The 60,948-nt window shown below is 32.6% G+C and overlaps 5 protein-coding genes across 6 annotated transcripts; 3 read left to right on the top strand and 2 right to left on the bottom strand.

Annotated features, from left to right (window-relative positions):
- Positions 1-2,035: 2,035 nt before the first annotated feature.
- On the top strand, positions 2,036-6,323 carry LOC137928566 (broad-complex core protein isoforms 1/2/3/4/5-like). 2 transcript variants are annotated; one of them, XM_068771434.1, is made up of 2 exons: positions 2,036-2,214; positions 3,135-6,323. In XM_068771434.1, exon 2 carries the CDS (start codon positions 3,152-3,154, stop codon positions 4,649-4,651), a length of 1,500 nt encoding a protein of 499 aa, XP_068627535.1. In that variant the 5' UTR covers positions 2,036-2,214; positions 3,135-3,151; the 3' UTR covers positions 4,652-6,323. The 2 variants fall into 2 exon arrangements, with proteins under 2 accessions (XP_068627535.1, XP_068627534.1); XM_068771433.1 differs by lacking the exon at positions 2,036-2,214 and adding an exon at positions 2,628-2,666.
- Positions 6,324-8,377: 2,054 nt separating this feature from the next.
- SREBP (Sterol regulatory element binding protein) lies at positions 8,378-28,334 on the top strand. Its single transcript, XM_068771484.1, has 16 exons — positions 8,378-8,524; positions 8,607-9,239; positions 10,677-10,954; positions 11,641-11,871; positions 12,056-12,248; positions 13,323-13,510; positions 14,801-14,988; positions 15,798-16,034; positions 18,010-18,205; positions 19,076-19,211; positions 20,450-20,600; positions 21,982-22,081; positions 23,988-24,065; positions 25,916-26,071; positions 26,610-26,745; positions 27,577-28,334. Exons 1-16 carry the CDS (start codon positions 8,473-8,475, stop codon positions 27,792-27,794), a joined length of 3,171 nt encoding a protein of 1,056 aa, XP_068627585.1. The 5' UTR covers positions 8,378-8,472; the 3' UTR covers positions 27,795-28,334.
- Positions 28,335-31,237: 2,903 nt separating this feature from the next.
- On the top strand, positions 31,238-33,133 carry LOC137928832 (uncharacterized). Its single transcript, XM_068771820.1, has 3 exons — positions 31,238-31,375; positions 31,573-31,945; positions 32,486-33,133. Exons 1-3 carry the CDS (start codon positions 31,373-31,375, stop codon positions 32,647-32,649), a joined length of 540 nt encoding a protein of 179 aa, XP_068627921.1. The 5' UTR covers positions 31,238-31,372; the 3' UTR covers positions 32,650-33,133.
- Positions 33,134-34,458: 1,325 nt separating this feature from the next.
- Positions 34,459-35,439, bottom strand: Rpi (Ribose-5-phosphate isomerase). The gene has a single exon (XM_068771780.1). The coding sequence runs from the start codon at positions 35,327-35,329 to the stop codon at positions 34,547-34,549; it is 783 nt and encodes a 260-aa protein (XP_068627881.1). The 5' UTR covers positions 35,330-35,439; the 3' UTR covers positions 34,459-34,546.
- A 585-nt stretch (positions 35,440-36,024) lies between these two features.
- LOC137928964 (structural maintenance of chromosomes protein 2-like) lies at positions 36,025-37,433 on the bottom strand. Its single transcript, XM_068771970.1, has 3 exons — positions 37,330-37,433; positions 36,824-36,951; positions 36,025-36,677 (listed from the first exon to the last, which is right to left on the bottom strand). The coding sequence occupies exons 1-3, from the start codon at positions 37,431-37,433 to the stop codon at positions 36,025-36,027; spliced, it is 885 nt and encodes a 294-aa protein (XP_068628071.1).
- Positions 37,434-60,948: the final 23,515 nt, after the last annotated feature.

Here is a 60,948-nt window from a genome sequence, read left to right as displayed (position 1 = left end):
TAAACGCTCATTGAGTGAAAGCCCAGGTTTTTGTTTTTTTGCACCAGGTTACACCATGAAGCGCCTAAGGGCCAAAGAGCTCGGCAGCTTTCTGATCCAGTAATTTTGCACGTGATGGTTCAGAACGGGCCGAGGTTCCCGAGGCAGTCCTCGAGCATTATGTACACGATATTTAGGTTAATTGCCTTCCGCTCTCTGATACCTCAAGTCTGCGAATGTATAAATGCACATTAAGCAACTTTGTTAATCCAGGCCTAAAACCAAAGTATTGCATATTATAATCCTATGCTTCGTAGCAACCGCAGTCGAGTTACTGAGTTATTATTACATATCATTTAATTTTTCATTCTGGCTAGAGCAAATGCGCTAGCACCACTTTGATAAGGTCCTGTGCCATTGCGTCCTTAGGTGGCGGCCGCCCGCTCCCTAACCGCGAACAGCGTAAACGAACCGAGTTTGGATCCGGATCCATCCTGGGCTCGCCTGTGGTCCACGCTGCCGTTCCAAACCATATACACAACATCAACACTACACATTTCTACGCGGGTAGAGCGGTTTACTAAGTGCGGACGTCTTCGTTCAACTGGGATGCGTCTGTCCAGCTTCTGTTTTATTTTTAAGTTCATGGACCCTTCCGCTCCGTGAACTCAGTTCCGATGAAGCTGTAAAAGCACAGCACTAACAGTATCACTTCAACCGAAACCATTACGTGTGGCACATGGATAAGCCGTTACTTACATTTAGATGAACACATTTTATCTCTGGTCATGTCTTGATAAAGTCCTTTAAAATTATATCTTACAATAACATAAAAAATGATATATTTGTTTGAAAAATTGTTAATTAATATTTAAATTAAGATTTATTTGTTAATTGGTAAGTTTTTTCTCGACTTAAGATGGTTTCATCGCGACAATTGCCAATAACAAATAGTAACAAACAAATGCTATTCTTCTCAAAAGTTTAATCACGATTAACACCTTAAGTAATCCATACGAACCGTGACATTTTATAATTATTGCTAAATGAGAAATTACAATCAACATATTTAATTAAGTTTCATTTCACAAAGACGTATCAAAACAATCACGAATATAATTCTTTTAGGAACCATGGTATGGCATTTAGCGTTATGTTTGTAAAATTTCGCTTAAACTGGCTGCATCCGCCTTGAATTGTCGCAAGAACCGAATCAAGATGCAAAGGAAGCAAAACCATGTATGTCTAACAAAAAATATTGCACACAGCTTGATCTATTTTTGAGTGCATTTCGCGCTATTTTGGCGTTCCCTCTACAAGCAATGTGTCAATGACCCCGTTTCGCGGCGTTTGTTCACGTACTTTTGGAAAGTTTTGGGGCGATCTAAGCAAAGCCAAATTGTGAAGTATTCTTGCTAACTTATATAAAATTGTTTTAGTTGATTAATTCATTACCAAGCATTATTTATTTAATATTAAGTCAAGAAATTTTATTTTTTTGATGATCTAAGAATTCCCTTTCATAAAAAAGAAAAAGAAAAGTGTTTGCTTTGTATTTTATCGACTATTAAGATTCTATGTGAATACAATTATTCTGTTAAATAATTGTCAATGTAAAATAATATTTGTTTAACTTAAATGGCAAAAAAATTACGAAATTCTCATACATTTATCTAATAGAACTGCGAGTAAGCATATTAATTTGATTTTTATGATAATCAGCAAAAGCAAACTAACGAAATAGTTGGTATCGATGGCACGACGCAAACTTCAACGTTAGCATACAAAGGGCCGGGGCGAGGCTACGGCTTTTTATGAGCCGAATTCGGCTTTAATCTACGGTCTCAGTGCATACGTGTGCGTGACGTGCGTACAGCGTGCGCGCGCGCACTCACGCACACGTACGCGTGCGCCCTCCTCAGCGCTGCAATTCGTCGGCCCCTCGCCTCGGCCCCCGCACGCAATTGCACTGCACTGGGCCGCTTCGTGCGTAAAAAGCGCACGCAGGGCGCGGGGCGCGGTGCGCAGAGGACCGCGATCGCTCGCCTGCAACAAGCAGTCACCGCCAGACGCTCGTAAGAGCATACCGCCCCCACAGGGCCCACGCCTCCGTCGCGAAACAAACCCTTAATCGCGCAAACATATCGTACAGTGCCAATGCGAATATCTCCTCACATTCCCGCTTTCGCAATATCATCACTGTGTTTGGATCTTTTATTTGATTTTTGGAGGAAGGTTAGTAATTATTTATTTTTATACATAAAAAAATAGTCCCTAATTTGATATATTTCTGTAAGAATCAGGTCTTTCAGCTCTGGCTTATGATTTTATATTTCGCTAATGTCTGAAAGCATACAGTTTATTCATGCAGAAATTAAAAGTTTACATGGAAAGAGGGACATCGTTGCGGCTTTCATCGGTTCCCCTAAGTTCGTTTTACCTGCCGAATAAAAGGTAAAAAGTCAATTTAGCAGTGAAGAAGGGCTTTAAGGCGAAATATGTAAATGGGGAAGGGCGGTGCAGTCGGGCAGTGGCGTTGAGTCGAGTCGTACGTCTACACACGGATTTAGTTAGTCGCGCCCTGCACTGGGCTCGCTTACGTTACTGTGCGGAAAATTAGTGTCATTTGCATTATATCAATTCGGTAAACATGTATCCCGGCTCTACATTCAATGATAACTTACCAGGTATTTCCAAAATATCCCGTTTAGTAAATTACTATTTATTTGTTTTATTATAACGCTGTTAATATTTAACAGCGTTAGGGAATTTTAATTTTTTTACTTTTGATTTTTTATAAAACAATTTTTTTATAGTTGCCATACCGTATTATAAATATTTCTTGTGTGTCTTAAAAAATTAATTTAACGTAAGTTCAAAAATGTTACTTATACAATATCTGTTTTGTGTAATATTGTTGTTACTACATTTTCAGTTACCATATTCTTTACAGCAGTGCTATCGACTACATCGTAATTGATTTATTTTATTTTTTACATATTATGGATTATTTATTACGAAACAGTTATTATCAACATTGTATCGTTATTAGAAAATAATATACACGTTGTGACAACAATAATTTAAAGTACAGGTTACTTTTAAGTACATTACACTGCTAAAAAAATTGTAACATTCAATTTAATTGTTCACAGAAGCACATTTAAGAAAAATGGGAAGCAGTGAAGGGCAGCAGACCTTTTGCCTAAAATGGAACCATCATAAGACAAATTTGGTGGAGATTCTGGAGGCGCTCATTAAAGTAGAAACTTACGTCGACTGCACGTTAGTAGTAGATGACCAGGTCACGTTTAAGGCTCATCGGGTTGTGCTCGCAGCCAACTCCCCGTACTTTCAATCCATTTTAGCTGACGTGCCCATGGATCACTGCAGCATCCTGTTCCCCGGAGTTAAAGACTTTGAAATGCGAGCATTACTCGAGTACATGTATACCGGTGAGGTTAATGTAACGCAGGCGCACATCCCTCGCATTATGAAAGTGGCAGAGGAGCTCGAGGTGAAAGGATTATTCGATATGACGGAGTTACGTCGTCGACCCGGAGGCAGCGAGAGGACGCCAGCTGCTTCTCCTCCCAGAGTGGTGCCCGCTGCTCCATCCAGTGTCTCACCCCCCGTTTCTGCTCCAGCTGCAAATTGCCGCTGGCCACCACCTCCAGCAACACCAGCACTCTCTGCGGCCTATGAATCACCTGACATGAACCCTTTGAAGCGTAAGAAACTCTCCAGTATGCTGGCAACTCGAGATACGCCGATCTTACGTAACGTACTCGCTCAAAGCACACCCGTGGATTCTTCCCAACCAATGTCTCTCGTATGCCATCCTGTAAACCAACATGTGCCACCGCGTCTCCATTCCAACGGGTCTGCCCACGAGTCTGATCGTCCTCCCAGTCCGCAACGCCCTTTTGATTACCGACCCCGCCGTTTATCCTCTAGAGCTTCTTCTCCTCATTATAATCGATCTGATCGCTCTGAAGACGCGCATTCACCCTATACGGAGCGCTCCTTTGAGGAAGAAAATTCACGCAATTTCCACACGTCTCCTCCGCCACCCAACTTCCAACAAGACGTAAGAGCAGGCTTGGCGCCTTATGTACCGCCACAACAAAAACCTGAATGGAAACGATATAAACAATACACAAGGTCTGACATTATGTCAGCGATCGAATGCGTGAGGAACGGCATGAGCGCGCTACAAGCGTCGCGCAAATACGGCGTCCCATCGCGCACATTGTATGACAAAGTAAAGAAACTAGGTATCACGACCAGCCGACCGATGAGTCGAGGTGTGAAAAGAGAGTCAAACGGGGCTGCATTTCCTTACGGTCTAAGCGGTACTGGAGGAAATGATGAGGGCACTCCCGCTGCACCTCTGATAGACCCATCGTTTCTTCAACAAGCTCTGGAAGGCGCTACTAGAGACGGCGGTCGAGAAGCTCTCCACGCAATGGCCTTAGCGGCCGCAGCACATGCAGCTTTGGCTCCCAGGACACCACCAAGATCAGCTCCCAACTCGCCTCGTACGCCACCGCCGAATGACGACCATGTGGAAGACCTCTCGGTATCGCGCCGCAGAGACGTCGACCCACCCGCCGGAGTCATCGTCCCTCCTCGCAATTTCGCGCTGGATTGCAGTAGCGAAAGAGATTAGATGACTGTCAGAGCCGTTCGCAAACATTCGAAAAGACTGACTTAGGCGTACAAAGTTAGAAGTAAGCACTTTATGGATAGGCTACTGGTAGGACGCGCCGCGCGCGAACACCACTCTGACCGGGCGCTCCGGCCGGGCGATTGCAATGGGCCCCGCGGCCACTTATATTCTACCTCTCTTCTTATCTATTTATTTCCGAACGCCACCGAAAAACCGACAACGAAATAAAATTTCCGTTAGACGGTGTGGCGGTGCCTTTTGTGATCTTGTGTTTGTTTATTTTCTTCACTTTTATTTTTTTGTTTCATAACATTTACGTCTTTGTTAATGGGTTAGCGTGTAAGTTAGCTTTAATTATTGCGTAAGTTTGTCATAGTTGAACCTATAACCGTAAAGGGCCAAAGGCGAAGGCTGTGCCGGCCGCGCCGACGCCGCTCATCTGGCCCGCCCAGACATGTTTTTGTGCAATTGTTGTCCGCGACTGTGATGTTTATAGACTGAAACGCCGCCATTACCTCACGTTCGCTACAGATTGACTCTAGTCCGAGGCTCCGTACGTTGTTCGTTTACAGATATCCCCGTCTATATCAGCTCCTAGTGATTTTGACGCGTGTTGTTGAGGATATTGTAAGGCACCGTGTGTGCGCGCTCATCACGTTAGTAGAACAAGCGACGTATTTTACTAGCTAACTATTAATTTGTAACTTTATGGTTTAAGATTAATGTAATTGTTTGGGATTTGCCATAATTGTTCATTGTTGATACCTACCTAGTTGTATTCACGTTGTCTTTTGACTTTGCACTCGCACGGACTTTCTTGTTAGAGTTAGTTGATTCATAATAACTAAGTAGGTGTGGATGCTCAATGTCTAAACATAAATTTAATTAATAATCTTATTTTAATTGTAATTAAACGTTTTGTCGCAAAAAAATATGCACAGAGAATAACTTTAGTGTCTCTAAATCAACATTTCCTTCAATTCACGGTACAATTTAGCTGCCCCTTATTTACTTTATATATGTTACTATTTTTTTTAAACGATGTTATTTCTGCTAAACGTTAACTGCTACAAAATAGATTTACTTTTATGTTAATGATATAATATTTTTAAGTTAATTATAAACATGCTTACTTATTTTTGCTAATTATTAGAAGACTGATTTGTTACTATAGTCTAGTTTGAAAATGCCATAGATACGACTTAGTATTTACATATGTTTAAGTTGATCACGTATGGAGATGTGTAGATGCTACACCGTAGAGACATCAACGTTGTGCCTTTGTTGTATTGAGACGGTTTATGGACATTCCAGAAAAAGCACAATTCTTTTTTTAAAATCTCTTGCGCTGGATACAAGAGGGAGTCGTAAATTTTCTGTCTGTTACAGAATAAATGTTATACGCGTGATGTTAATTGTCCTCATGTTTGTAATTATCCAGTCATAACATACCTCACTGTTTTGTTAACTAACTTCGATGTTATGTGATTATTAATGACTATTTTGTGCCTATAAATATAATATTAAGATTAACTTTATGCACTAGAGTTCATCTTTTAATTGTGAATGCAAGATATCTTACATATTTATAAGTAGTTGGCTATGTATGTATACACGTAGTTGAAATGAAATCGAGTATGTTTATCTCGTACCTACATATGAAATAAGAACTATATTTACAGATAATATAATGTTATAAATATAAATTAAACGTTTAATATCTTTTTTATTGTTATTATTTTCCTTAAAAAATTCTTAATAAGTTAGCTAAAATTAATAAATGAATGAAATCATTTATTTCCACTTATTAAAAATTTACAATTCAAATAATGTTAGTAATATTTAGTGTCTCCTTATTAGTTGATAGTATTTTAGCAATTTGTTATGCTCTCAATCCCAGTATAGTCCAGACCCTGACGGGTTAACCAGCGAAGACCTAAACCTAGGAACATCATCTCTGTTACGTCATATAACATAGACATTTAGGATTATTCTTTTTCCCGTAACTGTCATTTAACAAATGTTTTATTATGTGTCAGTTCGTTGATATAAAATTAAGCATCTTGGTAAAAATTGTGCAATTTTTATATACCACCAATGCGAAGTGCAATTCCAACTGGAAATTGTTAATTATATTTCTAAGCAGTTTAGATACTTATTGATATCCGTTTGGAAATTTCGATTATATTTTGGAGGTAACTAAGATGAAATACATAAAATGAAAAATGTTAATAGAACATAAATCCATAGAAAACTTACATAGACTAAAAATAATTATTAAATGAGCACTTCAAATACTAAATTGTTTGTTTATAATGATATACTATATTCATCGTCTCAGGATTCATTAGCAAACTTGGAATATCTCTACGAAATCGGATCAGGGCAGAACAGATAGCCAGAAGCGCAGCCTAAGACGTCTGCCTACAAAGTGGACAGATCTTGTTAAGGTCATCGGAAGACGCTGGATGCAGGTAGTTTTTCCTACCGGTCTTATTGGAAATCTATGAGAGGTGTCACGTCCAGCTGTGGACATCCTTCGTCGTCATTAATGAGAAACCTTTTTTATTCAATTGCTATTTCCGACATAAGCTTAATAACATAATTTTAGAAAAAAGATGACAGAAATGTCTAAAGGCAATTTACTACCAAATATGTAACCGATACACAAATATCGAAGTATATCGTAGTGCGTTTTGCAAAATGTCCTTCGGGTTAGTTCAGGCAGAAATAAAACCGCCCATAGACAATTGGACCAAAATACCGTGACTAATAATGTATATGGTGCTTCTGTTTGAAAATTAACTTTAAAAATAAGCGGTTTTGCCTCTTGAAAAATAAACAACCATACTCTTCAGAAATTAATATTTTGTCATACATTTTGTCATTATAAAAGTAAAGAAAGATATAGAAATGATCGCACAAGTGGGCTGCAGCTTGTGAATATAATGCTAATTTATTCTTACTTGGTAAAAACTCCAGAAGCTAATGAACGAAACAAGTCTGTATACCTTTATATTTAAAGCACGTATCAGTTAATTTCTGATGAACAGTGATTTTGTCTATTTGCCTTTTGTCTTTTTAACTAAAAAAAATTACTATATGAATAATCCATTTTAGGATGAAATATTTCTTCCCGTTAAATACATGGATTTATTTATTATATTAGAAAAAAATATTTTGATTTGATAACTTTAATTTTTTTTTGAAAAACATGGTAACTTTAATACTTTAAAATGTTTTGTAATATAAATGGTACATGTTAAAAAATTACATGTCATTATCGTTAAAAGTTATTGTTATTCAATGATATAAGTGATTAATGTCGTGAGAAATAATTATACACGGTTAACGTTTTATTGTTCTGTTATTAAGTTTTATAAGAATAAAAAAATCTAAGAAAAAACTAAAATATTTTACACCTTTTTGTTAAGAAAAAAACATTAACATTATATTTTACAACAATGCCATCTATATTTGCTTTCGTAAACTAATTAAGCATATAAAAGTATTAACTAAATTTTAGCTAAATTAAAGGGAATTAAAATTTTAAATTAAAATATTATATATATTATCTAAATTAAAATTTTACTAACATAATGACAATTTTACATAGAGTTAATATTTTTGTCAATTATGATTCATGAATGAACCTTTAGAGACGTAGAATCAGACCACCCTTATCTAAGCCTGTGATTGGTTTAACAAATTCTATGTCAAAATGTTCCAAACGTAAACAAGGTGTAATTCGTATTTTTTTTCGAATTTCGCGTCGAAAAATAAAAATAAGGCTAGTATTTCGGAAATAAAAATTCTACACCATGGAGTCCGACTCTTTTCTCTTTAGCGAAGCAGACATACCTGAATTAGACGGTAAGAAATTTCAACATATCGATAAGTGAATACAATATTTTATATGATGTAATTCTTAAGCTTTTTTCTATGGGATTTTCAGACTTTCTTAACGGTTATGATGGTGATTTTATGAGTAAGTTAGAAGAAGAACTGTCATTAATGGAAGATAACTCATGTTTAGATTGGGGTATGGATGGTAAAAATGTTGAAATAAAACCTCAACTATCTCCCCAACATAACCCGACTGGGAATCCATTAGTTTCCCAGTATTCACAAAGTAGGAAAACACAGCCAAATGTTACGCAGCCAAAGAGTAGTCCAGTTCTGGGCGTATATAGCAGAGATGAAGGATATAATTTGCAGCCAGCAATAAAGAAAGATGTACCTTTACCGGATGTTACTCAGCATGGACAGACTAAAGTTGCGCCACAGACTCCGATGGTTATCCAACAAGTTGTTCAAAGTCCTGTTTATGTAAACATCACAAGAGCAAACTTACAACAATTTCCTGATGGAAGAACTTCTCTAGTTCCTATCGATGGAAGTACACATGTTACACAAGCAAGTAAAACAAATCAACCAAATCGGCCACTTTTATTACCTAATGAACCAAAAACAGTAACTCCGTTTATTCTCAAAAGTACTGATTCAAGTTATTCACCTGTCATTTTGAGATCTAATATTATCAACTCAGATACCCAAACTCTTATGTACACAAATGACCCAATACCAGGTAAGCAAATTTGTTATTTAATATTTATCATATTCAATAGTTTCTTGTTTTCTTTCCAACTGGAATTCCTTACACAAGTTAGTTAATCATTAGTACTTAGTATTACTTTTAATTATATTTTTGAAATTCTTGGCAAATTGGTAAGCAGACTTAGCATACCAGGAGATACTATAAAACCATATACTATCCTGAAAATATTAATATTATTATACAGTACCTGTCAATAAATATTGCACATCAACCTATGAAAGGGAACAATCAGCTAATTTCGGCTTTAGAGCACTATCTCTGTCCCACTTTAGTCAGTCGTTGTATTTTGTGCGACAGAGATAACAAAATTAGCAGATTGTCTCTTTCCAAAGGTCAATGTGCAATATTTTTGGCCGTGTACTGTACTTATGTTTTACATAATGTTTGTTTGATAATAATTTAAATGTAATCATCATAACTATATACAGTAGTGCTGAATAACCATTCTAATATTTTATAGTGTAGCTCTGTCATTTTATATGTGTTGTATTATAGATAAAAGGAATTTTTTCACACCAAAAATATTTGCTTAATGAATAAAATCATAATACTTGTTCTTATCTCATTACTTGACAATTCATCAGTCATCATGGTTAGAAATTACCCTGCCAATAATAATATTGTCATAAGTTACAAAATTTGTGTAAAACCCATTTATAAATCTAATATGGAAATTATTTCATAAGAGATAACAAAAAAGCTTTTAACAACATTTACAAGTATTGTAGAATAACTAAAGAGTTCTCTAAAATTTTTCACATAAAAAGTTTCTACTTCAGTAGATTCTCACTACAATTACCATGTGATATCTTGGATGGTTTGTTATTGTTAAGGAATATATAAATAAAATACAATAACTTTATATATTTATATTCCAAGTGTGTGTTCTTGCTTCTTATAAAATAAATTTTTACTATCAACTTCTCTGATACAAATATATTTAAGAATTTAAATTGGTACAATATTATGAAAATACATAAATATATAGCAACATTGGCTTAGTCAATAAAAGTTAATACATAAATATAAAACAATGGTTAATCCTGCTTATTCTTATTATTTTGCATTAAAATATGTTTGAATCCAAAATTTCTTGCTTTCTTACATATTGAAAATGCTATGCAGAGTAAATTTAAAGTTAATAGACAGTTTACTAAGTCTATATCTGGTTATTATATTCAAGCACTGAATATTTTATAATTTTATAAAGTTTTATTAAACATTGGAAATATTGCTTTTTATAATTTTATTTAAACAATTCAAACTTTCCAAACTTTTTACAGCTGGTATATAAATATAAACACATTTGTAGATGTGTCATTTATAATGTGCCTATCTTTAACAGAGATTTATAACATTTGAGTAATTTTAGCAATATATATATAGTTGTTCATAAATTTGTTTCAGCTACTACTCAAGGAATATTGACAAACTCAAATTCTGGCACAGAAAGTAGACCCATACATACCTTTTTTGCTAGCAATAGTGGCCCAACTGTTTTGACTGGAATACCTGTTGTTCTTGATGGTGACAAAATAGCATTAAATCAGGCTCCTAATTTAGTTATGCCTAAAGTTAAGGAAGTTAAAAGAAGTGCCCATAATGCTATTGAGCGACGGTACAGGACAAGTATTAATGATAGGATAGTTGAGTTGAAGAATATGCTTGTTGGAGAAGATGCTAAGGTAATATTTAATTTCTTGAGTTTGTGTACAAAATTTTTTCCTCACTATTTTGAGTACTAAAAAATTGAAGCATATTTCATATCTATAATTGTGCAATTGCATTTGCATAGATAATATCATCTTTATCATCTATAGCATCTTTAATTACTACCACTAATTGTTGTATACAAAACTATCACCATTTTTAAGCACAAAACTCAAATTTAAAGAAAGAATTATAATCTTTATATTTTAGCATTTGACCTGTAATTTTTTGACTTTCAAAATCAAAAATTTCATATTTTAATTTAATACATTTTTTGTTTCATAACTTTGCACCACTTTATTGTAACTTACATATTTTTGTGGTATTCAATAAGAGTTGGATTGGCTTTCCATAATGTAAAAAAATCAGATGTTGTCTAGTATGGTCTGTAATTCCTTTTATTGTCGTTTAGGGAATTTTTGAAAGAAATATAACCCTTTGAAAGAATACATTTCTTACATTTTAAGTCCTTTAAATTCCGTAGCCAATTAAAATGTTGAAGCATTTTTACAATATTAATCTTCGATATTTATTATAATAAAGTAATACATATTATACTCCACTGTAACCAAAACATCATGGTATAGAACAAATTTCTTCATAATTTTTTTTCAGTGATGACTATGTTCTAACTTTTATATAAAACATTTCTGTATTTCAGTTAAACAAATCTGCAATTCTAAGGAAAACTATAGATTACATTAAGTATCTGCAGAATCAAAATTCCCGACTGAAACAGGAAAATATGGCATTAAAATCAGTTTGCCAAAAGTCTGGTGTGAAAGAACCAGTCTTTGATGGGGCATACACTCCTCCGCATAGTGATATTTCTTCACCATATCAATCACCACATTCTATTGACAGTGATTCACCATCATCTCCAGAATTTAAGGTGATTTTTTTTTAATTTTACAACAAAATTGAGTCAGTAATAAAATTTTTAGGCAATAAATTCCTTAGGGGATATTAAATAATTAAAATTGTACACAGCATTATTAAGTAAAATATATATTTAACTATATTTTAGTTAACAAAATCTTGTAGCAGAGTCATCAAATTAAAAATCAATTTTTCAGGTTGATGATAAGTATTCCAAAGTTGTGATTGGAATGGGTGATCATTCACGCTTAGCACTATGTGCATTTATGGTAGGATTGATTGCCTTCAATCCATTTAGCGCCTTTTTTGGAGCATTCATGTTTGAATCAACATCTACAGATTATACAGCAAGAATAGATCAGAGAAGAATATTGTCAGATGATAATCTTAGTAAGTTTATTAAACTATTTTTGCAAGATAGACTTACTGTAGTGCTCTTATTAAACAGTTTTAAATGATCGAGACAAATGACTTACTTTACAGATTAGTAGGCAATAATAATAATGTCATGCGTTTACATGGTTATATTTTTATACACTGTGCATGTAATAGTTCATATAAATTATTATTAACCCCAGATGGGTAGAAGCAACTTTTAAACAATAATAAAAAGGATATATCATCGCCTTTTCCGCTTACAAAAGTTCGTGCTCCTTGAAATATAGTCCCTATTTAAGTAGAAGTAATACAAGAAGCCTATCTGTAAGATAAACAAAACAATTAACATAACAGGAAGTAAACGCGTCTGCATGCAAATGACCGGTGTAAACAAGATGTGCACGTTTTATCACCATGTAAACGCATCCTTACCTTGTTGTATAGGAGAAGTTACGCATTTTCTCGTATTAATTCTGATATATATATATATATATATATATATATATATATATATATATATATATATATATATATATAGATATTGTTTTTATATGATCTTTTAACCATGACAGCAGTTGCTGTATCTAAAATTAGAAATATATAAATAATATTAATACTCAAGGTACAATAGAAGCCTTCTGTTTCTAATGTCAAGACGGGAAGGTATTTATATATTTCGTACATGCCAAATCAAATGTTGTATTATGCATAATGTGGCGTCTACTGCACTGAAAATTATGATGACAGAAATATGCATTTATCTTGAGATATAAAATAAAACTGAATGCCGTCCTATACTTCTAACATTAATGTATGTAACAACTATTAAATGTAACATCTTGAGTTTTTCATTTTGAAGTAACTATAAAATATCAATCATTTAAAAATTTAACACTACATAAATGTACATGTATTGTGTTTATTCTTTTATACTTAAAAATGTATTAAATGTTCTCTCCTATCTACATGAAAATTTATAAATGAAATTTGAGTAATAACTTCTACATTTGTTTTTTTTTTAATAAACAATTGCAAAAAGTTTAATTAAAATTTTAGATTTATTAATCAATTTCAATAACATTTCAGATTCACTGGAAATATCTTGGGGATCTTGGCTTTTCAACACGCTTCTTATATATTTTGTAAATTTATCGTTGCTTGGATTATGCCTTATAAAATTATTAGTGTATGGAGACTCTGTTCCAAAATCTCAATCAAAGGAAGCTGGCCTTTTTTATACACACAAACGTAAAGCTGAAACTTATTTAAAGAAGGTAAAATTCAGTATTATACTTTTTTATTGTATGTTAGTTATAAATTAAGGGGTTGTTCAGAGCCACCACACTTTCTTACGGTTTTGTTATAAGATGTAAATAAACGTAACAAAACCGTATGAGAAGACACTGTAATATATTAAGTTACTTAAAATTTTGAGAAGAAATTGTATAAAATATCACAAAACAAAAAATGTTAAAAGGAAAGAAAAATAAAAATAGTCGAATAGTCGAAAATAGTCGAGTGTAAAGTAAATATGAAGAAAGAAAGAGAAATTGTTAAGGGTGAGAGAGAGTGAAAATAGGAAATTTTGTAAAAAAAATCATTGAAAAATTTATCACTTTAAAAAATAAAATTGGGGAACGAGAGATCACCAATAACGAAGACCTTAAAAAAATGGGTTCACGAAATAAGTCACTTGTAGTTTAACTTTTCTATTCTACTGCTCTCACGTCAGCCCGCGTTACACACACTGCGGTACCTCCCTTGGATACTACTTCACAAAAACTAACCTTCCTTACCGCCCCTGAAATGAAAATAATAATAAACAAACCTAAAAATTAATTATAAATTCAATACTCTTTTATTAACATATAATGAATTACATTACAATCACATTCTGGTTGTCATCAAAATGTCTCTTCCATCTGTTCGGATGATAAGCTTCAGATCTGAAAAAAGGCGAAAGAAATTAGGTGGCTATGTATGTTGTTTTTTTTTTAATTTGGCCTGGTGACGAACATATTCTCCAGGTACACTATCTTCTAGGATGTCATTTACAATCTAACCCTTGGCACACGAACATTTTTTTAAATCTAGTAATAGATGCTTTCTGAATATCTGTAGGAGATTGGAAGATTTTTAATAACAAAATTTAAATCAATTAAAAAATATCTGAAAAAAAAATTCTTGTTCAAATATGTAAGAGTATCTTAAAAATACTTAGATATCACGACATTTTCTTAGCCCCCCTTCCCCTTCCGTGTCACTTTTAAGAGCGTATTTTATGAAATATTAAACTAAGACCTGTATAGTATTGGGTAAACAAGGCTTAGTGAAGAATTGTTCGGCTTGGAGCCGTCAAGTTCTCGTGCGGCAGCAACGAGTAGGTTGTGGCATGGGAAAGTTCCTTACTAGGTGGACCGACGACATAGTCAAGGTCGCAAGAAATCACTGGATACCGCAAGACCGGTCATCATTGCGATTCTTGCAGAAGACTCATGCCTTGCGGTTGGAGTCTGTAGACTGATATGATGATGAAGCAAGGCTAAAGTATATAAAAATTTTAGGGTGATATTACAAACGCGCGTCTAGAATTCCATCAATCGCTAGCTGTATGCGGCAAAAGTGTGCAAGCAGGCGGATCCGGACACGCGAAGTATTCTGCTCTTATTGCAGCAATATTAAGACAAATACTTCAACGGTTACCATTTGGTGGTTACTTGGCGAGGCGTGCCGGTGACTTGTGGAGCGACAGGTACAAATTGTTTTGTCAAAATATCTTAATTTCATCTTTTATGTTTTGAATTAGATGCCGTCATGTTTTAAATTATACTATCTACTTGATATCAATAAAACTTGATTATCTACATATTTATTGAACATTGGTAGCCCAGCGGTAGAGTATTGAGACTTGCGATGGTTGGTCACGGGTTCGAATCCCGGGAAACAATCTTATGTAATTTATACTATGTGCATTAAATATATAGGATTGCCACTGCGTACAAACGAATTTGCTGATGACAGGCAGCAGCATCCACCGCGTAACACATTTCGATCGCCAACTCTTTTGCCAAGCGTGGAGATTATGATATATTCCCTATACATATATTTGGGGAAGGTCTATGCCTTTCACTGGGCGGCTATGGGCTGAAACAAAATATATTTTTTAACAATACATCGTACAGTACTTCAGAGCTAAATTTTTTTGTCTAATTTAGTTTTTGTCAATGAAACCGAGAAACAAATCAAGAGTGTATATAGAATTATCTAAGTGGAGCATTCTGTATATAGACGAGTTTAACCTCAATTTATACGGCACTATTTATTGCACTTTTTTTTTCGAAAACTGTTAATGCGTGTTTATGGTTGGAACTTAGAAGTAACACAAACTTTCAGAGTTAAATGTAATACATAAACTAGAATCTTTCTAACAAAAATAAAAATTCACGAAAATTGCAATTATTAAAAGATTTGGCTATCGAGTTTTTTTATCTGGGTGTTAATATATTCATAATTTTTTTCTGCAAGTATATGTGTGTAAAAATTATATTTATATATTTCAAGCCCCGCGCGGAGAGCGACCCGACATTGGGCTGGTGAAGTGTCGAACGTATCCAACCGTCTCGCACAATTAGAGATTGTGTCGAACCACAGCAGTCGCAGTGGACGCGTACTGTTGGCGCTACAGGCCATCAACCTGGCCGAAGTCACCGGCAATCGACAATTGCTAGCTGACACCTACGTTACAGCGGCTTTGGTGTTTAAAGACTACATACCGAGAATTGGCAAATGGTTATGTGGGTGAGTACTCTTTTTTAAAGCCAAGAGTATATTCAGTGTGATCTCTCCATTTAATGTTTCATTTCAATTTATCCTAAAACTAAAGTAACGAAGAAGTTTTATTGGACAACAGTGGTTCTATGTGCAATCAAAGGGCACATTTTAAAGGAATTAAGTCTTAGTTAATTAAGTCGATTTGTAGACCAAAGATCTGACTATCAGTAGTTTTCATGATTACACAGATTAAAAAGTTGGCGAAAAAAATATGGTCTATTTTTTAGACCAAAAAAAAATATGTCGTCTGAAGTGGCAGTAGGCGGTGCATAGGTTTTTGAGTGGCGACCACGAGCAGGTAGACGCGGCATGGGTACGGTCTCCCACTAAGTGGACCGATGACATAGTGAAGGTCGCGGGAAGTCGCTGAATGCGGGCCGCGCAAGTCCGGTCATTGTAGCCATCCTTGGGGGAGACCACTCTTGCAGTAGGCATATATAGATTGATATATCATGATATCATGATGATGATTCTTTAAAAAGATATAACAATCGATCGAGCGGAGATTCGATTTCCTCGTAGTCCAATACCTTCTTGGTAAACGTCGCGGTCGTTCAGCCATGGAGTGTCCACATGAGCCACGCAGAATGAGTCGGATTCTTATCAGATTTTATTTATAATTTACCACTCTCACTGTTTAGTTATTGAAAAGAGAATTAGACTAAGAGTCTTTATATTTCTGCCACCGTAAACACGATGCATATGAAAACACTAATGGACAAGCAATATTTGTCAATGGAAAAACACTTAAATTGATAAACTTGATTTTTTTCGATACGTAAATTATTGTAATAGAGCAAAACTTACGGAACGTTCTGAAAAAATATGTCATTTACGTGGACCGTTTGGTAACTTCGCGACTATTTTAGTAATTTTTTTTATCTGCAAATAAGCATTATTTTGAACGCTTAGTTTAGCTTTTTTATTCCTTTAGAATAAAAGGTTTTCAAGGCCCCCAGAATAGACTTTACTTTCGGTTCTTATCTTATCATTCGGCCCAAATCTCATGCTACCCAACCATTTCTTCAGGTGTGGAATAAGACAATAGGCGCAGGTTGGTAAATCTAGATAGAGACTAGACACGTGCACTCGTACAAAGTTTTGATGGAACAACACTTTTTTTGCCAAATGCTGTTTTTCTTTAAATCAATATCGAGTCTCCCTAAAAGCTGATGATAATTTTGGTCGGCGACCGTTTCACCCTTCTCTTTTAATTTTAATCTATGTATTTATGAATGGACACCGTGTGCCTCCCAAAAGACTGTGGCCACGACCTTGTTGGCTGACGGACCCACCTTTACCTTCTTTGGTGCATGTTTATCTAAAAAACTCCATTGTTTTTATTGTTCCTTGGTAATTAGCGTATTATGATGGGTCCAAGTTTCATACACACAGTCTACGGTAAAATAACGACGTAAAACCTAGGCTTGTGGTTGAACATGGCCAAACAGCACTTCGCAGTAGTCACACAGCAGCGTTCATAGTCCATGAAGTCTTTTTAACATCTAAATATTTATGTGAAATGATATGAACTTAAGATATGTGCCTACAGCCTCAGCCACTTATCCGGTCGTCTTAAATTATTCCATAAATTTTGTCGACGATTTCTGGCGTGATGGCCTTTGGACGACCTAATCGTACGGTATGTGTCTTATTCTGGTACGACCACAACGGAAATCAGAAAACCAATTTTTAACTATTGATATTGATGGTGCAGTGTTCCCATAGTATTTATCGTCCCTTAGCTAACTAAGCAATAGTTATGGTTTTTTAGTGCAAAAATATTTCATAATCAAAACACGAAATTAATTTTTTTACATTTTTGTTACAATTCACGACGTTGTCTGTGAATTAAAAAAAATCACAGAGTTATCAAAAATTTCTCGTATTAATGTCAATTAGTGATTAGTGTAATAATTTATTTAGATTTTTAATGTCGTAGGTACTATTTGAAAGCTAGTACTGCGTGGTGCTCAGACACATGTTCGCGGCCGCTGGTACGGCTGCGCTGGGCGGGTAGCGCGCGCGGGCAGCGGTTTCTGCGCACGCGCACCTGGACCTATGAGCGATCACCGCCGCATGCCGCATTACTCTCTCGTCTGCCCAACGCTGCTGATCCACTAGCCTATGCTATGCGGGTGAGTCCCCATCCCTAAAAATCAAATACACATTTAAAATATATTTATTGAAGTAGCCATTTACACGCCCTTTTGAATCTTTGATGACTTTAACAGTATAATTAATAAACAGCCACTGACTCGGAATGATGATCTGCTGAAAAAAGTCGGCCAGGAATTAAACAGTCACTTTTCTTAAATAAAATTGTACAATATTTGATGTGTAAATTATTGTATTTATCATATGTCTCTTGTAATTTTAACGAATTTAAATCAGGCGCTTAAATAATATGTTATAAAATATCTATTGAGAAGCAACCATTAGATTACTAATTCCTTTAAAAAAATCTTCCAGAGATTCTAAAGCTAGCCTTAAAGTTATAAATAGCTGATATACAGCTATATATAAAAGCTCTTTTTTGTAACATCATATCGTTCGTCTAGGAATTTCGACCTTGTAAAGAAATCCTAAGCTCTCTCCATACTTCGTTTAACGACTGTGAGTTTCCTGATTAGGCCTAGTAGACTTTTGTCTTAGGTACTGATGCTGGACGAGATAATGTTTTGTACTTTTCAGAACGCTGCCCAATCGAGTTTTTATCGGTGGTTGACCTTGTTGAATTTACCTAGTTTGACTATTTACCACCGGTTTAATTATATTGCTATCGAACTTTCTTTACTACATTATAGGAAAGCGCGGTGAGCTGGATAGACACGAAAAAATACTTCCGCCAATCTCGTTGCGGTTTTGATGCCATTATAGAAGATGGATGGTTAATTATCCCCTATGGAAGAACATATAAGTATTTTATCAAGACAAAGATCGCTTAAGACAGGGTAAACAATACATCTAAGAATAGTTTATTAACTTTGTACTTCCCGTTACTTCAGGCTTATCACTTGGAAGTACTTCAGAAAAGTCTCCAGATGCTGCTGTGCGCGGACGAACGTAGCAACACGCGAGACGTTCTTGAACTAGTTAAACTGATCATCGACGATGTCTCCACTGCTGCGCCTCAGTACACAGGTAATGTATTATATACAACATATATACATGAAATTGCGGTATAATTTCGCAATGATAGGACATAAGAAAATGATGTAAATTAATGTTAAATTAATCTAATTATACTATTGAAATGCGAGGGTCCAATATTTCTGGCAGTACAAAATCGGCAAAAACAAATAGTTAACAATTATTAATTTTAACATGAAGTCACTCTAGATTACTTTAGATAGCAACAACGTCGCCGCAATCAAATTTTACAGGAATAACAAAAAACCGTATTTCTTTGATAACTTACATTATATGCAACCTAGAAGGGCAATTTATATACCAAATTTAAGGTATTTTTTCTGCATTATATTGTATTTAATATGTTGAAAATAGATTTTATCGGAATTAAATTTAAAGTTTTTGACATTAATGACATTTACGATGTTATTCATGAATTCATTTCTGCTAACTCTTTCATCGGAATGGTTAATTCCGTTGATTTTTTCGTGTCACATTTGCTTGGTTTGTAATCTATTCTTTAAAATAGTAATAAGACGGTACATTTATTGAATATATTCATAAAAAAGTACAAAAGTAGCCAGTAATATTCATCACGGGAAATTAATCGAACATTCCCCGCGAGTAATATCGAACTCCCTCTTACGCTTCTACTTACGACAGTTTAGTTTTCTTAATTTTACATGAGAAAAATCCCAAGGTGTAATACCGCCTGTTGATGCCGAATTTGACAAATAGAACAAGGCTGCAATAGTATAATACGGGTTATTTCAGTGGGGGCGACAGCAAGACGGTTGTCGAAACTACTGGCCGCTGTTTTTACTTTAGATAACTTTTTAATCACCGTATAATAGCAACAAATGATTGAAAAATTGGGACCTGAAAGTGAAATATTAGTATAATTCACGACAAATACATATTGCATTTGTATATGAAATATGATTTAAGTTACGCTCCGTGAACTCAGTTCCGGTGAAGCTGTAAAAGCCTAACAGCTAGGCTAACAGCATAACGCCTAGGCTAACGGCAACAACTTCAACCGAAACCAAGCAGGAAGTATCAAAATCATTCTATAATTTATTCATACTTCATATCACGACTATGTAAAATTAAGAATATTTTAGCGGGAAATATATAATAGGAATTGTCTAACTAATCTGAAATTATAACATCTATATTTCATTACATCCCTTCATTTTGGAACATGGGCTTATTACACAATCTTATTTGATACGTGTTTCAATTTATAGGTTGTTGGGACCCCGTGATGGAATGGTGGGCAAATATAGTCGGGATAGCGGCTACATGGTTGCTGGGAGACATCGGCAAGGCGAACGAAATTGGAGACAGGCTTAATATGTTACCCGAGTCACTCGTAAATTGTGAGGATCCATTACCTGGGTACGTCGACTTACATTTTTTTTTAAGTCAGTGGACCAATCAAACTCAAGCACGTTTAACGAAAGTTATTCAAGCAACTTTACCATATCAGATTTTACACGATAAAGTTTTTTATATATTATAAATTGCGGAAATTACTTAATAAGAAAACGCAAAAATTTTAAAGTGCAAATTACTAATATACATGATGATTGGTTATATTTGTTATTGATGATGGTGATGATTGGGAGTTCAACTCTTTTAAAAAAAACATTAAAGCCGCATCTATTTCCAGTCACACTTTATATAGTGATATAGTGATACACTTTGAAATATGCTGTATAATTTTTTTCTATTGGATTCCGATATACCAATAACTCTTGACAATTCAAAATCATCATAAACAGATAGTAAACAATTAATTTTAATATGTAGTAATCGAAATTTTAAATGGTTAAAAAATTTGAACGGTTTTTCTTACTGTATCATAGTCATTTATAATTTCTGAAAGCAATGATTTTTGAATAGAGATAAATAAGCTTAACATTCGCTCCTTTTTAGCTATCACTCTGTATATAAGAGATTTTTAACTATGTGCTGACTTGCCACGATATCTCCAGAATCATAATGACTAGACTTAAAATTTAATAATAGGAATATTCCTTACGCCGAATAGAGGTTAGCAAAGAACGGATTACACGAAATTCAATCCGCAAGCAAGGTTGAGAGGGTTTTTATTAAGTTCGCAAAGAGAGCGTTGAGCAGGTAGTTAGGAATAAAGCTGAAGCTTATCTTGTAGAATGTGATTTGCAGTTAGTGTTGGAACTGAAGTTTCTACTTTAAATTGTGATCTTTAAAACTTCAAGATTGTGCCATCACATAGATTATTGTTGTAATATCTCTCGATAGTGTTAAAAGGGACTTCTGTTAGGACAAAGAAAAGCTTTCAATGTAATTAAGTAATTTAGGACTACCTACCAGTGTGTGAGTGCCACAAAACACTAAACGTCGGGAATAGAAAAAGAAACCGCCATATAATCCATTATAAATTAATTTATTTAATAAAAACCGCTGTTTAATTTTTAGTATTTATGAACATTTTAAAAACTCAAATCAAATTCAAATACACATAGACAGTATCACTAGTGATCTTATTAAGATGAATGTTTTCAATAGTCTCGTAAGGAATTTATGAATAAAATATATGACCTAATCAACGCTTATTAATCCTCCAACCGAACAATAAGCGCATTCTCACACTAGCATCAACTTAGAAATTCTAGTTCCGTTTCTGTTTTATAAACACACACATGGTTTATACTTGCCGTATTAATAACTATTGTCTTCGTTAGCATAAACACGGACCCGATTAGAGTATCGCTATTGTGATGTTATTTTGCAGGGCGCTGCACATGGCGTACAAAAGTCGGCGCAGCCTGCTAAGCCTTGCTCAGTGTCAAGATGAACGCTCCGTCGAAAGGACCTCGGAAACCATTCTCAAGGTGCGTTTTAATTCTTTATATTGATTTAATTATAAAAAAAAAGTGTCTCGTTTTCGGATTGATGTGTCTCGAAGCTAATTTAAAATAGGAAATACGATAGATTTTTAAATATTAATATAGTAGTATAGTAGTATACTAGTGTGTTTCGTGTTGTAAAAAAGTGTCACAAAATGTGCTAGTTCATTGGTAATAACTTAATCTTTTTTTAATCAAAAACATGTAAAAAGTACTTCTCAATTTCGGTAACAATGTTAACATAGCAATATAAAAATTGGTAAAAGTGTCTATTTATATAAGTTACTTTAATTATAATATATCTAAGTATATATATTATATTTATTTACATTTTTTCCTCTATTCAAAATATTATCAATTTTTTTAAAGATATTTTAACTTCGTAACAATTTTTATGTTAATATCGTAGCAATAGGTAATTGCTCTTGTGACTTTAATAAACTTTAATTTTTTGACTGTAAAAGGTTTACAGATTTTTAAGTAGAGTAGGTAAAATATCAAGGTAGGCTGCATATATTCAGATTTTCTGTGAGAAATGCTTCCCATTGATATACACAGTTGCTGTCTAAGGTGGCTGAGGGTATTAGCCTAAACTTGTTTACAGTAATTAGTCTCGAAGACTATCATACTCCAGAGATTTCTCAACGAGATGAAACAAGCAATGAGGAGATCCGTAGCGCGCAGAACGGGCGGACGCTAGCACTGAAGCTCCACGCACAAAGTAGATTAAATACCTCGTAAAGATCGTCGCATGACGCTGGGTGTAGGCCCGTTTCAACCGGTCCTTTGTAAAATATATATAGGGAGGTCTATGTTCAGCTGTAGCGGCCCTATGATGGTGGTGATGGTCCTTTCTGGGCCCTTACATAAATGTTCCACCTGATTGGGAGATGCCGAACTTTTAGTACTTTAGAGCGGTTCCATAGAATAATTGTATACAACAGCTCCTAAAAGTTTGAGCTTTTCTGAGATGGCTGAAATAAGATAACACATGAAATCTATTTTTGTATACCCACTACCCTGTACGGAATATTTCTGAATAAACTACAAATAATAACTATTGAAAGATTTTAGTAGATAAAGGTTGCTTTAAAACACTATATCCCAGAAATGTCAAACATAAAAAATAGAAATCGTTAAATTGATATTTGTTCTCTGTCTCTTCTATGAATAGAGACTACATATACTGTAAGTGTGTAAGTCTTAAGTTGACACAAGCAAATTCCATACTCCAACTCACTTTTCAGTTTGTTTTTCCTTTATTCTTGTTGTGTACCAAAACCGTAGTAATGAGCCTTAGGTGTGCGCGAAGAGATGCAAGAAGGCGGGAGAATGGGCTAGTTTCGGTCTCATTAGTGCGTCTCTTTCCTGAAAATTAAAAAAGAAAAATTATCCAACATTGGCATTTTTAACAGAACTTTTTATTCATAATTTTTTTTAGAATCTATTTAAATTTGGACTCTTCCCTGCTTCACAAAGTGTTATAATGAAGGAGAAGAAGCAGGAAAAGACTCCAAAACAACATTTTTTTTAAAGTTTAGCAATACCAATTTATGCACATACATGGTCAGATGCCTAAATGAAAATAAAATAATCAAGTGATATCAGTGACAAGGATTCTTGTTATTTAAATATTCGTTTATATAACAATGTTATTTTTCTCAATTTACATTTAATATGCATATTAAATTTATTCGAATAATGTTTTGCGGAATTTGATAAATCTAATTCCGCTTATTACAAATGTATTAGAGATTTTTAGCAGTATACATTTTGGTACAGCGGTTTTGATAATACTATAGAGAGAATATAGCAGTGATATTGATATTGTACAACGATCTGTACTAATGTATCAATTGAATAATGGTTCAATGGATTATAATTGTTATAGGTTTGCGACATCACAAGCGCCCGCCTCGCTGATTCTTTGGCGTATTACTGCTGCCGCAAGCCAACACAGCTGATGATGGTACAAAAGAAAATTAATTTATATGTTTATTTACATTATTGTCAGAGTTTATTTATGCATGCCACGATGGAAACTTCGAAGACCGGCCATACTTGACTATTACGGGAGTGCATTGTAGTTGCATTGCACTTGTAACCTTTTTTGTGCAATCTCACTACAAGGCAATTCTCGCTTTAGTTGCTCTCATCGTATATTGTGGTTTATCAACATACATCCATTATTTTTGACATTTCTTTTTTTTAATTGTGTTGTTTAACCATTTTTGGCTTATTTAATTTTAAGTTATCTGTTCGCTTCATTATTATTAAATTTTAAGACGACAAATCTATTTTATTCAGCTTTAGTGAAAAATAGAACTAAATAGAGTAATAATTGAAGTGTTTAATGTAAATTAAGCTAATATTATCTTGTTTATAATATAAATATCTATAATATACTACGGATCGGCAAATATCATGTAAAACACATTGGACAGACTTCCTTGTCAAGATCGACTGATTATTATGGTTGCAGGCGGATGCCATCCGTTGCTTTTAATCTTTGAGAGAGGGGTGTGTCCAGTAGTGGATGTCTTACGGTATAATTTTGAAGACAATCAAATCAAATTTGAAGTGTTTTTATTACGTCTTGATCTTTATTTAGTTCTATGTGTTGAGCTATATTTAAAATTTTTCTTAGTGTTCTGTAAAGCTTCTAATATGGTTAACCATTCTTGCGAGTTATAAAAAAAAAAGTATCTGTTTATAAGTTTTAACATTAAATTAATTAGTATGTAGATTATTTTACCCACCAATTATTTTTAAAAAAAGTGCAAGTAAAGAATTATTAATGTCATTATTTTATGTCAATTCAATTACTGCTTTTCTATACATCGAATTTTTTTTATTGCTTTTATCATTTGGCGGGCAGGCCTTCCCATGGATGGACCAACGACACAGTTACCCTTTACTGAACGAGCGCATTTTTATATAACGGTGACCAGTTGGTCGACGGATTATTAAAAAATTTAGTGCTTTATTTCCAGAGCGAAAAAAGATGCATAAACTTTTAGCACGAAGGCCGTCATGCTCCGGACATTGCAAATAATTTAAAATATCTAATGCCGCCATACATGCGGGCATTCGTTCGCTAAAGGTTAAGGTAGCAAACCGGTCGTCGTGACGATCTTTAGGCATCAGCATACCTATACCTCACAATGGCAGATATGATGATGCATATGAAAAATAAAATAATTTACTGTTAATAACATAATTACCTAGGCTTAAAAATAAATTGTACATAGTTTAAATAATACAAAACATACTTTCTAAATAACTTAAAGCGCAAGACCGATCAGCGAGGTAATTTTTAAAGAAGGCATAGGCCTTGCAGTGGGCGTCTTTCGACAGACAGATGAAAATGACGTACCATATAGATATTTATTTAATAAAATAAATTAAATTTAACATATCGACATAAACTAAAAATTTCTCATAAAAGTTACCTTACAATTATATTACAATTATAACGGTATGTTTAGTTGATAATATTACTTCATTTTATGATACCTTCATATATTTAACTATTTTTAATTCAAATTTCATGACTGGTGTAATAATTCGGAGCTTTTGTTTTAGTGATTTTTTATTTTATTATTATTAATCATCATGTCAGCCGATGTACACCCATTGCAAACCATAGACCTCCTCCAAAGATTGCCACGATGACTCGCCTTGAGTTGCCCGCATTAACGACTTCCCGCAATCTTGACTATGTCATCGGTCCACCGAGTAGGGGGGCGTACCCACGCCACTTTCTATTGTTATTGTACTTAATTAAATAATAATATCTTTTGTAAATACTGTACACAGTTAATGCAAGTGTTATGCTGCGACTGGCTGTTAGAAGTACGCGCGGGAGTGTGGGAAGCCGGTGCCGGCACCGGTTCGAACCCTGCACCCCATGTACAGCTTCAAGCCTTTCAGAGAGATCTGCATTCTCTTAAAAGACTCTCTCAAACTTTGCCGGTGAGTTATCTCATATATAAGCCGCTTTATTATACCTGTAAAATAACACGTTCCAGAACTATTATTTCTCAATATATATTTTATTACATATTATTTATGCACCAAAATTTAAATACATTTAAAATAATCACATACGATTAGAAATAAGAAAAAACTCGTAACGTTAAATATTTTACGGATCTGAGTGAACGCATATATAATAAAGTTCCACAAGATACCTTAGACCTTGTCTTTCTCAGTTTTAAATTTATAATTAAATAGATATTCTTATAGCTTTCAAAATATTTTGAAACTACAATTTTAAAACATTCTTTATAAAATTTATGCAAGTTAGTTCTCAACAAACTAGGTGCTTCCACTTTATTTTTACATATGTACGTCAAACTCAATAATATGTATATTTAAGTGATGCTACGAATCTGAGAAAAAAAAAATGTTAGAGGTCTCCGAAATGGCAACTTTTGTATAAACAAATACATGTATCAGTATAATAATCGCAGTTTTTGTCATATGTTTTATCTTTGTTTTTTATTTTCAGTGGGTAACATCACGGGTATTTTTACAATCGGCGGTATGTCGAATGATGGCGGGCGCTGCGCCGAGACGCACGCAGCAACTGCTCGACGGGAGTCTACGTCCACGATTTAATCGCTCGTCTATCATTTGTGGCAAAGGTGATGCTGTTATTAGAAAATTTATTATTTCTTCGTCATTATCATCATCTTGTCAGCCATTTTCTCTTTATCTTTTTCCAAAGCTTTCTATTTGCCTTATTAGGATTTAGCTTCCACAGTTTTAATGAAGCAAAGAGCAATCAGGGCTTTTAGCCTAAGCTTGCTATTTAGTAATTAAGCCCAAGAACTTCAACTCCCGTTATGTTTCCTCAGATATTTTATCAGACTGGCTGGCAACCCTTTAGGACGCTTAACCTGCATAAAGTGACCAGCACAAATAGGTCTCCGATTGGAACCCATGGCGTATTAGTTAATAAGGATTCAACAGTCCCGCACGATGGATTGCTATTGATGGACTAAATTAGCTTTTTATTTAATGTTTTAAATATATCACAACTTTGGAATTTACTTTCTACCCAAATTATTTATTTTTATCTGTTGTTTTTGTAATATATTTAACTATGTGGCAGGCTTGTCCCACAGTGAATTTCATATCTCTGAAATAATGATGATGATGATGAACATGTTTTAAAATGTTTGTTATATATTTTTATTTATATTAAAATTGAAAGCTTACATTAAGGTAAGGTTTACCAACAAAACCTATTATTATATTGAAGATTAAATAGGAGATAAACATGCTTAGGATTAGCATCATTTTCAATTGACAGATAGATGATTTATGTTAAAAAAAATGTAAAATTGACGTTAAAAGAGTAACTATCGAGTTTCTAGCCAGGTTCTTCTTGTTTAGATTTTTCGAAAGTTCTTAGCAAAACCTATTCATATGAATAAAATTTTGTTTCAATGTTTGTAAAAAATCTAAAACAGAACGAGCACTCGAAGGCGGCGGAGGAGAAGGCGAGCGTGCAGTAGCTTTGTATATGGCGTGCAAACACCTACCGGCAGCTGTACTAGCTACTCCGGGCGAGAGAGCTGGTATGCTGGCACAAGCTGCAGCTACTCTACAGAAGATTGGCCATCGCAGCCGTTTACCACACTGCTACCATCTTATGAAGTCTTTTGGAACACTTCCTTCTGCGCCATGATTACGAGAAAGTAATAATGTATATACACATCTTAGTAGGACGTTCTATGTGAAATATAATTATTGTTATATTTTTGCAATGACACAATTATAGTGTAGGACTGTGCTGAATTTAAATGATTATATTTTCAACTTTGCACTGTTACCACGATCGGCGTACATCTTCAATTTGTGTTAGATGTCCCACTATTATAAAACACTGTTTGAAAATTATAAGTGCCTTAAAGCTGTCCTATGACAATGCAAAAATCACGAGATCTTTTTCTATTTATAAATAAACAATTCACAGTTTAATAATAAAATATCTTTTTCAATATAATCTTTTCAATATTTTTATCTAAGAATAATTTTAAATGTTTGACATATTTTAATTATCTTTATTATAGTAATAGTATATGAAAGAAATTCATTTTTATGCAATATTTAATTAGTCTACAATCATGTGAAATGAAGTCACTTCAAATAAATCTTGAATTTAAGATATTTAGAAATAAAATGTGATCAAATCCAAGGCGTATCTATTGAACGCCATATGTAACAAAAAATGGTCATAATGAATTATAGTAAAATTAATTCTAAATGTACATTGATTTAAAATTTGTAATAAAAACTTCAACTCAATGTTTAATTTAGTTATTTTTATTGTAAGATCAAATATTTTTTGTCAAAAATATTACCTATTTAACAATATGAACCCATCAATGCATAGTGTTTCCTTTATCACGTGAAACATTGAGTTCATATTTTAAGACTTCTTAGAGGAATAAGAATAAATGAAGAAATGAGGTAGGTGATCCGCAAAAGAACTAATGTTGCCGATATAGTTCGAAGAATTGCTCGTCTAAAATGGTAGTGGGCGGGCATATCGCTTGGGGAACAAACGGCAGTTAGGGCGGAGAAGTTATAAACCACGAGCCGGTAGACGCGGGGAGGCTAAGCCCCCCACTAGGTGGACTGATAAGATAGTTAAAGTCGCGGGAAGTAGCAAGATGCGGGCAGCGCAAAACCGGTTATCGTGTCGATCTTTTAAAGAGACCTGACTCCTATGCAGTGGGGGTCTACCAGCTGAAAAGAAAAGATTATTCACCTCGTTCCCAAGTTACAATTCTGTCCTACTGTATAAAAGAAAAAAAATTGGTGACATGTCAGCAATTTGTTTATTAATTATGACTTAAAGTGTATTCTACCTACGTATCTGGTAGTTTAGAGCAAAAGTACACTATCTTGCGCTACTATAGTACATTATGGCAGTAAATATATATAACAAATCAGTATATCAATAAATATTTACGTTTCATTTATTCTGAAAATTTATTGCTTTTTCTTGTTTATAATTATTACATTTCCTCTTAAACTCTTACCATTGAAGCGTGTGTGGGCATCCCTACATATGTCATTTGAATATATGACTTTTTCGGAATGACATAAAACGTCAATGTGACAACGACAATAAGCATTGGTCGAATCGAGTTCTGCGAATATTATTAATATTGATTGAGCACTCCACAGGTGTGTGTACGTTGGTGACAAGCGTTGTTTCTCGCTGCTATTTACAAAATGTTACAAAATGGTTTAACAAGTTCAAACATCATCGAACTAATAAATTATTTATGGTTTTTCACTTAAGGGATAATCTTTTCACTGAGACTACTTAATATCGATGTGGTAGAATCTGACAACAGAGTCGAGCGATCGTAAGCTTTCCAAATTTGATTAAGCGAGCATTGTGTGAAGCAAATTTAAAATTAACATTTTTTACTACCATTTATCGTTAAAAAGCTTTGTGCTAGATGGATTCCTCATATTTTGACCGAAACTCGAAAACGTATGGACTGGTACTTTAAATTTTTTTAGAAACTCGTCCTTATTTATCAGCTGCTTGTTAACTCGCGGATCCCATCCGATGAAAAAATATTCGTATGGTTGACAGACGACGGACTTCGAGCAACACCATTAATCCAGCAAGTGCATAAATAGTTATAATATTAACAAATACAAGCTTTTCGAATGGAACAGTCATGCAGTTCGTCTTTCACTTTACTACTACTACTACTTTGTAGTTTGTTTAGGCAGGCTATAATGAAATTGTTTTCGAACACTTCTTGTGTAAACAGTAAAGTACACCGTCATTTGTGTGCTTGTTTTGAAAAATGTTAAACAATAACGTCCACGCTCCTAAATTAAGTGTTCTTGCCCGAGCCGCTACCGTAGCCAGGAACAAGGGGCTGCCAGGGACTAGGGGCCAATTATTAGGTGTTGGCAGTCGGGTTGGTGATCGCAGTGTGGTGTTACAATACGCAGAAAACGTTCCTACTCAACCTCTGGAAACTTATCCCTCTGTCGCCTCGTACGACACCCACGGGAGGAAATGGGGTGGGCCTATTCTAAATACCGAGCCCACACAGCTAAATATTTTTATTCGCTTCAAAATCTTGACTAAAAATAATATCTCAAGCAAAAGCATCTTTTCCTTTCGTTATCCCAATTCTAAAACTCCGATTAATAAACCTAATATTCCTTTTTTAACGCCTTGATTCCAATTTCCCTACGAAATTTATTTTTAATAATAAACAACTGATCCAAAAAAATTTAACTACAACATTTTGTTTTCTATAAACGCAAGGTATTTTTCAACATTTCTCAGTTCCATACTTTACCACGGTAGAGTTGAACATCTTTAAACAAAATAACAATAAATTAAAAACGTCAGACAAGACTACTACGTCTTTTTATATTTTTTTCGAACTTTTCTTTTTTTCCTCTCAAACAACCTCGCCCGGTACAAGCGAGGGTGCTTAGGTTAGGTTAGCCTGTGTCACCCCCGATTTCTGAGTATATGTAGTCCTCGCTTCACAAACCTACTTAATATTGCATTCATTACACTATACACCTATATAGTTATAGTCCTTCTTTGTGCGAACGTTTTCGACGTAACGGCAATACGATTATCGCAAAATATTTTTCCTTAAGAAGTTTTCAACAATTAAAACTACACACGCTCTGTTAAATCCGATTTGTCTATCTTGTCGAGTTTTATTTGCGGATAAAATTTGCAGAGAATGTTTAGCACAAAGGTAAAGGTAAAGGCTTATAACTCTGCTTTTCGAATCTCACTCATTGTAAGAATGTGTAGGTTTCGCTGTAGTCTGTTACTCTTGTGTGCTTTTTCGTATCCTATTCGCTATTTTTAGGAATATCAAAACTATTTGTTGTAGGTCCTCACTTAAAAAATAGAGATTCAATTATTATGACTCATAAGTATAACACTTATTGTTCAAAGGATTTTAGTTTCATTTGATATCATTTATTAACTTATATTTCAGGGTAAAAAATGATTTCAATTTCCTACGGACTATTTATGTTGTAAAAAATCTTTATTAAGAACAGGTAACATCCATGTTAATGTCAAAAATTGATTTTGATTAAAAAAAGTTTTCTCTTACATCCTGTTCCTGTCTTATTAGTGCGTTTACTAAGAGTTTAAATTTGATTTTACAATTAAATTTAAATATTTCTTAGATTCTATATTATTATCAAAGACGTGACAAAATCCTGATAACTTTTTTATAAAAAATTGCAATGGTACGTGTAAGAAATAATCATCATGGTTTATTGATTTATTTTTATGAAATGATATTTTATATTTGAAACTTGTTGATAAATGTAATTTGTCTTAAAAGTAACCTAGTTTAGCCAGTTTCATTCATTTTCAGAATCATTTTGCGCTTTACGTGGTAGGCAATGATTTAAATATATCTAATGCATATTGTATTTTTCAGACAACAACGGTGAGTAATCCCCAAAAGAAAAACATGAATTCTAGTAACCCGCCTACGGGCGGCGTACGAAAGAAATCGGGTCCAAAATTTGAATTAACAGATGAACAGCGCCGTGATATAAAAGAAGCTTTTGATTTATTTGATACAGAAAACACAGGAAAAATTGATACTAAAGAATTAAAAGTTGCCATTCGCGCACTTGGGTTTGAGCCTAAAAAAGAGGAAATAAAGAAAATGATCGCTGAAATAGATAAGGGAGATGGAAAAGTAGCATTTGATGACTTTCTTGACCTAATGACTGTAAAAATGGCAGAGAAAGATACTAAAGAAGAAATTATGAAAGCTTTCAAACTATTTGATAATGATGAAACTGGTTAGTAAATTTAATTTAAGACCAGATAATCATTACCGTTAACCAAAAAAGTGTCTATACCATTGCTTAGTTCTATTATTGTATCATATGTTTAAAAACACTTTCAGCTGTGTATGTCTAAGATTGAGAAATTATCTAGTTTATATAGACTGCTACTTCTGCACATATTTTTATTTATATACAAATAGCATTATACATTTATAATGCTATTTGTATATAAATTATATATATATAATTTTACTAAACAATTTTGATTAGTTATGACCTGAGTTTTTTTATAAATAATTTGTGATATATGTATATACATAACCATTTTTATTCTCCTAAAAATAATGTGCTCAAATTTATTATTACATCTAAATTTAAAAAATTAGCCAATCATTGTTCAACACAGTCTACTACCTGCACATTTCTACTTGATGTTGATTTGCAGTGGACACCAATAAGGTGTTTTTTTTATGGAAATAATAAGGCACAAGTAAAACACAACTCCAAATTTTTTTAAATGTGTGTGTAATGTTTTAAAACTTTTTTTTTCAGGCAAAATTTCTTTTAAAAATCTCAAGAGGGTTGCGAAAGAGCTTGGTGAAAATTTGACAGATGAAGAGCTCCATGAAATGATTGATGAAGCAGATAGAGATGGAGACGGGGAAATTAATCAAGAGGAGTTTTTAAGAATAATGAAAAAGACAAGTCTTTATTAACAGTTTTAAATATATTTATAAGAAAAAAAACTGAACAGTACTGTAATAACATATAATTCCACAAGTCATTATTTGGTATTTATATCATATGAATGTTGTCTTATGGCTAATGTAAACAATAAAAAGTCTTTTGTTGATTCTTTGTGTGTTAACAGTCTGTCACTAAGCACAAGGTTATATGTGCATGTAAGTATCATATGTAAAAAGGCTTGCAGTATGCTTTTCAAAATTTTCTCATTCAAATATGCAGAGCATATTGCTTATCAAGAAATGGTTATTTTTTGTGTAAAATTAAGTAAACCAAACATAATAAGCTAGTCTAATTAACTGGATATCCTAGTTTTAGCAATTATTACTTTTTAAAACTAATAATCTAGTAACAACTCTAAAGGTAAACTGTATTTTGCATGATAACTTTTTTATAAGGGTAATAGTTTTATGTTGTATAGTTTTTATGGTTGGAAAGAAATATAATATGTCAAACAGGCACAATTAATAATAGTTTGTTAAAATTATTATTGAAGATTGTATTTACTAGTGAAGAAAGTTTATTTTACTATCTCAATATTTAACATTGTACTTAGTAATTTTATATTGTAACCTAACATTTAAAGGAAAGTATATAAGTATTATTTCACATTCCACTTTCCTATGACTGTTTTTTCATAATAAAAGATATTTACATTGTACCTATTCAAACATTTATTGTTATAAAATTAAGCATTTTATTACAATTAAATTTAAGTCTCAATGTAACATTATTGTTTATTTACTGGCTTTTGTACAACAATTTCTGAAAAATATAAAATTTTACACATACATTGTTTTATTCATATTTATTAAGCTTATCAAGACATTGAAAGTATTTTTTAGTATACTTATTTCTGATGCATGAGTTCAGAGTCAAAGTGTAAAATCTGTGAAGGCGAACAGCACACTACTCTAACTAAATATCAAAATAGATTTAATAGGAAAATTATATTATTATTAGTTTTAGGAAAATTAGGCACATGTAGAGATTTAGCATATTTAAATACAAAAATAATTAAACATGCTTAACACCATACAGAGTAAACGAAGTTTGTGAAATAAATATTTTAGAGCTGTTTTATATTGCTATTAATTAGGTCATATTCTCATTAACTAATCCTAATCCTCCTTAACCATTGTACCAAGTTAAGCATACAATTTCTTTTTTTTATTAGCCAGGCAATAGCAACTGACTAAGGTTTGGCTTTCTAAAGCATCTTTGTTTTGGAGTGCTAAGCAGATATTATCAGAAAGAGACAGTCCAAGCCAAAGTCCTCTTTTGGGTCTGTTGCCTAATCACTCACATGGAACATGCGCTGATGCTTTTTAAAGGCCTTTTAGTGTATGGTCCATGAGCAGCATCTACATCTAGTATTGTATTAGTTAATAGCAACTGCAGCCAAGGTTCCATTGAGCTTTGTGTGCTTAAGGTCTTAAGCTAGGTGCCTGCTGCACCCTGTCATCTCAGTCTTGCAGAAACTGCTACTGAATTTTGTACAGCAGTGAGTCCAGAAAAAAAAAACAATTTATTTAATACAATAATATCATATTTACCTTATATATCTTATGATAGCGATAGAACTAAAGCAGAATGCAGTCAGTATGTTTAGAAACCACTGGGCCATATTGCTACCTGTGAGCAATAATACTTGATTGATTCTTTATTCTATTTTGACCTATAAACTGGAATAGAGGGAATACTTTGATTAATGAATATATAGGACTGATGAGACAACTTCTTTTAATTTAATTTAAAATCTTATATTTAATAATAAATAAAATTAGAGTCAGTGTTGTTAAAAACCTTTATTAAAAGAATACCTTGTATAAAAGATTGAGATTTACATATTTAACAGGAACATTTATTCTAAGCAGATCTTTCAACCACATTGCCCTCTGGTTGACCAAAATAGGCTTTAGAGCACATTTTCACAAAAAGGCCAATTTCCACAACTCCTGGAATATTTTTTATAGATGTGTTAACTTCATCCCAGTCTAAATCTTGATTTGTGAATATCCAGTCTAAAACAAAATTGCCATTATCTGTAACTACTGGTCCAGCTTTGGCAACAGCATTTCTTAACTTAATTTCTCCTCCATACATTGTAATTATTTTATTTTTGATGGGTACATAAGCCATTGGGATAACTTCAATAGGTATTCCTTTTTTATATCTGTCACCAAGCTTTTGAGAATCTTTGGTGTAATCAGCAATAACAATAAGTTTTTTTGAACAGGAAGCAACAATTTTTTCTTGTAACAGACATCCCCCTCCACCCTTAATTAATGTCATGTTAGAGTCAACTTCATCGGCGCCATCGATTGTAACGTCTATGATGGGATTTGTGTCGAGTTCTCCCAGTGTAAGGTTATGTTTTATTATCAGTTGTTTAGCTTGGAATGATGTTGGTATACAAATAACTTTAAGGTTTTCAAGTTCCACTCTTTCTGCAAGCCTCTGCACTGCATATACCACTGTTGACCCACTACCTACGCCGAAAATACAGTCGCACTTTACAAATTCGTCTACTGCGCGATACGCAGCCACTTGTTTTGCTTTTTCTAACGACATCTTTCTTATCTTAGTACAGAAAGTAACGTCGAGGATGTTCCGTCTTAAAGCTCCAACTATTCTATACCTGCACAACATACATTAAGTTTATTTATAGATTTCTTAAATTAAAATTTTACGGGCGGTATGTGCATTTGGCTATGCTGTATATTTGTAGCTTTTATTTATCTTTGTAGGTTATTGCACAGATAAAGAAGGGAAACAAGTAAGCTTTCCGTTATACTGATAGAGTAGCAAACAGTTATTAATGAAATTAAATAATATTTTATTACTAATTCAAAACAACTCATTATTCGAAACAAGTTCTTAAAATTAATTAGCACTTTTGGATTTTATCACTATGAAACATAATGAATTTTTAATTGATTTCATGTCTTACTTTTCAAGTGGCGAATATTCATGCTATTTATAAATAAATAATTATTTCTTTAAAAATTGTACGTTAAGATACAGGCTATTCCTGTTGAAAGAACTCAAAAACACAGAGGTTTTAATTACTACCGCCGACGCTTATATTGTGTAAACCGTTCAGTTAAGGGGCATTATAAGCGAGGAAAAACCGATGGAAAATATTTGGTACAATTTAGAAGTAAATTAAAATATTTTACGTTTGTTTATATTAAAAAATAAATGTAATTAGACTTAAATGTACCTGAACTATAAACCGTTAGTTGGGTGTGCGACACAAAAATGTTACAGAATTTCAGAAGTACTGTTTGAAAATACTTTTTAGTTACAGTACGGCTATTCTAACCAATAAATACGTATTAATATTACAATTTTACCAGATTGAATTCGTTAGACAATTGACTTAAACTTTGAATCAATGCATCTTGATCAGTGAGCATTTTTTTGACTAAAGATAAATGCGACGATAGGTCGAATTGTAGTAATTGAAGCTTTGCGGACGGTAAGTTTTCAATCGGATCCGTGGAACAAACAGCAGGAATATTTATTATGGTATCTTTTGCAGTATCTTCTTGGCGGTGCAATTTCATATGTTTGCAACGAAGATTGTCGAGGTCTTTAGATAAGTTACGAAGATAATGTTCTAACATATTAATTTTTTGACAGCAAAACCGTGTTTTCTGTTCCAATTGTTTACAACGTTGATTTTCATTATGATAATCGGCATAATATTGACCACAGTAAAAGATTATCATTTTAAACTTGGAAAATGAATTTAAATCTTTAAAGGGTTTGCTCTGTATATTCTGTAATGTTTCATAACCTAGATCAATCCAGTTATGCAGATTTTGAATTTTCTTACTAAGTTTTAGGTTTTCTTTCGTAAGTTCATTGATAATATTTTGAAATTTTATGTTGTCTTGAATAATCCTAGCAGAGTTATTTTCCATATCTGCTAAAAGAATCCTCATTCTTTCAGATTCTTTATCTTTTGCTGATATAATAGTTTTTGCCACAACTGAAAAAATTAAATAAAATGTTTGACTACAACTTAAGTATATTAATGCACACACATATACATAAAATTGTATAAATGTATGGTGCATTAGTATCAGTTTCTAACACTCACTTGCGCAAATAAAAATAAATTTAATTTTTACTTACTGCACGCTGTTTTAATCGATTCATTCAGTTTTTCAATTTTGTTATTTTTAGATTTTAGGCTTGCTTTAAACTTTTTGATGACTTCAAATAAATCATTTTCTGGACGTGAATCATAAGAAAATTGAAACCTGAGAAATATACTTTTGAGTTGAAGCTAATTTGGACAGATATCTGTCCGCATATTCAATAAAAAATTTGGTGCGTCATTTAAAGATAATAAAAGTTACCGATCGTTACAAGATGTAGATTAGTAATGGATTTCATTGGAAAAGGGTCATGCTTGTTTCTTTACATGAGGGGAGGTTTATTGTAAACATATTCTTGAAATTTTTTAGGAGATATATTTCTAATAAATATCAAATATCGTTTGTCGCACTATTGTTTGCCGCTATCACAGAAACTGTCATAAACTTTTAAATATATATTGGGTCGACCGACTCCCTTATGAACAATACAATTTATTTCATCGATTTTCTGAACATTTAATATTTTTAGACAATATTTACCTTTTAAGCTCTTTAGTAATGGAAGACAGTGACCGTCTCATTATTTCATTATCGATGTTTTCATCATTTATCTTTGTGATTAAACAATTTTGTTCACCCGACATTTTACAATTAATTTATATTTCGATACTCTGCAGAAATTTATAACATTAAATGCGAACTTTTATTACAATAATGTCGAAAGACTGTCACTCTGACAATTACGTGTAAGATGACTTATAAAATGAGGTTGTATAAATAAAAAAAAACACATCCAACCTAACTAAACCTTCCCCTTAAATCTTATCAAAACTTCGTTAAATATTATACATCTAAATTCGTTCTTGCCATGGAATTCATATCTGACTAAAATTATCAAAAAGGTCATGCGTTAGTTATATTTGACATAAATAATTTGTATGAAAAAATTTAATGTAATAGAAAAAGGTTTGCGCACGTGTGTGTACTTGGTGACAGAAGCAGATACCGCACTGGGAACTCCCTGCTTTTATCTATGTATTGTTTAGTTACTTGTGGCTGGCACCTACACATAAAAGCTATAAAAAGGAGGGAACCATTACCTGACTAAGGAATAATAAGGAAAGTCAGACCTTCGCAGAGTTCCGTAGGAAGGTCTGACGAAGGAAAGTGTGTAGAAATGTAAGATTGAATTGAAGGATAATAGAAATAATTTAAACAGAACAAAAATGGTAAAATAATAAACTGTGATAATTTTAAAAGTCGATTTACAAATAAATGTAAAAAGCAAAAATAAGCAAACAACATTAAGAGAAAATATTAATATAGGATCCTGCAGATAAGTCGATGGAAGTGAGGCGATGTCCGAAGGTATGAAAGGGAATGTAAAATATTAAGAAGGATGAGAGAGAGATGAGCACGACAATAATAACATTCAGTGAAAAATTATTAATGGTACAAATAGTCCCTGCTTTACCATAGTAGGGTAGAACGAGAAAAAAAACATACGACAGTTTATTTAAAGGCTGCATAAAAGCGTCAATTGATATACCCATAAAATGGCGACAGAAAATGAGGAGACATTTCGATTAATGTTTTTCTTATTTTAGCTCTTTTTCGCATTTTTTCTATAGTACTGAATACCATAATCAGTTTTAATACGATTTTAATGATAGTGGGTATAATTATTTATAATTATTATTACCATAAACAGATCGAATTAAGCTCACATGAGTGGGTAAAATTTTGTGTTATATAAAAAAAAAAACAAAGCAAGCTGAGTTTGTTGTAGGTTTTTTTCGGATCTAGGTGTGTTGGAACCCTAGTAGTTTTAAGTTGAAGGATGTCATTATAGGGGAGCTCAATCTGATTCTTGTTTCTATCAGGTTGGATTTTTGTTATGATGTACACAAGTGGTCACTGTAAACGATCTTATATGGACAATAATAAGAAAAGATGAAAAAGTGTATTTATTTTTTGCATGGCGATACTTAAATATTCATCAAAATGATCATCACCATCATGTTAATCGATATATTCACATTGCTAGGCATAAGATCGTTTGGTCAGAGATTGCTCAGAGATCGCCACGTAAACCAGTCTATCGCTGCCCCTATCCAACTAATTCCCGCCACTATGACTATGTCGTCGGTCCACCTAATAAACACGGTAATTACTGTGTGTCTAACGTTTTGGGATATCGTAAAAAATGTTGTTATTTTTTGTCTACTCGATTTGATCTCTTTAGAACCTCTTACATTATGTATATAACATAAATTTAAAACCGAAAAGGCTTGCAGGGTTCAATTTTAATCGCCCATTTTAAAAATTATTGATAAATAACGTAACGTCTGAGATAAAATGGATCTCTCGAAACGATTTTTACCATTCTGTCCGATTTGTGAAAATATTTAATTATAGTTTCTACAGTATTGCAATGATGCACGTGCCACATGATCCAAGTACCTACGCTAGTAAAAATGTTCACTATGACATCAGCGTCGTCGCAAGAAAAACAAACATACATATCATGACCTTTACTATTTCACTCTGCCCAGTAATAAAGGCAGACCTATCTAAAGTTACGAGCGTACTATATTCAGTAACGCTAGCCAATTTTCCGCCAAACGCCGCCCGGCGATCTGCTATTTCGTTTGTTCACGAGACAACTGCTTCGTGTGGTAACCATTTCACGCTCGATTTCTGTTCCGCCACTAAAAGTAGGGACGTAAATCTATGTTGCTCTGAAAAAAGGGAAAATGGAATTTTTATTAACAATACGAAATATATTAATACTATATTTTACAAAAATAACATTTTAAACTGTCATTGTGCTTTCTTTCTGTAATGTAATACAAATGTTTACGATATCCAATTAACATGAAGATAAACCATTAAAATGCCGCGATGAATGTGATTCGCCGATATATTCTAAAAGGAGCCCGATCTTCTTACTTAGCCGTTATCCGCACGGTCGGTTTATTTCAATTTCCTTCATAAAAGACGCTATTCTCGGATTTGAAGTAGATTTATCATGGTCGGATAAAGCGGGCACTTTTTGTGCTTTTCTTGTGCCTGGATCTGACCCGAGATCTGTCCACTTAATGTGAATAATGGTGTGCGATGGAAAACGAATGCGAACCTGAACACAAAAGACAACAATACCATGCGATTTTCAAGATTTGATACAGGGATTTGAGTGAGATAATAACGTATTGTGCTCTGCCTCGTATCAACAACACTAGTAACATCATCAGACTATACGCATAATGTACTGGTTTCTGAACTATTTTCTCAGTAATTAACAATTAAATAAAAGCTAGCTCAAAAAAGTGACAGACACTGCCACGTATATCCTTTATCATCTAATGAAACACCAAAGATCACATTACAGCACTACTCTAAGTTGGCCGGATATTTTGCGTAGCAACACCGTGAGGGCCAGACCAATGACGGCTTCTAAATAAATAAATAAGCCTTTAAATAAATAAGCTTTTGATATATATCTAATGTGTCAAATAAGGACGTGTATTAATAAAATGAAAAAAATAAAATAAAGCTACTTTCTTAATTATACGTTTTATTTTACTAGCCCAAGGGTATATTTTCATTTAAGTTTGTTTATTTAAAAATTCTATATACAATATTTACTTCGATAAAAGCAAATAAAAAAATATGTCTTTATTATTAAAATGTATAAAATTTATACGTGTTACTTTTAAATTTATACGTACTACTTTTTGTCAAACATGCACTTTATTTAAATTATCGAGTGCAGGAAAATTACAATTAAAAAGTCGCTGGTAGAGGAGTTCGGATTGGTTTAGCTACAAGAGTACTGAATTAATCCTCTCGTAAAAATAATTAGCTCACAATTTTAGGTAAATGTAACGCCCTGGTTAAAAGGTAAAAGAAAATAAACCTCGATGTTATTGTTAGTTCTTAATCTACTGTTATCACTACGATATAATGTAAGTAATCATAAATAAAATAAAAGTATTGTGTTTTAGATATAATAGTGACTGGTTAGGGTCCCAAAAAATATTAGGAGACAATAATATTTATGAAATAAATTTTCGAAAAATTTAATGGAATGACTAGTGAGTTTTACTAATAATAATAAAGTATCATAAAGCAAAATGGATGAATGCATCTGGCTAGATATTTAATACTTGCCGGCATAGTGGAATCGAGATCATAGCGATATCTCTGGAATGCGAAACGTCTAGAGATAATCGACTCCTCCGAAGCAAAACCTCCCTAGAGCGCGAGGGTTGCATTCTAGATATAAGTGATGTATCCGAGGTAATATAATCACCATCTACTCACCCATATAACTACTCATTCAGATTAACTCGGAGGATAACTCAATTACGCTCCGCACTACATAATGCCGCCCATATATCGCGTATCGGTTTACGTATTTCTCTTGTCTGGACCGCAATCGACAAAGGGTAATACGGTTCACTCCGCGTGTATTGTTTCGTAATTTTGCCGAGCAAAGTAAATTGCTGCGTAATTTTCGTGCTGTAATTTTTCCTATAAACGAACTGGAAAACTGAGTAAAGTTTTCTTTAAATTTTAAATAAATAGAACTACAGTTTTGTTAACAAAAGTTTAAAAATTAAATTGATATTTTGTTATTAGTGTTATTACTAAAATAAAATGGTTTTAATTCATATTGCAAAACACAATAGCTATTGTTTTTAATTTTAATGTTTTTTCTGATTTAAATTTCGCTATTTAAACTTATATTATCTTGAAAGCTGTATCTAAAAATCACATATAATTTTTCGTGAATCTAAATAGTTTTTATAAAAACGAATTCACACAATTTCGAAATATTGTTTTTAAGTTGGTATTTACATGAACTTTTGAATCGTTTATATGTTATATGTTTGTAAATATTATTATTATGTAGTTTCACACTTTATGGAGCGGTTAGATCACGGTATAAAAACAACTATATGTTATCATACATATACTTTTAACGTTCTCTGGTGGTTGCAAAGGTGACCCCCGTACCTGGCTCGGACACAACGTAAATAGTTAAATCTACTACTCTAATACAATTTGTAGTAAACCATGATCCCGACGCTAAGGTCGCATTATCGGATTGGAAAAAAACTGTTAGAAAACAATTTATATTAGTCTAAAATGCAACTTAATCAGAGGACTTAAAGATGGAATTTGTTTGTTTAGAGCAAAAGTGAGTAAGAGGGCGAGTTTTACAATGTTCATGTGACGGCAGAACCTTTTTGTTGAGTCTTTTGTGTTGGGAATCCGCGATGCCCCAGGGGCTGTGGGGCACGATTTCCATTACACGAGAGAGTTTTTCGAAGTTTCTTTTTAAATTCTTGCAGTGCATTTAATTATAATCTTTTTAAATCACTCTCTTCCAAGCTCTAGCTATTGTATTACTCTGGTATCCTCAATTTCAATAAGATGAGTTAAAATTATAAAATGTGTATGGAAGTATGTACACTTCTTTGCTTGTAAACTAATCACATATGTGAATCATACAGATGAGCCGTTCTAAACATATCTTCAAGATATTAAACATGCTGAACCTGTAATACATTACCGACGTTATTGCCGTAGCACGTTTTCTACTGTACATAGACCGCCCCCACTTAACCAGGAGGATTCTTTTTATTGTTATTAAACACATACCAATGTAAGCATATAATAATTAATCGATGGTTGTTCTAGACATGAGAAATTATTTATGATGTAATTTATTATTTGTAATCATTCGTATTATTTTTTCATAATTGCAACACATTTGTTTATACGCAGTATTTCGTGGTAATCATTATCATAAGTTAGTTTGTATTATATTAGTCATTTTAACACATTAACATTAAATGAATAAAAAAACTTAAACGAAATGGAGTTAGTTTACCACTTCTTTGAGAAAAAAAAACATGTGTGCGATATTCATATCACATCGTATAAGGATTATGAAATAAAGTACTAAATAGTTAAAACGATTAAAAATGATTGCATTCTTCATCGTAATTTAATTAATCTTCAATCTGAAATACATTCCTTTTTAATATTGTTATTATTGGTAGTACTAGGGAGTAATAAAAATTCCGTAACTTTAAAAATAAAGTTAAAATTAATTTGTTACCACTTGCAAACGGGACCTTTTACCTAACTTTTTTATTGTCATCAATAATACCATTTATATACAAATAATATAATTAATAATTATAAACACATTCAGAAAATGTAAATAAATAAGACCAATATATATTTTATCATGAAATACGTTAACGAATGTTAAGAATTATGTATGGTTATTACACAAGTGTTGAACATAAAAGTCACGCAGAACATCTGTTGAACAACTTCTAAAACTTTTGTGAAAGAATAAAGTGGAAAGTATGTCCTAAGGAGTCGGCAATGCGCAATATTTTCTATAAAAAATAAACGTATACATTTTTCTGTTTTTATACAAATAACAGAAGGATATTACATAAAGGTTAACATTTTTTAACGTGAAACATAAAAAAGTACTTTTCTGATTAGTCAAAAACATTATCATCATATCAGCCGATAAATGCCCTCTGTCAAATAAAGACACCCCAAAGATTCCACCGGTATTGCGCTGTCGGTCAAATAATATACATGAAAGTTAACATTATGTATTTTATTCTAAAATTGTAAATGAAACTGGATACATTCTTAATAAAAAAATAAAGAATTAATGAAACTTTCGAAAATGTGTAATTTCGAATGATGTTATTCTGGTTACTGAAGCAAATGGTCCCATTTGTTGAAAATATTTCGCAACTGTAATGCCAGGTGATTCCGTCGACGAGGGTTGCCAACAATACAGTAAAAACGTTTGCCGTAATTATGATCATTTCACATCCCATTTCATTAAACTGAACGCGGATCAGCAGTCCGCATTGTTTTTAATTAATCAATGGCCTTATTGATAATGACAATTATAACAAGAAGATCATTACAATCGGGAGTTGTTGCCAATTTTTCTGTTTCACGTTAATTGGACATTGTGTTTGAAATTGATGAATTCTGTATTCGTTCTTTCATATCAAATTATAAATATTTCTCATCGTGGCGATCCTTGGCGTCTGCCCTATGCCTTGCAGTGGGGGTCTATTAGCTAATACGACGATGATGATGACGATGTTAAACATCCCTCTATACAGAATGATTGGTTATATTCAATCACCTACAGGTGTAAAAGTTTAAAAGGGGCTAATGTATAGCTCATTAGCTGTCAATTAATGTATTGTACACTTTATACAAAAATATATTTCAGATATTATAAATAACGTAATGGTGATATAGCGAAGAAAAACGATGTAATAATTCTGGTTACTATATATTAAAATTAATTTTTATTTATTATCTGTCCTTTCATACTAATTGCCAGAAGTTATTGGTCTGTCGCATTAAAAAGAAATTAATGTAACATATGTATATCAGAGTGATTGCTTATACACGAGTTTATTAGAAATAGATGTAAAAACTTTAATTTTTTTTTGTAACAAATGAGCTATAAATTCATCCCTTTAAAGATTATACAGCTATGATTTATCACCCTGTATATATGTATGAGAACTACAGTCGTGAGGTCTGTAAAGGCTCAAAATCACATAAACTTAAAGTATTTAGTAATTATATTCTGAGTGGGAAATAATTCAACACAGGTAATAATAAGAGCAATCTCTTGACTACGGTGGAGTATTTTTTTAAAGGAGAGCGACATAATAATCGTCACATTTATAGCAATTAAAATAACTGGTAGTAGGTTCTTGCCAGACAAGTCTGAGATGCAGGCAGCCACGTGTGGAACGAGGGTTAGAGTGAATTTTCCGCTCCGTCGCGCCGCGAGATGAAGAGACCTCTGGAAAACTAACTACTAATAGCAAAGGGTATAAAGTCCAAACAAAGCTTGACTGTATTACAAGAGATATGAATAAAATGCAGTATTTACTGCTGTGTTAGCAATATTAAAAAATTAATATTCGTTAAAATTGAACCTTTTCGTTTAATCATTTTACAGAAATATTGTTAACAATTTTTATTACATGGTTTTTGGTTATAGAAGTAAAAGCTTTAAAGTTAATAAAGTTACAACGAACGCTACTGGAACAACAAATATAGTGTACATTTACCATTTGCTTTTTTACCAAGACTCCAATAAGTATACAATATGCAGCATGATGATACATGGTAAATTTATAGCTCATTTTTAACCTCAAAGCTTCAACATAATTTCAATCGCCCCGCTTTAAGTTTTCACTCTGTAATATTTTATATTAAGTTATTTTTTTTTGCAATGCGATAAGCCAATAACTTCTGTTAGTACAAAGCCTGCGAATTAGAAATAATAATTAACAATTACATGTAGTTATCCAAAACTAAAAAACTATCTTTCTTACCCTATAATCATTACGAACTGTAATTATTGAATAGTAAAGAGTATACAATACACTAATTGACGTTAAATATTCTATACATTGACCCATTTAAAGCGTTTTCATCTACAACTAACCAACCTGTATAATATTTGTAATGCCAAATAAAAAAAATATGTAAATATTACCCACGCGAACATGTTCCGGTCAGAAACGCACTGTAAATCACTGTCTGGTAAACAAGTGTTTGCGTACGATTCAAATTCTCCGGGCATTCGGCACAACGTTTCACCTGCTATAGTTTATTACCTATTCAGCGGACTCGCACAAATAAAATTGTATAATGCATAAGCGAACAGCGAATGGCTAGTTTGATTTACGAGGAGCGGGTGGCCGCCCGCCCGGCGAGTCACGCGCTGAATAACTAACGTAGGGCTATTCAAATGCCGTATCCTGTCCCACCTAAATACCCTGGACATATATTCGCTTGTAGAGCGCCACGCACGTGCTGTTGCTATTCAGGATTAAAACTTTGATTTCAACTGCAATGATTTATGAGAAAGTTATTAAAAGTTTGCAATACATGTCTGTAATTGTGATGGTTTATTTCATTTTATTAAAAATATGCATAATGGCCTAATTAGTAGACGAACGCAAGTAGCTAAATTAACTTTACGGATTGACGAAGTGACAGTAAGCAGGGCACATAGTGCCTATGCACTTAGACCTTTTGTCCTATGACGAAAGGTCGCTGGACTCTTAAGGTTCTAAAGAGGAGACTACAGATCGGTTAGCGCAGCGTAGGACTATCCATAAGGTTGGCAGGCGACTTTTTTAAGATCGTCGGTTGACGCCGAATACTGGCAGCTTTCGACCAGTCCTATAAAAAATCGTTAAGGTTCTCCACTATATTATACTACTATGTTATAGGATTGGCTATGTCTAGTAGTGGACGTCTTAAGTTTGAAATAATGATGATGATTTATTATACACATGATGTAAATGTGAATTTACGTCATTCTGGAAAACATTCACATTAAACGTTATATAATTCTTAATACAGTAAAGGCATTATTTATTTATTTTATTTGAGGTATGAACATCAAAAACATAATATGTTTGTCATGATCAAGTTACCTGTGGAGCACCTTCGGAATAACTTAACGTGGTCGTCTTTTACTTTCATTCCTCTACGGATCTCATTTCTGAATCGATCTCCTATAGAAACATAATAAGTTATCAAATGACAAGATAGTATTTTTATGCCATAAAAATACAACGTACTCATACATCTGATACGACATATGTATAATAATACTAGACACAAAGTGATCTGTGTCACTGTGCTTACGATTTTCGAGTTAACAGAGAAGAGTTTCGTGCGTGTAATTCCTGTACTTTTCTTTTGTTGTGAGAAAAAGTGACACTAATTCTTATTGAAGTGTTCACCTGCAAAAGAGCGTAAAACTCTAAAGAGGGGTCAGTTTCAGAAGCATACAAAATTAACTTTTTCTTTAAAAAAATATTTATTAAATTAGAATTATGAAATATAAAAAGGAAAGTTAAGTTTGAGTCATATAGAAAATTGGACTAGGACAATGAATGAATTTTGTTCAAAGCCGGTGTTTTCGACAAAGAGCAATTTATACAAAACTCATTTCTGTAGCTGGTTTGAAATTTATGTGGCGTTACTTATTTGTTTGGTTCGAAAGCATTATTTAAATTACAAATACTCGTAATATGGTCAAACCTTTCAGTTGACCCTTGGGATGTGGTCACTGTAATCCCCTCAAGGACTGTACTACATGGGTTTGCTTTTAGGAAGGGATTATTAGGACAGCTTTTATATCGAAGACATTACAAATACATCTCGCTGTAGTAAGGACAGATTAGGTCTTCAAGTTTGATTCTTCGCATACAGTTTTTGTTTTCTATTTAACGATAAAAATTAATGTTAGTATCATTGCTAGTGGAGGCTGAGATAACAAACAACAAACGAACAAAGCTTGCTTCTATAATTTCCCAATATCTTAAAAATATTTCAAGAAACTGATATTATATTGGAGTTTAAAAAAATAAAACATCATTGAAATAATGTTATCGATAAAATAAGACTAATAAATTAAAGTCTAAAAATCTGTAAAAACTCGTGTAGAAATCGAAGGATTGAATCTAATGGTGTTGAAAAGAAAGCTAATCAGTTAATGGAGACAGGCAAGGTGCCGGTTCGTCTTGAAGATCTCAATCAGGGTTGATTCGCAACGAAAATCTCGTATTTCACAGAAACTTGGCGTCTCTAACCATTCAACAGCTTTTGATATACAGCTACATGTTGATAAGCTGAATAGGTGTACGAAGTTTCACCATTTAACTTTAAGACCTACACATTGAAATTAATAGCTTCATAATTGCCTATAAATGAAAATTAATTCCAAGCATACCGTAGAGTTTCAAAGTGAACATAAAAACGTAAGCAATCAGCGAGCCAGATGTTTTTGTCGAGACCATAAACGCGAACGGCGCAAATTGACAATTAACTTCGAATTTCGATACCTTCAAAATATATGCAGTAAAATTTATAGGTACTAAGATCCAAACAATAACGCCAAAGTGTATCAACTGTGATCGAAGAACGTGAACAGTTGGTAGTGACATTTCGCTATGACAACAACAATAAATATGCCACCCTATTTATTGAAGACAACTGTTATAATAACACCAATAACCTTTTTTCAAGACATACAAATCTAGAATACAGGTTATTGGCGTAAAAAATATTATATAACTATGACTAATATGTTTTGAAGCAAACTAGTAAAGAAAAAAAAAGCATTATTGAAAAGGTATCTTTTAAGATTGCATCTTCTTAGATTCCTCCTTCCTTCCTCATTCCTCTTCTCAGAGTGATAATTGTTAACCAATACATCCAGTACATGGAGTTAATGGTAGTTTAGTAGAGAAATAAGTCTAAATTTATTGATTTTTCCCAAAAATTTTATTACGTTGAACAGTCCGTAAATACGAGTAATGACAAGTTAGGATTTTAAAGACATTAACAGATTTCAGTAGCAATTTTTAAATTTCTATTATTAAAGTGTTTAAAATTAAAAAAATGTAAATAAACACTTTACATTAGGTAGTTAAAATTGCTTAATTTTTGTTACTTATGTTGTTATATTAGTGACATTGAAAATATTACATTACATAGAAGCTAAGGTAAATTTAATTCCCAATTAATGAATTAATATATTATACATTTGGACCACAGGCCAGCGTTTGTTGTATTCATTTCATACGTATTACTTTGTTCTTTTTAAAAGCGATTGTGAGCGTTAAAGTTTATTTGCCATTAATTTTTGTTTGCGATCAGACTTTTTGTAATGTTTTTCATTGTATGTCCTTGCGGACAGCAAGTGTAATCGTTATTTGATGGAGGTTATTTATATCGAGTTGGTTACATACTTCATAATAAATTGCGAAGATTTTTTTTGAACATAGATATATATTTTTGTATGTAGTGACATTTGTCATTTTAATACATATATATTAAAATATACATATATCTTATACATACACATTATATCTTTATTTACATGTATATATATAAAGAGTCACTGTCAAACAGCTTTGTCGTATTTTGTGTAAATAATTATTAATATGAAGGATGAAATATTAAATTTCTTCTTTTATGTTATCTATATCTTTTTGGTGACGAAATTATTTATATGTAGTCAACAAACGCAAATAAATATATGAATTTAAAGTTAAGGTGGATATACGAGTAGAAGAACATGTTACTTGTCTTCACGATTTGTATGAAATTTTTTGGTTATGTATTTATTATTTGTTACGACACCAGATCTACTCTCGATATTCCGAAAAATGCGACGATAAAGTAATTTAAATTTCAAATAACTCGCAGATAGTCAAAAACAAGCCATACTCGGCCACATTGTGAGGTTGGCTCGTAAGCTACAGGTAACTAGGTTCTTAATTATTATAGATAGAAAGATATAAATCGACCAAAGCGAGATTCGGCTGCTACCACTTGTTGTATGTACTTGCTGGTAGAGCCATTTGGTAGCATAAAATATGTTTTTATTTATTTTATTATTTAGGGCTCAGGCATGTTACATTTTCATTTTCATTTGTTATTATATTGTTAAAAAACCAAAACGCTTTGTTACCCGTTGTGATTTATTTATTTACGAAAACATTATCACCATTGCAATTGTACATTTGGGTAAGCAAATGGAAACTCATTCTACAAAAAAGAAAACATTCTACTAACGATACTCCAAGGAAGATACAAATACTGTAAGAAATATTTATGGAGGTTTTTGGAATAGAATCCCCGAGGAAAGCGGACGCGACGGTTTGCCCTCTGAAAATAAAGAAAAACACGTCTGTAATCCCCGACCACGCATAATTCTTAATACCGGGATTACAGAATAGCTTCTTAAAGCCTTGGTGCTAAAACAAAGGATAACAAGCAATTAGAGATGGCCTTCAAAATATAAACCACTGAATAAATTCAATTTTTAGGCTGCGACATATTAACAATTTGCTAACGAGGACAGGTTTTTATTGTGTTTAATCTAGTATTTTTTTATAACGTTATTAAATTGGTTGTTAGATTTGGAAATTTAAATAAGGATAATGCAATTGTAAAATCAATAAGAAGGGAACTATTCCGAGTGCAAATTTCACAAGTGGCTTCATGCAACATATGCATTTATAACATTTCAAACAAACTTGTCTATAAATCTTCAAAATTTTACTAAAATTTAACAAATATGGCATTGAAAAATTCACACAAATCAGCACATGGTAATGCTAATTAATTAATGGATCCACTGAGAGAAATCACGAAGGGCTTGGCTTAATTAATTAATGGCCATTCATCCCTCTCGGTTAGTTTAATACGATGAGTTTTAAGGCAGATTTGAGAGTTAGGACGTTGAGAATAGAGAGATGAGTGATATTTGAAATTTAATCTACTTGAGAATTACAGACAATTTAATATTTGTAGGTCATATTACGGACAAAGTGAATAATTTCATTCAATGGATTAATTGCTTTCTGTATCTGAGAACTTCAACAGTTTTCAGAAAGAAATTACTTGTTATTAAATTATATTTTATATCCAGCGAAATTTTACAATTCTCGATTTTTTTGGAAATAAACTATTGTTTGCTGTGAAAAAATAGTGATCAAACATTAAACTGGCAGTTAGTTGGATGTATAGGTTAGTTCTACATATTATTTTATAGATATTGATTAATTTTGTCCGGTCAAAGAAATATTTTAAGAAAAATAATTGTAATATTAATAAATTTATTAATGTTAAAAAAACTTATTTTATGCTACAATTTACTCAAAAAGAAATGTGTCATAAAACGAATATTATAATTATATTTCCTCTTATGCCTCCCATACGCCTCCCATTGAAAAAAATAAACTTTAGGTTCCATCGTCCTTTAAGCTAACTGAACAATTGATATATTTTTTTTTTCTTATTAATTTGATTCACCAGCGAGTTAAAAATATTGAAATCATGCATGAAAATATAAAATAAAAAGAAACATGAGCGCCAGTTTCATAAGTGGATACATCTATACTACAATTTCTCCAAAAAATTATACTTATATAGATCCGAAACTAAAATAGATAATAACTAAGAATTAAACAATTTATACAACAGGTGGTCTTATCGCTCGAGGCGAACTCTACCAGACAAGCCTTGGAGAGGAGCCTTATATATACATAAAAATATGTATATATGTATGTGTGTATATATATATATAAATATATATATATATAAATATATATATATATGTATATATATATACATATATATATATATATACATATATATATATATACATTCTCAAAAGAAAAGTATTTCATGTATAAGAATAAAGAAAAAATGCTATTCGCTAGGATAATTTCATGACAATTAGGCCGTTTAAAAATTAAATTTAATATTTCTCTTAAAATTTTACGCTTCACGAAGTGGGTGGAAGGCCGCTAGTTCATAATAATATACAATGTCTGAAACTAAAAACTAGAAATACATGAACTCAAAATTATAGAAATTATAAATAATTAACAAATACATAATTTATAAATTATTTCAACACAAAAAGAAAATCTATGAATATGAATATATTTATGAACATGGTAGTGGTGATTAGCATAGAAATATAAAAAAGTGTAAGTTTTAACTTTCAGTCTTTTGATACAATGCATACTGATAGATAAGGGTACGGCGTTATTCATAGCAGGCTTTACTAATGCATTTTATGGGCGCGAAGAATATTTACGAGGCACAGGTGAACGCAAAAAAACGTAAGCAACCTCCTAATCTGCTTTTTTATTTTACGTTTATGGGCAGCAAAACATTACACCCGAACAATTCCATCTTTATCTTGAAATGCTTGAAAGGTTAATTGAAATACATATATTTTGAAACAGACCAGTAATAATTAATTTTTGGTTTTAATACATTTCAGAACATTATTTACACTTCATATAAGAGTCCCAAAAAATTAAATAAAAAAAGTCTATAAAGATGGTGATGGTGCCTAACCAGTAGATTTCTTATAGGGCCGACAGGAAACGGATAGGAACATAGAGTACAAATTAAAAATATTTAAAGTTTTATTTTATCTAATCATTGCACATTTACCGTTCATAATGTTTACCTATCGGTTTGTTTATTTATTTAAAAGTTTTAACACATTTACAATTTAATAAATTTGGGTTGTAATATTACTGTCTTCACAAATGTTACAACCTATCTAAATCCTTAAACATCTATAAACAAGCCGTTAAAAACAGATTACGTTACATTAGCCTCGTGACGTAATGTTTTGCTCAAACAAGTTGTCTTTGGCGACGGAGTCGATATCCTGTAAGTCACGGCGTGTTTTCTTCCAATCACGTCGTTTAGTCGACACCCGGCCGTGTTTACAAGTTGCTTTACGAGCCGTCTAATTGCTCCCATCGTAACACAATCACAGCCTTGATTTATAGAGAATTTGAACAAGATGTTAGGTAAAGCTGATATGTATTTTTAAATACTTTTTGTTATAAAATATAACTAAATTATAAATTACGAACACTAAGACCAAAATCTTATATTTTAATACGCTTCGATATTCTTTATTTTATTCGTGAACAGTACGAGTATACTTACTAGTGCTATTCTATAAAAAAATACTAAGTTTTTAGTTTTGTAATCATGTCATCGCTCATCTACCGTAGTTCATAGATATATTTACAGATAATTGAGTATATTATAAAAGACATTGTTCAAATCAAGTAATGTCGAAATTACTAAATTTTATATAAATTTAACCTTAATTTGATCAATTTTTTTTTACTTATTGTAAGCCTATGTCGACATGACATTAGTAGAAGTAAATGTTTCCCTGGTGGTGCAAATGAACATTTGTGTTGACAATGATGTAATTTGAGTTCAACTGTTCAAGATACATCGATTAAGGGTTTTCCTTCGACGCATTCTAATTCAAACTAATAAAAATTGTAAAGAATTTCATCTTTTTATATAATTTTTTTAACAAAAATTAGTTTAATTAAACAAATTTTGTTATGCACTTTAAAGTTTGGTTTTGTATCGTTGGTTTCAAAGGAAAGGCTATTTTAATTACTTGTTTATATTGGTAGAAAATTTACGATTTGTTTTAACATATGCATTCTACAATTTAACGACCAAGGGGATAAATACTTAACGTTATTGTAAAAATGGCTAATAAGAATTGACGTATGCATTTGTGCAGTTTTTAATTTTACACCGGACGACAAATCACCTTCACAAATTATTAAAAGAATTTTAATATAAATAAAAACCTTATCATATTTTTCGTGATTATTTAGTAATAAACAGATAGAGATACTTGCGAATTATGTTCTAAACTAATCATAAATACGCAATTACCTGCAACCAGAACACGGATTTGCTTTTAATGCTAACGTTGCTTACCAAGTAGCATGCTTGGGTGCAATGTTTCGTATTCAACACTTTATCTCATAAAACTAAAGATTTCTGTATTGTTTGCTCTAACAAATAAATTTTGATATTTATCACTTTTTATATAATTTATTTTGTGCAATATAAGTTCAAATTTAAATGTCTGATTTACATCGGTGTCATCTAAGTCCCAATAGGATTAAATATTTCATTGTTAACAATAAAATATTCTAGCTCCTATTTTTAAGTGATTATTATTACAGAGTAAATTTCTTCAGGCGTTTAATAAAGCAAAAGTCTACAAATGACTTTCGCTGAGGTAAACTAACTTAGCGTTAATTATGAGATCTCATTTGGGGGCACGTAGGTCATCTCTCAGGGCAGCAGCAACTATTACGTTAATGGCAACGCAGACTGATGACTATACGCTTCCCGTGCGTAATAATGACCGACTTTACCACATTACGTTAAGGTTTTGTGTTTGCTTTATTTATTATTATTTATATATTTGTTCATGCTTATTTGCTCGTTTTCTCTTCGTCGGCTTATTTCAGCTTCTAATCCCAAGTTGTTAAGGAAATAATATAATATAATATTCTTATCATATTTTTGATGCAGTATTTTAGATATTATAGTTTTAATATAAAAATTTCGCTCCGCTTTGTAATAAATTTCATCTAGTGTGTGTGAAATGCACGTAAGAGAAGCGAACACATTGTTTTAAATACACCATATAATTTTTTACTTAACTTTGGAAGTAATTGTTTCACATTCGTTTAGTCTACATCTTCATGTTAGGATTGTGTAAAAAGAAGGCAGGATTTTTAAGACGAAGAAAGGTTGTATATGAATAAACATTAATTTTTTATAAACGAAATAAACATGCATACATATATAATATAGACTAATTGTCTCTATGTTTTCATATAAAGAGTTTCAAAGGCCAAGGGACATGCGATAAGATATGTTTACAAGATAAAAATGCGTAATCAATTCAATTAATTTTGTGTTTATTTTTTATTACAACGAAAATAACTTTTGACTAATTTAGACATCGAGAAATAAAATTTTAGTTCTATGATTAATTTGTTAAAAACAATAGGATTTTATTGTCAGATTTTCGTATCAAGCTACTTTATAATTTCAAAACGAAACCACTGTAAATTAGTGAATATAAAACCTTTAGAATACGAGGCAAAAAATTATTTCGTTTTGGGATATGAATTTCCGGGGTAGAACAATTGGCCGTAGTTTAAACACTGCTTAGGTACTCGCAGATGAAGAGAGCGGAAGCGAAAATTTTAGCTTTTCAAAACGAATTTTTTGTTGTACTTACTCCTAAAACAAAGCGTAATGACCCACACACCACGCATTTGTTCGCGAACAATTCAAATAAGCCATTTTTTATCTCGAACAATTGAGGGCGGACCCCCGACACAATTGGCAGAGTATTTTGTCAAGCATTTGTCGTACGAGTGGGATTTTCGAGTGTACGACATCCTGAGTGCACTCCATACCTCGACGCGCAGTTGCAAACAACAGTTAGTAAATGTTATCCGGGACGAATTCTTGTGCGAGCATTATTGGTTTTATTGTTTGCTAACAACAAGCTTCTAGCTTGTAGGTTCATTTTGTGCGGTTGCCTGATACGCGTCGACGGAAAGCTAGTGATAATATAGCAATAGGAAAGATTCACTAAGGACTATATGAGAAACGTGTTGTTAAATTTATGTTATAAATAAATAAATTAGTTTAAAATTTCGATAATAAATATTAAAGTCTTCTGTAAGGCGTAGTGTACGTAATGCTTTTTTTAATACAATACAATATAATTAATTGCACAAATATACATTAAACGTTATGTGTGTTTTTATTAACACCGTCTCATAATAGTAAAGGCACACAGTTGTTGTTTATGTTATTAATCACCTGGGGAAGCGCACTGACCACACCGATAGCTCATAAAATCTCGCCTCTTATGATTTTCATGGGCGCCCCGGGTTACGCTCTGGAATTTTTCGTTTTATTTTATGATGGCGCGCACTGTCGCGGAGAAATATTGGCTCAGCGGAATAGCTCGTAAAGAAAACCATTTTGTTTCCGCGGGGCTACGCACCGGCAGTACACGGTTGCCTGTTCGCATTTAGACAATATTAGCTTAATCCTGCTGAGAAATATGATAAAATATAAAATTAAAACTTGATTTTGCAATTAAATATTTTTTTTTAAAAAAAGTATAGTCCGAAAGGATTAGCAATATTTAAATAGAGGTTTAAGATCATCTACATTACTATTTCAAGCTGGATGGGTCCGGATTCGGGTAGATTGTGCGGTACTCTGGGTATTTTACCGGTTCGCTTCACCGATCCCTTTTTCTCGCACATCATTATTCAAGTTAAATGGACAGGCTCGGTCAGTTTAGTGGATGAGTAACGAAAATTCAGAGTAGAGAGTAAGAATAATAAATCAAATACGTTTAGTAAAGGATTACTCTAGACCATGTGTGCCTTTTGTATCGGATAAAGTGTGAATTTCTTCTTTGAAATTATATTCTAGTTTATTTATTTAACAAATAAAAATTTATTGTACCATATTTTTTATAATTTAATCGTTTTGTAAATTTTTCCAATTATTTTTGACAGAGAAAATAATAGAGTTGTCACCAGTCTTTTACGGAGAAATTAGGTGGGAGCGGTCACCTCGTAAAATGTGTTGCTCTGTTCGCAAACAAATAGAATCACTGGACAATGTCGGGAAAAAATAATCTAAACTAGTGCCATAATCAAAATAGAAGTTGTCTGAAATAGTTTAATTACCGTTATTACTTTAACAAGAAGAGATCCTTCACCTGTTAAATAATACGACGAAAAAAAAATACGACGCGTTACCCCAATCTAAGTAAGCGAAAACTCACATGTTTGTGCAATTCTGTTTAGAAACAGAAATAAATTAAGTGAATTGTGTAATACATCCATACATACTAGCTTAATATTGGAATGTTAAACGTGTGAGGAGAAGTGACGACCTTTGCCCGTGAAGCTTCCACCGAGGCATCCTCCCAAGCTTGACGGTCTAACGATTACATGCAATACAGTGTGCATATACGATTAGGTGCGTGACAGCCCTAAGTTTAGCCTCAAAGTAATCTTTAAGTTTATTTGCAGTAAACAGGTTTGAGAATTTGAATCATACTAATGTCCAATCTTGTTTAAGTTTTGTTGTAAATAACTTTGTTATTTTATACCATATGTAACTGTGACGCACAATTTTGCACAACTTCGTTGTTAGTGACTTATTATCCGCAGTAGCTTAAACTCATTAAACCTCTTGTAATTAGTAGCATAATATGGAGCTTAATAAGCAAGAGTCAACCAAGTCTGTTGCAACTTTGTTGCTTATCGAGACATTACCAAAAATCGGAATAAACAAACAACAAAAACTTTTTAATGTCCACAGTGACCCCGAAACGTAATTTTAAAATTACCACCAAATTGTAAAATTAAATGATTAATTTGCGGTATGTAATATACTTAAAAACATCTGTAAAAAGTTCTATTTTTTGACTTTAAAAATATTTACTAAATGTTGCTTTTATTATTTAATTTAGTATTTATTCAATTTAGTAGTTCAAAAAATTCAATGTCACCTACGTATCTGCCGTTATTTTTTCAGCACATTTACTTCTTTTTACGTGCGTTATGCTAAAGATTGTATTAATAAGTAAATTCATTTATTAATATTCATTCGAAACATATACTATACTCATTATTATGGTAGAGTGAACTTAAAATCATTTCATTAATGTTAAACAGGTTTCATTAACCAAAAATATAATTATGACTATCAATTTTTATTATTTTATGAATTGATTGAGGTCTTTATATTACATTTTTAATTTGACTCTAGTCGTAATGATAATTGGTCAACTTTTTTAACATCTTTCAATTTTTAGATTTCTTTGAGTAAATATCGTATTTATTCAATGAAGCCTTTTAGCGTATTCATTTATAATAATACGATCGAGTGCAGCTTATATTGGATACATGTATGTTGTTTCCGAGATCCATTTTCCGGTAGCAAAGGCCGCGAATCATTTTTAAAAACCAACAATCGCATTGCGTTCCTCTAGGGAGTTTTTCATACGCTCCTTTCATACTCGAGGCTTTTGATGCGCACCCTGATTGATGGCCGACTCGGAGGACTGTATTAATATAAAACCATTAATTTATCTTTCATATTTTTTTGTATTTTCACCCAAGAAAGGCTTGGTTTCAGACTAATGGATGTTGAAAAATTTTATTGCAGAAAACATAAAAGTTTTAATAACTTTCTAACAATTTATCAATCATCTCTGAATGTTATAAAACTGTTCTTATAACTTTTCGTTAAAGTCAAACTAGTATGTTAGTTTTGACTCACTCGTGTATGCATCCTTTAACAAATAATGTTTACATACTCCAGAGCAAAAGTAAGTAAACAAGTTATATATGTACAGGCTGATTGGTTATAAGTTGGTGAATATATTATACATAATATATTTGTCAGGAAAAAGCTTTAAAACTTTTACACCCGTTTCCAATATATCTGTATAAAATGAATGCTCTGAAACTCTGTTAGAATGCAGCAAGCCAATTACTTCTGGTTGCACAAAATCTGCCCGTACAGATAGTAAGGAATAATTAATTTTAACATTAAGAAATCCGAATTTTACAAACGTTAATTATCACTACGTGATTTATTATTCCTGGAACTGGAATTGATTTTTGGATAGGCTGTATTATATGTTAATTAACAGTAACGAGTTATACGTTCACCTCTATACAGCTTTTATAACCATAACTAATTATTAAGTGTACAGTGTATGTATATGTATGGTATATGTACACGCATTTATACATAAATGACATACAAACAAAAACACATGTATAAAATTTTCTTTTGTTAAATAAAACAGTATAATTTCCTTCTATTGGTTTGTTCCGTGAATATAAACACCGAATGTAATCAAATAGAATACATATATACATAAAAAAATATGTAAATGGGTATAAAATTATAGGTGTGTAACAAAAAATTCTTGGAATCAATATTAAAAAATGCAAAGATTTAAATAATAATATTTTATTTTTCTCCATAATCTCCCTCCAATGCAATGCATTTAGAATAACGCGTTTCTAACTTCCTTATTCCTTGTGAAAAAAAATTATTTTCTTTACTCTCGAAATAGTCCTCTACGGCAGCTATAACCGCGTCATTATCGTGAAATTTTGTTCCACGAATTTCCTCTTTTAATTTTGGAAATAAGTGAATATCATTTGGGGCTAAGTCCGGAGAATATGGTGGGTGGTCAAGGAGATTGAAGCCAGCACAGCGGATTGCGTTGAGCGCAACTTCCGATCGATGAGCAGGAGCGTTATCTTGAAGGAACAACACGCCCAACGACAGTTTTCCACGACGTTTTTCTTTAATCGCTTCACGCACTTTCGGGATTAAATTTGCATAATAGGGTCCAGTAATCGTCTGGCCTTTTGGCATGTAATCAATAAAAAGGATTCCTTCACTATCCCAGAACACAGAGGCCATAACTTTGCCAGCGGTAGGAGCAACTCGAAATTTCATAATGGATGGAGAGGATGGTCGTTTCCAAGACATGCTTTGTCTTTTAGTTTCAGGATCAAAATGGTGGACCCACGTTTCATCCATGGTGACAAGACGACGGCAAAAATTATCCGAATCACGCTGGAACATTTCGAGATTACGCTTGGAAATTTCCAAACGTCGCTTTTTGTTTTCGTCGGTTAACATTCGTGGCACCCATCTTGCAGACACTTTTTTGAACCCCAGTGAATCAATTAAAATGGATTGATCGCTACCAAAAGATATCTTTAGGATCTCAGCTATATGTTTTATAGTCATTCTTCTGTCTTCCAAAACCAGATTCTCAACCTTTTTGACATTTTCTTCTGTAACGGAGGTTGAAGGCCGCCCAGAACGCGGGTCATCTTTACAGCTTGATCTACCTCTTTTAAATTCAGCCACCCAGTACGCAACCGTAGAATAGGGTACAGCATCACCCCCTAATGTCTGCTGAATGTCCAAAAAATTTCCTTCGTAGACATTGTTTTCAAACTGAGATATTTTATCACCGCACGTAACTCACTTTTATCCATAATTTTGACTTTTTAGCAACTCGTTGCACAAAAAAATTTATTACATGCGTACGAACTGACAAAAACAAGTGACAGTCTGCATAAATATAGTGTGATAGACACTCTTTAATTTGAATATCGAACTTGATCCAAAAAGGTTTCATATATATGCACTTCTAAGAACTTTTTGATTCACCCTGGTATGTATGTATAAGTGTCCATCATATCAATAGTTCAAACAGGCGCGGTTCATCAATGTAACGCAATAACTGTTGGGCGGTTTAAAACAGATTTTTTTTCTTTCCCATATGTATAGTAATGACAAAGTCACGTTTTTTTATTTGTAAATTATGAAATAACCTGTCCGGTTATATGACGCCTCAAGCTTGCCAATAAGATTGTTTTGTTACCGAAGTTTTGTAATACAAGGAATATGGTAAACTACAATCTAACTAAATTTCCCTTAGCAAAACATTAATCAAGTGCATAACCTCTTCCAAATTCATGTAATTTTTCGTAGATTATTAATGAAAATCAATGATATATATAAAATTAAATGAATATTAATTTTATTTTTAAATGATATTGTTAAACTTCATAATTTGTAACACTATAAAACTAATACCTTTTTTAATCTTTTAAACTTTCCACTTACCTAAAGAAATAAGTATTTGTTTTATATTCATAGTTTCATTAATATTTTTAAAATTTTTTTATTTACACTGTTTATGGCAGAGTAAAAATTTAAAAAAAAATAGTTTAAAAGGTAAAACTACAATTGCTTATATATAAGATTTACCGTTTCCTTGTTTGTTTTTTCTCGAAAGCTGTTATTTCTGTAACAAGTTTAAAACTGGGTTGGTTATACACTTAAATATGGCGGATCACCGATTAGTCGCAGAAATAAATTAAAAAATTCTTATATAAACTAATGCTCATTAATGACGTTTGCTCTCAACTTGAAAACGTTACTATAAGGGAAATAACGGAGCCCAAAGCAGTTTCTCCGACCGGGTAATTTTTGTTAGTCGTAATGATTTGCTGCAGCCCTACACACTCAACCAACATTTATGAGGGCACTCACGCCGTTTTTCCCCGGAATTAACCGAGCCATTTCGATATTTGCGTCGATGTATTTTGAGAGACGAAATTAAAATTACATTTATATAACGAGTACGTTTAAGTATTTCATGTGGAACAAGCCCAGGTATTAGTTTATATAAAGTCATATCTGTACCGATTTTAATCTGACATCAAATTTAAAATTTGTTGCTACATTATTTTTAAAAAGATATCGTTGTTTTAATAATATACTTTTTTCAACTTAAGTTAGAGAGCAATGAGAGATACATATATCTCAAGTACCTACGTATACGTACACGAACAGTTTTACTGTATCGATCTTTAATAAATGAATGTGTGCTTTTTACTTTCCGCATTTGTATGTCGGATACGCTTAAGAAATCTCTTGTTAAAATAGAGAGAATAAGATAAGATGAGTTTGTCACTAGTAATCAAACCTCTTTTATAGTTATTTAATAAGTCCCTTTTTAAAAATCATAACAAGGACTATTTACTAGTTAATAGCAGGTTATTAAGATGCGACATATACTTAAAT

Source organism: Battus philenor, unplaced genomic scaffold (genome assembly GCF_028537555.1).
Source record: "Battus philenor isolate CCGP_79_NKW_IND1 unplaced genomic scaffold, ilBatPhil1.0.hap1 SCAF_4, whole genome shotgun sequence".
Lineage (NCBI taxonomy): Eukaryota > Metazoa > Arthropoda > Insecta > Lepidoptera > Papilionidae > Battus > Battus philenor.
This window is presented reverse-complemented; position numbering and strand designations above follow the sequence as displayed.

What these genes read in the sequence shown, in the direction of transcription:
- LOC137928566 (XM_068771433.1), top strand. Translation starts at nt 2,630, where the DNA reads ATGTATCCCGGCTCTACATTCAATGATAACTTACCAG. An exon ending in ATTCAATGATAACTTACCAG is followed by an intron (nt 2,667 to 3,134) that starts GTATTTCCAAAA and finishes AATTGTTCACAG; the next exon opens with AAGCACATTTAAGAAAAATG.
- SREBP (XM_068771484.1), top strand. Translation starts at nt 8,473, where the DNA reads ATGGAGTCCGACTCTTTTCTCTTTAGCGAAGCAGACATACCTGAATTA. An exon ending in CTGAAACTTATTTAAAGAAG is followed by an intron (nt 13,511 to 14,800) that starts GTAAAATTCAGT and finishes TAAAAATTTTAG; the next exon opens with GGTGATATTACAAACGCGCG. An exon ending in CCTCGGAAACCATTCTCAAG is followed by an intron (nt 22,082 to 23,987) that starts GTGCGTTTTAAT and finishes TAATTGTTATAG; the next exon opens with GTTTGCGACATCACAAGCGC.
- LOC137928832 (XM_068771820.1), top strand. An exon ending in ATTTGATAATGATGAAACTG is followed by an intron (nt 31,946 to 32,485) that starts GTTAGTAAATTT and finishes TTTTTTTTTCAG; the next exon opens with GCAAAATTTCTTTTAAAAAT.
- Rpi (XM_068771780.1), bottom strand. Translation starts at nt 35,329, where the DNA reads ATGTTGTGCAGGTATAGAATAGTTGGAGCTTTAAGACGGAACATCCTC.
- LOC137928964 (XM_068771970.1), bottom strand. Translation starts at nt 37,433, where the DNA reads ATGTCGGGTGAACAAAATTGTTTAATCACAAAGATAAATGATGAAAAC. An exon ending in ATTACTAAAGAGCTTAAAAG is followed by an intron (nt 36,952 to 37,329) that starts GTAAATATTGTC and finishes TATATTTCTCAG; the next exon opens with GTTTCAATTTTCTTATGATT. An exon ending in ATCGATTAAAACAGCGTGCA is followed by an intron (nt 36,678 to 36,823) that starts GTAAGTAAAAAT and finishes TAATTTTTTCAG; the next exon opens with TTGTGGCAAAAACTATTATA.